The sequence below is a fragment of the Garra rufa genome, chromosome 4, assembly GCF_049309525.1.
Source record: "Garra rufa chromosome 4, GarRuf1.0, whole genome shotgun sequence".
Classification (NCBI taxonomy): Eukaryota; Metazoa; Chordata; class Actinopteri; order Cypriniformes; family Cyprinidae; genus Garra; species Garra rufa.
The window spans coordinates 33,248,770-33,300,283 of record NC_133364.1 but is presented as its reverse complement, the minus strand read 5'-3'; the positions used below and the strand labels follow the sequence as shown (position 1 = coordinate 33,300,283).

The 51,514-nt window shown below is 39.1% G+C and overlaps 3 protein-coding genes across 4 annotated transcripts in view; 2 read left to right on the top strand and 1 right to left on the bottom strand.

The window, feature by feature from the left end:
- LOC141333851 (uncharacterized) overlaps positions 1-9,746 on the top strand; it is an 11,589-nt gene extending 1,843 nt beyond the window's left edge. The window contains exon 2 of the mRNA XM_073839001.1: positions 8,248-9,746. Coding sequence (XP_073695102.1) covers positions 8,248-9,218 — 971 coding nt within the window. The 3' untranslated portion in view covers positions 9,219-9,746. The remainder of the gene's footprint in view (positions 1-8,247) is intronic.
- A 14,423-nt stretch (positions 9,747-24,169) lies between these two features.
- On the top strand, positions 24,170-27,347 carry LOC141333850 (uncharacterized). Its single transcript, XM_073838999.1, has 2 exons — positions 24,170-24,394; positions 25,510-27,347. Exons 1-2 carry the CDS (start codon positions 24,223-24,225, stop codon positions 26,661-26,663), a joined length of 1,326 nt encoding a protein of 441 aa, XP_073695100.1. The 5' UTR covers positions 24,170-24,222; the 3' UTR covers positions 26,664-27,347.
- An 18,046-nt stretch (positions 27,348-45,393) lies between these two features.
- On the bottom strand, positions 45,394-46,993 carry LOC141333861 (uncharacterized). Of its 2 annotated transcripts, XM_073839018.1 has the most exons (3): positions 46,909-46,993; positions 45,465-46,514; positions 45,394-45,395 (listed from the first exon to the last, which is right to left on the bottom strand). In XM_073839018.1, coding segments are annotated over exons 1-3 (1,137 nt in total). The 2 variants fall into 2 exon arrangements, with proteins under 2 accessions (XP_073695119.1, XP_073695118.1); XM_073839017.1 differs by lacking the exon at positions 45,394-45,395 and having other exon boundaries at positions 45,457-46,514.
- Between the last annotated feature and the right edge of the window lie 4,521 nt (positions 46,994-51,514).

The following is a 51,514-nucleotide window of genomic DNA, read 5'->3' as shown; positions in this document are numbered from 1 at the left end:
ATATATATATATATATATATATATATATATATATATATATATATATATATATATATATAATAAATTAGCTTATTCTTATACATTTCAACAGTGGGTTAGATACTGCTGATGTTCTCTAGTTGATCTTTACTTTCTAGCTGCATTAAGCCTTTACAAATGTAGTGATGTTTTGAATTCTAACAAAGACATGACGAGTTGCAATAAGTTCTGTCTTGATCTCCAACTGCACTGGAACAAGGATTGTAAATGTCCCTAGGCATACTGGAACTGGATCTTGATGGTGTTCGTAAGGATTCTGCCATAGTCATTGGTGGTGCTGCATCAATTTCTGAAAGATCCTCAATTCTGCCTCTTTTTTTCCAGTCTCTTTCTTCCAAAAAAAATTTCTTCATCACTGTCACTATAGTTGTGTCTTTAATGTCCCCTGATCAGATACATTTACAAAACAAAACATTTTTGTATAGTGCCAGGGCAAAACTCGCAGGTTGTAATAGATCAATGAAATAATGTTGACAGTATTTGTTTAAAATAATTGCAAACAAACCTGTTCTTTCTTTTGGTGTATGATGGGCGATCATCGTCCTCATCTGTCTGTAAGTCAGACATCGCAGTTGCCTGTCATGGACTGTCGAACAAACAAACATGTATTAAATTATTTATCTTCACTAGAATCAATATAAACATTAATAACAATGCAAAAAAAAAAGCCTGAACTAAACATTATACCCCTTGAGCATAAGACCAAAAAATTATATTTAAAACCTAGACATTATTGGATGATTAAAGATACTTTTGATTTAGCCTATAACAGTAAATATTCCAATCACTTTGTGACACAACGCACAAACAAGTTCATGAAACCAATTGGAAAGTGGAACAGGTCACAATCAGTCATATTTCTTTAAAATAAGAAACATTTTGTATCAGATAGTTGTAAGTCACTAAACACTGTTACAACCTAACATTGTGAAAAATGTTTGCTGATGATAGCCAATAACAATAAGACATTTCAGCAGTTTGTGAAGCAATTAGTAATGTAAAGTCTAAAAAGCTTAAGTATGTTGAAAATGTATCAGTTTACAGCTTGTAATGGACTATGAGCAACCCGATAATGTGCCTATTTACATGTTCATAAGTCATTGCCATCTTTTGTCTCTGAAATGTGCTGCAAAATGACCTCACTAACCTCTGCTAAACAATAATAAGACTTAACTGAAAAATAATGTTACATTCCTTAAATCAGAATTTATAACTGTCAATAACCAAGAAATAACATAAAAATCTGCTTTAAGACGTTCAGTTTTACATGAACATAAGATAAAATTGATTCACATAGGCTAACACATATGAATAAAAGCACATAACAAAATAGGCTTATACGTCTAATAGATAATTTAAAGAGTATGGTAAACAGTATCGAGTTTTGATCATTTTCGTGATGCACTGCACAAACAAGTTCATAAAACCAATAGGAGGCGGAATAATGTTTTTTAAATTATTATTATTACTAACATTGCGTAAAAGGAACATGAACTTTCAGGAAGTTTTTATAACGTAACGTTAGCATAGACATCAATTCGTTTAAGTCATGTTGCATTTTGGATCAAGTAGTTTTAAGTTGCTAAACACTGTTACAACCTAACATTGTGAAAAATGTTTTCGAACAGTAAAGTCGCATAGTATACAGTATACAAGCAGGAAAAACCTTACCTTTCTGATCTGAATCCAAAAGCGTTGCGAGCTCCGAAATGTTTTGAGAAACCAAACAACTTCTTCTTTTGAAAAACCAAACTTCCTGTCGCGTCACCTTTATCGGACGTTCGGTAAGACCGTCATCCAATCAGTAGCCACCTACCACGGAAATACGTCACGGTATTGTCATGAAAGTCGCTGCAGAACAAAAGTGGGCTGAATTTTCTTCTTTAATGTAGTTTTTAAAATGTTTTCAAAGTTTCAATAACCTAGTGGACAAATGCTAATAAATACATAAATGGCATCAAGCAACTAATTGTTCATTAGGTCATTTTTAAAACTACTTTAAACTATTATGTTTAGTTGATAAGCACCTACCGGGATTTCTTAGCAAGCAAGTTAACGTTAGCAGCTGTGCGTGCTATCCGAAAGGAGTGGCTACTCAAAAATAAGCGCATCTTACCCAGTTTTTCCGTAGATGACATGTACATCCATCATCCATAATCCATTTATAAATAATATTGTTTTGTTTGCGTCTAAACAGTACAATTGCGACCATCCACACAAAATTCGTATTATTTTGTTGCTGTCATACCATTTCTCAAATTATCATTAAACGTGCAGCTAATTACTTGATAAAATAAGAATTTATAAAATTGGTTTTCATCAGCTAAAAAAAAGCTGAGTCTTTTCCAGAAGCGGTCCGGACTCTACAGACAGACTCGGGCCAGATATGGTTAATGGGAATCGGGCCAGTGCTTTACAGCCTCATCACAAACACATGCGCGAGAGCGAGCTGTGGGCCATACTCGGCCCGGATAACACTCGCCGATGCCGAGTCTGAGCCGGAGGCGCCGAAGGGCAGCCGAGCTCGGGCCGATTACCACGTGCTATCTGGGATTATTTCAATGTTTTAATAATACTGCATTTCAAGCTGCTTTAGATGTAGTTAATCATAGTAGAAACAATCTTTAAAGCAGTCTGAGGTTACAGTCTGTTGAAAGTATAGATGGGGCAGCAAAAGCACTTCCAGACCTAGTAAGAAGCATTTAAATTCGGCACAGAATTCTTGGTAACACTTTCTGCGGAGCCCCTATTTATAATACATCATAATGGTATTTCTATAGCATTGTAATGAATGCATTAAGAATTCTTATATAAACTTATGTCATATCATCTCATGAATAATCATAACAATTAGGGGTGTAACGATATTACAAACCGAACCGAAATATCGCGATACACCAACCACGATACGTATCGCGAAACTCTCGTGGCGTACTCTCACGCCCCCTGCTGCCCATTGTTGGGGTTGACTTACATTAACTGACTTACATTTTAGTAGGCCTGCAGCGACGCGTCGATGACGTCGACGACTCGGTTCTAAAAAAACGTCGACATCAAATCCATTAGTCGACACATCACGCCCACTCACCAGACACATGTGGGCGTCCAAAACAAAGCAGCATGGATAACAAAACTCCGTCCACTTCTCAGGTTCAGCAGCCTGCACTCCCAAGCAATACATGTCATCAGAAACAGGGCTCGACATTAACGCTTGTCCGGGACAAGTGGATTTTGTGAATGGGCAAGTGAAGGAGAATTTTACTTGCCCGACCTGACAAGTAACCTGATACATCAATAACAAACAATAACTAGCGTAGCAAAGAAACTTTGGTGAGAATGATTCTGAGTGTATTACTTACAGTGTAAACGGTGACTGAAAACGGACAGTATCAAGGATCAAGCTCGTGCAGCCTATCTGACTCAGGGAAATTTTAAAACTAATAGGCGTAACAGCATACACAAAGAAACGAACATACTGTGGTAGAAAAAAAAGAGAAATATTGTATAACATATTATATAGGTAAGCAACATTACGACTGCAAACGTGACATTGAATTTATACAACAGTAGTTCAATAAACTAGTATTTAATATTAACTAATACTAACTGACTTGCATTTTTAGACAAATCACTGACTGTTTTTTGTAAACGAAATAAGCAGCAGAACAGTTGCAAATCTGACAAACACACAACGGTGTTTCAATACTGAATGATTTAGCATTGAATTTAATGAATGGGGTGAGTCAGTGAACGAACTGGTTGAATCCGTCTATGGTTGAATCCGTGACTCACTCATTAAGACAGTGACTTACTGCCACCTATTGGTGGTTCGTTTCATATTTGAAAGTAATGCATTTTTTCAACATTTTAGATTTATATGTTAAAAAATTACAACATTAATCTTATAACATTATGTATTTGCAGTTTTACTGTGTAAATGCATTTTTTGGAACCTCTTATATTATTAAACAGTCTAAGTAAATACATTTGCATTTTCGATGCAGACTGGGTTTTTCCTGTGCAGTTGAAAGATGGAGTTTGTTGATACTGATTTAATCTGAATGATAACCATACAAAGTCTAGTTATTCTAATTGAATGTACTGATAAAATTTCAGAATTTAATATAAATGATGACACATTTAGTAAGGTTAGATAAATAAAGTTAAAAAGTGTCCTAGAATCAATTTAAGGCGAATATCACAAATATTCTGATTAAACTGATTAAAGTAAGACCTTATAGAGCAGTGAAGAGACTATTGCTTCAGAAAAGATTAATTTACGGCAAAGAAAGGCTCTTTACTCGGACAAGTGAATGTCTGATTTACTTGTCCGAAGGACAAGCACATGTCAAAGCTTAATGTCAAGCCCTGTCATCAGAAAACAACTCGCCGTCCTACCTCAAAGGTGTGGGAATATTTTAAACACAGCAAGAAACGTAACGGTATAGTTATATGCAGTCTTTGTAAGATGGAGCTAGCATACCACACCAGCACAACTTCCATTTGGGAGCATCTTTTAGGAGGAAACTGCTAACTACGTAAAAAAAAAAAAAAAAAGATAAATCATCTAATTAGTCATTAGAATAGTCGACTATTCGTTAAAACAATCGTCAGGTTAATCGTTTTAAAAATAATCGGTTACCCCCAGCACTACATTTTAGACACATCATTAACCATTTTTGCAAACGAAAATAGTTCTAAGCAACAGCAGAACCTCCGTGAATCTCCGAGCAACACAGCGGTATTTCAGTACTGAATGATTTAGCTTTTTTTTTAATGAATCGAGTCAGTAAACGAACTGGTTGAATCCATCTATGGTTGAATCCGTGACTCGCTCATTAAGACAGTGACTCCTGCCACCTATTGGTGGTTCGATTTTATATTTAAAGGTATTGCATTTTTCCAATATTTTTGTATAACATTAATCTTATTACATTATTTATGTATTTGCAATTTTACGGAACCTCTTATCTTCATTAAACAGTCTAAGTAAATACAGTTAAATGTCAATTTCATTGCAGGCTAGGTTTTTCCTGTGCAATGGAAAGATGGAGTTTGTTGATTCTGATTTAATTTGCGCAACCATACAGAGTCTAATTATTCTAATTTGATGTATTGATAAAATGTAAGAATTTGATGTGAATGATGACACATACAGTTAGTAAGGTTAGGAAAATAAAGTTAAAAAGTGTCCTAGAAATCAATTTAAGGCAAATATCACAAATATTCAGATTAAAGTAAGACCTTAGAGTAGTGATGAGACTATTGCCTCAGAATGGATTAATTCACAGCAAAAAAGGCATTTTTTTTTTGCCCCGGAAAAGTAAAGTTTTAACTCGGACAAGTGAATGTCTAATTTTCACTAACTTACTCAGGTATCCTGACTGTACTAAAATGGGTTGGCAAAATTAATAAAGAAAAAGTTAAGTTGTTCTTGTTATTAAGTGAATCTATTGTTCCTTAGCATTGCTGTTAAGATGATCAACCCTTACCCCACAGCAAACAGAAACCGAACCGAACCGTGGCTCCAAAACCGTGAACCGAACCGAACCGTGCCTTTGGTGTATCGTTACACCCCTAAAAACAGTTATAATACATTATAATACTTGAGTATTTGAGGTTCTAACTTTTAAGATTATGATTATTTATAAGGACGGCATATTAAATCTATGTAACTTATTTAAGCAATAAGGTACGAGAGGCCGTGCTGTATAATGAATAAATCACGGCTAAAGGGCGGAGTGCCTGCAACCCCTTCAGCCGTGATTTATTCATGATACAGCACGGCCTCAAGTTCCTTATTGCTTTTATATAACGGTTACCACACCACAAAAATATTAAAATCAAAAATATATATTAATTGATATATTAAGTTGTACGTTTTCATAAAGTAAAATCATTAACTGCCTTCCGCTGTAAAAAGTAGTCCCTAACTGCTGCAGCTGTGTTTACGTTTCTAAGGGTGGTTGCTAAGGGGATTCAGTGAAGCGGTCATAGCAGTGCCGTATCATGAATACGACACAGCTGCTGACCAATCAGAATTGAGGAATGGAACTAACCGTTTTATAATAATACTGTAAAATATAATGTAAAAAAATAAATTTGATATGATATAATCCATTTTATAAAACTGCTATGACCACTTCACTCAACGGTTTTGTGTATCATTGAACCCCCTTAGCAACGTAAACATAGCTGCAGCAGTTAGGGACTACTTTTTACAGCGGAAGGCAGTTAATAATTTTACTTTATGAAAACATACAACTTAATATATATAAATTAATATATACAGTATTTTTGACTTTAATATTTTTATTGTGTGGTAACCGTTTTATAAAAGCAATAAGTTACTTGAGCCCGTGCTGTATCATGAATAAATCACGGCTGAAGGGCGTTGTTAGGCACGATGCAAAGCTCTCGTACCTTATTGCTTAATTATATCATATCACATTTATTTTTAACATTATATTTTACAGTATTATTTTGATGGTCCACTTGGCCTATTGACTAGAAGCAATTGTTCAACTACATGTCAAATAACACTCCTTTATTAGTAGTATTATTAGTCTATTATTAGTAGACTTAGGTTTAGGTTGGGCTAGGTAGAAGATTCACATACTTGCAAAGACACATATCATATTTTCTTTTGAGGAACCATCAAAATACAGTGTTAGAATATATTTGGACTAATTTATACTGCTAGCTGTCATGCAGTTGCAGAGTTACTTATCAAAAGCTGTCTAAATGGTACCATCAAAGTAATCAAACTAATAAAAGAAATGTGTCATATTACACATTAATCTGATACATGAACTTATGGCTCTTTGAGAAATATTATTGTTATTATTGTTATTACTTATAAGTGCTCTTTGTATGCTTTCAGTAAAGTGACATGCATAACAAGGCAAGATATTACGTTATAACTATGTGGACGTAATCATACTCCAATTTTGACTTGTTTTTTATTTTGAAATTATAAAACAACTTTTAAAACATTAACATTTTTGTGTGTAAATAGTAAGCAAAGTTTTAAAGAGCCCAACATTTCCTTTACTTACATCAATTATAATCATTTAAGTTGTTGGTCAGTTAATAATGGTACATTTAGTAAGATTAGCATTTATTAAGTTTCTATATGAAAATTAGATTTTTCACATCATTGATGTTAATAAAAGTAAATTTTGCATGCCTCCCAACTCAAGTTCAATGCTTTGCTGTCAACTGTGTCTTACCAAGAAATAAACCTGTTATATTTTTTTATTAACTGCGCTTATAAATTCAAAACAGTAGTAATTTTATGATTGACTCTTTATGCACTTTTTAGCATCATAAAATGATGCTAAAAAGTGCATTATTTTGTGTATTTGTTGTGATGCAATGTGTTCATGCAGTTTGTTTTTTAAAAAAAATTATTTTCCACATATTGTATGTTATTGTTGCTCCTCTCTGCCCTCCCTTTCTGAAATACTTAATTTTTTTTACAAAAGTCGTTGATGGAAACAGAGGTGTTCTCTGATTGGCCAGCTATCCGTGCATTATCCGTATTGGCCGAATAACTCAAGTGTGTGTTGGAAATGTTACACCCCTAACCATGTTGTGATGCCATTTCTTGGGGCATCAAGACAAACCATAAAACCCATTATAAACGAGGAATTTGTTGCATACGTTATTGTTTATACTGATTCTTGATTTTGATGATTGATTATTATTATGTTATTAAACATTACACCATGTCTGCATTTGCAAATGTAGAACAAGAAACAACAAGCACTACTCTACACTGCTCAAAAGTCGCATTTAAATAGTCAGTACTGAATTCTTTAAATATGAAAACGTACTTACAGTCCGTCAGTCAGAAGCATAGACTGTTCATGCAATATTGTGATTGGCCCACTTTATAGCATTAATGCTTTGTGAACATCTGGCATCTTAATCTGCTCTCCCAGGTTCAGGAAACAGTCCTCCGTGAAATGTGCATCACCCACTCGAATATTTGTTTTGTACTGTTCCGGAACAGTGTTGTAAATATAACTTGAACACCGATTTATAGTTGTGTCCTCATTTGAAAGGCCAAACAAAGTACAGCTCTACCAAATCTGGTTCTGGCACCACCATCTGTAGGACTTATTGGCACTGCTCTCAAATATTAGTTCGTTTAGGTTTCTCAGCTTATAACAAGTTACTAAAAATGAACCATTTTTGTTTCAGAGTTGATTGAAGAAAAAGAGGAGAATGAAGAATCAAGTCAAGTTGAGGAGAAAAATCATTTCAAAACTGGAGAAAGACCTTTGAGTTACTCTCAAGCCAAACAGAAAGATTTAAAGAAAAGAAAAGCAGAGAAATGTTCCACCTGCACTCAGTGTGGAAAGAGTTTCAAAAGAAAAAGATATCTTGAGCATCACATGAGAATACATACTGGAGAAAAACCATTCACTTGTGATCAATGTGGGAAGAGTTTTTCACGCTCATCAAGCCTTAAGGAGCACATGAACATCCACACTAGAGAGAAGCAGTACCCATGTGATCAGTGTGGTAAAGTGTATTTAACGGCTTCAGGTCTGAGGAATCACTTAAAAGTTCATACAAAGGTGAAACCACATTCATGCCATTTGTGTGGTAAGAGTTTTTGGCATCTACAAAGTTTGCAAGTATATGAGAATACACATACTGGTGTGAGAGAAAGCATGTGTTATAAGTGTGAAAAGATTTCTACTTCAGCAACTTATTTAAAACAGCATAAGAGGATCCACACTGGAGAGAAGTCTTATGAGTGTTCACATTGTGACAAGAGATTCATTAAATCATCAGACCTGAAAATACATGAGATGATCCACACTGGAGAGAAACCGTATAAGTGTTCACACTGCAACAAGAGATTTAGTCAGTCAGTACATTTGAAAACACATGAGATGAACCACACTGGAGAGAAACCTTATAAATGCTCACACTGCAATAAGAGTTTTAGTCAGTCAGTACATTTGAAAACACATGAGATGATCCACACTGGAGAGAAACCTTATGAGTGTTCACACTGCAACAAGAGATTTAATCAGTTAGTACATTTGAAAACACATGAGAGGATCCACACTGGACAGAAACCTTATGAGTGTTCACACTGCAGCAAGAGATTTAGTCAATCATCATCTCTGAAAACACATGAGAGGATCCACACTGGATAGAAACCTTTTAAATGTTCACACTGCAACAAGATATTTAATCAGTTAGTACATTTGAAAACACATGAGATGATCCACACTGGTGAGAAACCTTATGAGTGTTCACTCTGCAGCAAGAGATTTAATCAATCATCATCTCTGAAAACACATGAGAGGATCCACACTGGATAGAAACCTTATACGTGTTCACACTGCAACAAGAGATTTAGTCAATCATCATATCTGAAAATAGACACTGGACAATAACCGTATCATTTTACTGCATTTGGGAAGCATTTTGTTCAATCATTGCAATACACAGTCATGCAGAAACAATCTTGTAGTTTTTTTGTGTATATCTCTGGCAGATTTACACATACTGGTCTGGCATGTATATGTATACCCATCCCTACTTGTAAATTAGTAGGAGAGCGATCAATCTCATTAGTTTTCTCTTTTACTTTCAGTAATTATCATTTTGCTTTGAGTCATTATTAAATGTTACTTTTTTATTAATACATTATCTTTACTTTTTATATTGTATTAACAACATTTGTGGTCAAAATGATTGAATTTGAATAAGATTTCTTTTTTTTTTCTTTTAGCTTTAATAGTTAAAAGCCATGATGTTTTGGGCTTTGTTTTAAATATCTAAATAAAGCTTTCAAATGGAATTGAATTAAAAACCTTTATTGTCTTTGTATTTTTCTGCATACAGTGAAATTATGAGCATTGTTCCTGACTGGTGTTGGAAAAGAACATGTACCACAGACAATATATGAGACTAGAGACTACAGACTGTATAGTATCTTTATAGAAGTAAATACAACAACCGACAGAGTCGTAATATTGCACATTGAGATTTATACACATAGGCCTATATAAAGGGCTGGAAATGGGGGAGATGTGAGGAGATGGGGTCTGGGGAGTGAAGAGGGGACGGCGTTTCAGTTCCAGCTGGATATAGGCATGGCATTCTGGCTAATGCCACAGGGGCCAACCGTCCCCACTCTCCCCTACTTCAGACCCTGAGTAATATAGAACTGCTAAAATACATCATCAGTTTTAATAATTGTTTATCAAGTTCCGAAGGTCGCTGGTTTCCACTCAGAACAAGCCAAGGTCATCTGAAGCACTGTCTGCTTGTTAGTGTGTAGGCCTGTGTGGAGAGTGGCAAAATACAATTGTGCCACAGTGATTGCTTACGTTTGATGGCAATGTTTATTCCCAGTTTACATTGGTAAATGCACAAAAAAGCTGGAAAGTTATTTATCGTCTCAAAAGATTACATAACTTCAGCAGTTATGTTTTACCAAGTTTAATGGCTGGCATTTGGATGTAAGAAGATTAAGACATATAACAAATATACAGTATTTTCATTCATTGTTTAATGTGAATGCCATTAAGAAATACTTGAAAGGTAAATAACTGAAAATATAGGCCAACATTTGGACTTATAAGCATTAAGGATTTTGTAGCAACAAGAGCTCTCTGTAAAACAGATGTCCAAAAAAAATTAGCAAATAGTATATATTGTTATGAACAATCGTGAAAAATACATTTAAGATGAATTAATACATTAAAATTAATTGTACACGTAGTATTTACTTTTTGAATGTTATTAAATCTTGTGCAGATAAAATTATTTTATACATTATTAGATTAAATTATGAAATGTAAAAGATCATGTAAAACATAAATTAAGGCAAAATAAACATGCCAAATATCAAATGAGTACAAATGTGATTAATTAGATGACTTCTATTTTTCTTTTTTCTATTCTTCAAAGACTGCCTCTGCAAAGTGATACCTCTGTTATACCTCCCTCTGTTGTCTACTCTTGGGTTAAAATTCTCAATCACTTGGTCAGGTGTCACCCAAGCTTTATCTTCCATCTCAGGTAAGATGTAGACTAATCCCGCTCTGTCATTGTTTCACGAGTTAGCGGTAACATATAATTAGCCGGAGAATAGAAATGCATGTTTGGCGTGCTGTCCGGTGAAGGGCTCCGAGCTCGGGGATGGCTCGAACCCAGAGTACCCCCCAATAGGAGTAGTGAGAACTCGGAGTGAGGAGATGGGGTGGTGGAGGGTTACTGATAAACCATCAAGGCGAGTATGTAGGCCCGACCGGGAGGGCTCTCACCCGCGGGGAGGCAGAATGAAAATCCCGCCTGGGAGGGCTCTCTTGGCAACGATGGGAGATCAAGACTCCTAGCATTGCACCAGGCAGGGTGAAGGCATAGCGTTTGGCCCACCCGCTGGGTGGGAAGGGGGAAATGAACGAACCTGCCTGGGAGGGCTCTCATGGCAATGATAGGAGATCAAGACTCCTAGCATTGCACCAGGCAGTGTGAAGGCGTAGAGTCTGGCCCACAGGGCGGGAATGGAAAACTTGCCTGGGAGGGCTCTTGTGGCAATGATGGGAGATCACGGCTCTTAGTGTTGCATCGGACAGAGGAAGGCATAGCGTTTGGCCCACTGGGCGGGAGGGTGGATAGACAAGCCCGCCTGAGAGGGCGCTCATGGCAGCTATGGAGATTAAGACTCCTAGCGTTGCACCAGGCGGGGGGAGGAGGCATAGAGTCTGGCCGGCCGGGCGGGAAGGGAAAGTGAAAGAACCTGCCTGGGAGGGCTCTCATGGCAATAATGTGAGATCAAGACTCATAGTGTTGCACCAGGCAGGGGAAGGTGTAGGTTTAGGCCCCCCGGCCGGGAGGGAGAAAAGACCCGCCTGGGAGGGCTCACATGGCAACGATGGGAGATCAATACTCCTAGCATTGCACCAGGCAGGGGGATAGGGAGACCTGGAGTAGGAAGGTTACTTTGGATGGCTTATGGGCCGATGAGGGTTTTGTGGGCTTCTTTGATATGTGACTGGCTAGTTCTGATTTAGCTCTGAAAGGCTTCTGATGACCATCTTCCTAGGGTTTGGATCTGCTGTTTGGAGAGGCCTTTCTGGGCTGCTGATGTTGCTGCCCCGATGCGAAAAGAGTGGCTTGAGAAATTTCCTGCTGGGATGCCTGATGATTGCAGGACGGACTTGAGATGTTTTTGGAACCAGAAGCTATCAGAATCAGAATGAGCTTTATTGCCAGGTATGTTTGCACATACTAGGAATTTGTTTTTGTGACAGAGCTCCACAGTGCTACAGAATGACAGTGACAGGACGATACATATTATAAAAAGAACAATATACAAGTATACAAGACAGACAATGTGCAAAAATAGCAAAGACCTTTGAATGGAAGTAAGTATGTGCTTTAAATAAATAACGGAAAAATGAATAAAGAATGTATAGTGTTGTATGTTCCACGATCAAGTGTTCATGAGATGGATTGCCTGAGGAAAGAAACTGTTTCAGTGTCTGGTCGTTCTAGTGCTCAGCGCTCTGTAGCGCCGACCAGATGGTAACAGTTCAAAAAGTGAGTGTGCTGGATGTGAGGGGTCCAGAGTAATTTTGGCAGCCCTTTTTCGTACTCTGGAAAAATAGAGATCTTGAAGGGTAGGGAGGGTTGTACCAATGATTCGCTCAGCAGTCCGGACTATGCGACGTAGTCTTCTGAGATCAGAATTGGTAGCTGAGCTGAACCAGACGGTAATTGAAGTGCAGAGGACGGATTCAATGATGGCAGAGTAAAACTGTTTCAGCAGTTCCTGTGGCAGGTTGAGCTTCCTCAGCTGGCGGAGGAAGTACAGCCTCTGCTGGGCCTTTTTCACAATGGAGTCTATGTGAATGTCCCACTTCAGGTCCTGAGAGATGGTATTTCCAAGGAACCTGAATGACTCCACTGTGTTTACGGTGCTGTTCATGATGGTGAGTGGGGGGAGAGCAGGGGGGGTTTTCCTGAAGTCTATGATCATCTCCACAGTTTTGAGCGTGTTGAGCTCCAGGTTGTTATGACTGCACCAGACAGCCAGCTCTTTTACCTCCTGTCTGTAAGCAGACTCGTCACCGTCCTGAATGAGGCCGATCTGCAAACTTCTGCAAACTTCAGGAGCTTGACAGAGGGGTCTTTGGAGGTACAGTCATTAATATACAGGGAGAAGAGCAGTGGGGAGAGGACACAACCCTGAGGGGCGCAAGTGCTGATAGTACGGGTGCTGGATGAGAATTTTCCCAGTCTCACTAGCTGCTGCCTATCTGTCAGGAAGCTGTTGATCCACTGACAGACTGACGTGGGCACAGAGAGCTGAGTTAGTTTGGGCAGGAGGAGGTTTGGGATGATAGTGTTGAAGGCTGAACTGAAGTCCACAAACAGGATCCTCACATAAGTCCCTGGTTTGTCCAGATGCTGCAGTATGAAATGTAGACTCATGTTCACTGCATCATCTACGGACCTGTTTGCTCGATAAGCAAACTGCAGGGGGTCCAGTAGGGGTCCGATGATGTCCTTCAGATAAGCCAGAACCAGTTTTTCAAACGACTTCATGACGACAGATGTTAGCGCCACAGGTCTGTAGTCGTTAAGTCCTGTTATTTTGGGTTTATTTGGAATGGGGGTGATTTCCGAGCGTTTCAGAGAGGCGGGGACTTCACACAACTCCAGAGACCTATTGAAGATCTGTGAGAAAATGGGGGCCAGCTGGTCAGCACAGGTTTTCAGACAGGCTGGTGTCACACCGTCAGGGCCTGGTGCCTTTCTTCATTTGTTCCTTTTGAAGACCTTGCGCACCTCATCTTCACTGATTTGAATGGGAGGTGCAGGAGTGGGGGAGAGGGGTGATGTTGGAGGTGTAAATGGTGTCTTTTCAAACCGACAATAGAACTCGTTCAGATCGTCTGCCAGTTGCTGATTTTGCAAAGTGCTGGGGGATGATGTCTTGTAATTGGTTATGTATTTTAGACCTTTCCACACTGATGAAGAGTCACTGGAATGAAATTGGTTCCTTATCTTTTCGGAATAATTTCTCTTTGCCACTTTGATCTCCTTTTCCAGTGTGTATTTGGCCTCTTTATACAAGACTTTGTCCCCTTTCCTATAAGCATCATCTTTGGCATGACGAAGCTGTCTGAGTTTTGCAGTGAACCATGGTTTGTCGTTGTTGTAAGTTAAGCGAGTCCTGGTAGGAATGCATAAATCCTCACAGAAACTGATATATGAAGTAAGCGTCTCTGTAAGCTCGTCCAGATCAGTAGCAGCAGCTTCAAAAACACTCCAATCAGTACAATCAAAACATGCTTGTAAAACCTGCTCTGTTTCGCTGGTCCATCTCTTTACAGACATAGCTACAGGTTTAGAAGATTTAAGTTGTTGCCTGTAGGTTGGTATAAGATGAACCAGGCAGTGATCAGAGAGTCCCAAAGCTGCTCGTGAGACAGAGTGATATGCATTCCTTATTGTGGTGTAACAGTGGTCCAATATATTACTGTCTCTGGTCGGACATGTGACGTGCTGTCTGTATTTTAAAATCCCCAAGAATGATTAAAACAGAATCCGGGTGTTGTTGTTCCGTCTCTGTGATGTGATCGGCGAGTTTCTGTAATGCCAGGCTCACGTGCGCTTGCGGTGGAATGTAAACACTCACGAGAATGAACGGGCAAAACTCTCGCGGCGAATAGAACGGCTTACAGTTTATGAAAAGCGCTTCCACATCAGAACAGCATATTTTCTTTAACACAGATACATCTGTACACCACCTCTCATTGATGTAAAACGATTTCCCCGTCGATTCTGCGTCGCGGTCTCCTCTGAACTGTTGACATCCCGGGAGATGAATCGCGCTGTCCGGTATAGCCGCGTTCAGCCAGGTTTCCGTGAAACACAGAGCAGCAGAGTGTGAGAAGTCCTTATTTGTCCGGGAGAGCAGAAGGAGTTTGTCCGTTTTGTTTGGTAGAGACCGGAGATTCGCCAAATGTATGCCTGGCAGTGACATCCTGAATCCACGCTGACGAAGCTTCACGAGCGCGCCGGCGCGCTTCCCCCGCTTGCGCGTCCTGAAGCCTTTGGTAAGCGCCGCCGCTCCGCCAACTATGATGTTGAGCAAAATGTCCGAGTAGTCAAAAACCGGTAGGAGATTTTGTGGTATGTTCTGCCTAATGTTTAGCAGTTCATCCCTTGTAAAACTGATCGGGTTTGCAAAACAAAAAACAGGAAAAACGAACAAAAACACTAAAACAGCTGGAGAGCTGAGCACAGAGGCTGCCATCCGCGGCACCATCTTGTTCTGTATTAGCAGGTCTTGGCTTCGTCTAAGAACAAGGGCTCGCGGGGGGATTTAGCCTGGGTATTTCTGAGGCAGAGAAACTGAAGGATGGACTGGTAGGGTTGGATTGGAGAAGGGAGGTTGAAGATGTAGATGAGGTGGCCTTTTTTGGCTTGGTCTGTCTTGCTTTGTTTAATTAGGAAGTAAATTGTACCGTTATCGAGTACTGTTAAATCTGAAATGGTGGAGTTGGTATTTGGATCAAATTTAGAAGAGATATTGAAGTGATGGATTGATTGAGTGCCTGGAACAGCTGTTGTAATGGCCCATCTCTCATCCAGCTTATGATGCTGTATAAAATCTGTGATTTTGTTGGATGTAATGAGTTTGATGTTAATGTTTGGGCAGCTCTTCCTGGCAGAAGCTACAAATGAAGCCGCATCTGTCACAAGAACTGCCTGTCTGCAGAAGACATCGGTGTTAACTGCACGCTTCGCTGTTGCTCCCACAACATCCACTGCACCTTTGCCGTGGCTCATGGCAAAGAAGTCCCACTGTACTCTTAAAGTTGGAAACAGCTCCTTAAATGTAGCTGACATGAAACACCAGATGAACTTGTTCTTAAAGTGAGAAGCAGCTCAATCACTAAATATGTGAATCATTTTTATTGCAGGATGTTTCATTTTAATGTCCACCACAATCTTGGAGAGGAATGTTGCCACGGACCTCACTCACAATGGCATATGACTCTGGCTCTCCATCAGACCACAGGGCTGAGGGAAACTAGGTGACCTGCCTCTGATGCCAGTGTGCTGACTGGATCTGGTCTTGGTCTGGAAAATCTACTTGCAGCAAATCTACACAGTTTCCTGGTCTGCTTTTGCCTGCAGTTTTTTTGGCCTGGAAAAATCCACTTTGTTTTTTTTTTTTTTTTTTTAACAAAACAGTGTTGCACAATTTTTGTAGCCAATGTCTTGAGAAAATTAAGTACATAACCTAGTGTGCCACTGTTTGGACCTTATTTGGAAGCCCATCTGTTGTTTCCCATGCATACCAGGACACCCTTATTTGTTTGTCCTCTTCTGGGATGTTACAGAGGGTATGCATTTCCAAGAGCTTGCCATCCCTGCATTCAGCACACTGTCCTAATATGCATTTGGGACTAGCTGGATTGCAGGCCACAGCTTCAACAAAATCCTGTGTGCTCTGGAATGCCTGCCTTGGGATGACATTTTGCAGACAGTTCAGGGCTAGCTTAATATTTTCGTGATAACGGCAAAGACACACATTTCTTGGAGTGTCTGAAGACCGGAGCACATGAGATGGTCGAAGCTCAGCAAATTTAGATTGTCCAATTATAGACTCCGGATGTTCATTTTTGAAGTAGCGGTAAGCCTCTAGAATAGACATTGTTAAATGCCATTTCTGGATTTTCTTTTTCACTCCTCCCTCTCTTACTGTGACCACATCCCTCATTCCTGGTGCTTGCCTAGAGATGCATCTCTCTCAAAGAAGTCCCTGACATAATCATATGTAGCAGTGGGGGCGGTCACATGATTCTTTTTCTTTTTCTCTGGTAGAAGGCACGGTGATGTTGCAATCTTTTTTAGAACTGTACGTTTTTTCATCTTGTTTTAAATGGTGAATTCTGTGGTGACTCCTGGAGTAAAGCAGAAACCTGTGAGCTCTTCAGCAAACGCCTTTTCCTCTGTCTTTCTCTAGCAAGCTCCCTGAACAAAAATATATTTTTTAGCAACTTCTGTGATTTCTCTAGGGTTTCTACTAATAAAGACATAGATGATAGATACAGTTCTTCATCAAAGCATGTATAGTAATAAGCGCATGGACCTTAAAAAATTGTATTATTTGCCCCAATTCTTACCACACTTTTTACGCAGTCAAACAGGCTCAAAGAGTTTCCATCTATCTTGTACAGGTTCTTCTTTCTTCACTGCTGTCTTTAATTTCACTGGGTTGTAGTTTGGCCAATAACACTTTTTATTCAAAAACCCAATTGTCTGGGATTACATCAATGCTTTTATCAGGGAATTCTTTCATCAATACATAACACTGGTTCACTTTATCCATTATTTTCTAGGAAAGATAAAAGCGTGTCAGCAGAAGCCATCTTAATTTCACCTTTACAAAAAGACCTCTTATGTGTGTATATATGAATCTGAGAAATACATTATATTTATTATATGAATTCTGACAGATTTTGGTTACACTAGTGACAGCAAAACTTCATTGATCCAAAAATATTATTATAACATTGGAGATATATACACACACACACACGTAGGGGCGGTAAAAGTACTACAATTTATTATACCAGTAATTTTATAATAAATCTAAAAGCAAGACATCTTGAAAAATAGAGGGAGGTTAAAAGGCAGCTGCATAATAATTAATCCTCTGCTGCCATCTATTGGTTATATGGGTAATTCCATATTATTTTAGCCAAAAAATAGACGTTGTTTTCCGTGAAAAGTCATTTTTCCATGCCGTTTTTATGAATGAAAAGTGAGTCCTTGAAGTACATTTTATTTCACAGCTGTAGAGTTAGAAAATAATAATGGCTTTAAAATATTGCAAGATTTTTTAAATGTGTTCATGACAATGAAGGCAGTTACTGATTATCAAGAATACGATTAGTATAAACACGTTTTGATAATGTTTAGCTGTCAGCATTTAAATGTACAACTATGCAGATACGGACAGTACAGGATTACCAGGCTCTGCCTTTAAATTATTTGTTGTTAAATAATATGAAATTGAATGTTCATGCCGCTAACATTGTTTATAATTTTGCAATTATATTTTTTCTCAGTTTCTGATAAGAACGAGGCAGTAGATGAGTCTCAAGAATGTCCACCTAATATAAAGCACATATAAAATGAGCTTCAGCGGAAGTTTACGAGCTGCTTATCTTTATGCGGAAGTTCTAAAGAACGCTCCATGCATTTGGTCAATTAGCCTTCCAACAATTGCCCGGCTTTTGAAGAAGCACCAGGTTTCCATGAAACAAATTTACTTGGTTCCTTTTGAGAGAAACAATGTCCGGAACAACTGCGTTCAGAATATATTCAGGTACAACACTAAACTGGCATGCAATTACTGTAACAGTACTGACAACTATTAGTAGTAAAAAAAACTAACCAAATTATCATTTTAGTGGGTGATGGAGCTGGACGCTGCTGTGAATCATCACAAATATATTTTTGTTGATGAGGCCGGTTTCAATCTGTTAAAAACTAGACGCAGAGGACGTAACCTTATTGGACAAAAGGCAACCATCCAAGTCCCTGGACAACGTGGGGGAAACGTGATATAACTGCTGAGCAATGTCAAGCCTGGATTCGTCATGCCAGGAGATTTTTCCCATGGTGCCTGAACAACTGAACTGTGATGTTGATGAAAATGTATGGCCCAATGTTAATCACCAGCTTGATTAATTGTGTGAAAGTGATTTTCATTAAAAAAATAAAAAAAAAATTTTTTTTTTTGTCTGAACATAAGTGTTATATTTGTTGTGTAAATTTTTGCAGTTCAGTTACACTCATATGTTCCTGAATGAAAATGCACACATATGAAAATAGTACCAAAACCAATAATAATAATAAAAAAAAAAAAAACTGTAAATGTTAAATGCAGGGACTCAGATGCCCCAAAATTTTGAAAGGTGGTTGTTTTGGAAGTGGTAGAACAAAAATGCTGGAATACTCTTCAGAAGTGAGTTAATCATTATCATTCACATGCTTTACATTTTCACTCCTTCAATTAGTCTCAGGTTACCTTTTTCGGCAACACGTGGAGGCTCGGTTTCAGTCCACACTCAGCTTCCTATAAGACACATTTTGTTCTAACAAGCTAAAATAAAGTTTAGCATGAAGGTTTGTGAGAGACAGAAAAGTGACAACTACACAACCTTTAGCTTCTCCCTTGCTGACAAAGAAAGGTCTAAATAAATGTCTTAGTAAATAAGTCAGGAAATAAATAAATGTACACAATGCAGAAATAAATATGAAATTAAGTAAATATTAAATGAACATGGAAAGAAACAATTGTGGACATAAACACTGTCATAAATATATAAATGAATAAATGCAAACAAATGCATAAATAAGGAATTAAATTATAAATTTCAACATTGTAAATATTTGTAAAACAATATTTTTATCATTTCACTCTTTATATATATACTTTAATATGTATTTCCCCAAGAAAAAAATATGACATAACCATTGACATAACGTTCATATGTGTTCCCTGTAAATATCTATGCACTCTTTGGATTTTAGACACAGAAGCGCGTGAACGGGACTTTTATTTTTGATCTGGTGGTGTGACGTCATAAGGCTGCGGCGCGCTCCTGCATCAGTGAATGGTTTCAGTTGAAGAAAGGTTTGTAGTCTTCATCATTTAAAGTGTTTAAATTCATGCGCGTTCAGTCTATTTTATATGGTTTACAGGCGATTTAAACTTAATAATTATTGCGTGTAATATTGTAATATTGTATCTAATAATGAACGTTATTTTGTGAGTAAAGGCGCGCATCCACAGATCAGTCTGATTTCTCTCTCTGTTAGTGATTCAGATCAGAAACACGAATTACAAACTCCGAGTCAATTGAGTCAGCTGATTCACAAAATGATTCACGGTTTCTAATCGCCGCTCGCTGAGAGACCTAGCTGGGCCGTTTCTCAATACCAAGTTCGCAAAGTTCGGACTTACGTCCTTCGTAGTTTGGACTTGGAAGTTTGACTTGAGAGTACGAACTCCTGAGGACATAAGGATGCAATTCCTGCATTTCTGCAAATGGAACAGCAGTGTACTTGACAACGTCAGTCAGCTCGCCTTTTCTACTCCGGTTATCTTCACTGTATGTATTTACAATAAGACGAAATATGATATCAACCACCTCTGCGGCTCTTTTCGTTGTCATTTAAACATATTAATAGCTGTAAAAATGTAGTTCAAGGAATGTACAACATTACAGTGAAACTAAATATTTTATATAAAACAGCATTGCCTCTTTTCTGTTTCATTTAACGTTAAACATATTAATAGCGACAAAAATGTGGTTCATGCAATGCGTTACAAAACAATAATTACAATAAAAGGAAGTGATATCAAACACCACTGCCTCTTTGTTTCTTCAAAATATAAACCACAACTCTCTTTTCGTACTCATTTTAAAAATAATAAAACATATTAATATGTGTTTTTTGTGCATTGTGTATAATACATCTTTACTCTATGTATAATAAAATGAAACATGACAAGCACAACTCTGCCTTTTTTTGACAAATATCAGTTTTAATGAACAATATCAGCCATTATAATAGTATAAAGTATAAGAGACGTATGTTATCGGAAATAAAGACAAAAGCAGACAATTCGGTCAAATGCATGCTAAAAAGTCAGCGTTGAATAACTTTGTCCTCAGTCAAAACAATATGACCTGGAATAAATAATAGATTCATGAGACCAAAAATTAGCTGTTAGATTTACCCAAAACGAATTATACCTCTGGTTTAACCACTACAGAGACATCAGGACCAGCGGCAAACATCAGAAAGACTAGCCGTGGTGAGGCTCTCTCTGCGGGATACATGACCACTAAGCACCTGGTGTTCGCCTGGAACTCTCCGAAACCGGCTAAACAAATTTTCAAATAGGGGCTTTCTTTGTAAATAAACCGCAGATTTTAGTTTTAAACAACTACGTTATCGCCTGAAATACTCTTAAACCTACATTTCATGACACAGCAACAGTAATATTTTGAAAAATATGCGGGGTTTCTCCTCCGCCATTAATGCTCACTGATTGGTGCGAAATGCATTCTGGAATACATGGCTGCCTCAAGTTCGCACAAGTCTCCTCTTGACGCATCCTTGATAAAAGGGGTGGAGCAAGAACACATCCGGGGATTTGAACTGTACTTGCTAGATGTGAACTTTGAATTGGAACAGTACTTGGGCGACAACTGATGATGTTTCACAAGAACACAAGTACAGACAAGAACGCATATCGAGAAACGGCTCTGGGTACGTTGCTTGATACATCCGAGATGAAATGACACATCTTAGATGAGATCATCGTGCTAATAAAAGGCGATATGTATCTTTAGTAGAAACACTGATCACACCCCCTGCGATTGGTTGACGAAATGGCAAAAGAGCGAGCTCAATTTTTTTCTCAAGTGGAGCAAGAGCTTTTATTAGAGGGTTATGGAGAATTTCAAACTTTAATAAAGACACAGGGAAACACAGCAAATGCTGCAAAAGCCAGGAGAGAGGGCTGGCAAAAGTAGTGAACAAATTAAATGCGTTAGTGCTGCCCATCTTACATGTTTTTTCCTTAATATGTTATTTTATTTATATTTTTATATACACTACCGTTCAAAAGTTTGGGGTCAGTAAGACTTGTAATAGTCTTTAAAGAAGTCTCTTATGCTCATCAAGGCTGCATTATCGAATTAAAATACAGGAAAAAAACAGTAATATTGCAAAATGTTTTTACAATATAAAATAATGTTTTTTAATTTTCAATAGTTTAAAAAATAATTTATTCCTGTGAGGAAAAGCTGAATTTTTATCAGATGTTACTCCAGTCTTAATTGTCACATGATCCTTCAGAAATCATTCTAATATGCTGATTTATTATTAGACTGATCAATGTTGGATAATATCAACAGTTGTGCTGCAAATATTTTTTGGAACCTGTGATTTTTTTTCTTTAGGATTCTTTCATGAATAACAAGTTTAAAAAGTACAGTCTTTATTCAAAATATATTTTTTCTAACAATGTAAATTATTTATTATTAACTTTTAATAAACATTTAATTATTAACTTAATACCTCCTTGGCGAATAAAAGTATTCATTTCTTAAAAAACAAACAAAAAAAAAAACAAAAAAAATGTACTGAACCCAAACTTTTGAACGGTAGTGATTATATATATATAAATATTGTGTGTGTGTGTAGCTGTGGTCATCATTCGTGTGTGAATCGTCGTAATTATTTTCTACACTTTCTTGCAAGATACTTTTCTTTTCCTACGCGAGTCAGTCCCCATCAGTCTTGCTTTTTAACCAATCAGATGTGACCTCGCCATTTCAACCAATCACAACCCGCCAGGAGCGCAGCCAAAATCGTGTTTACATTAAATAAACCTGCTCCCGAGCAGGTTTAAGTTTACGGACCTGTTGCTATGACACCAAGTTCGAGATGCGCATCGAACAACGAAACAATCCAAGATCAGGACAAATCCACAACAATCAAATCCAGCTAACTGAGTTAGCGACGTACGGAGAATGGACCCCTGCTGCTCAAAACTGTGTAAATTAGAGATGCGCGAATGGGCTCAATCGTCACCCGAATCCGCAGCTTCAAATAAATTATCCGCCCGCCACCCACCCGCACCTATATTTTTCTCTGATTTAGATAACCGCACCCGATCGTCATATTACACTTATTGTAATTCTTAGTTTTGCATGATGATATGATAAATTGATGGTTCATGTAAACAGCAGATTGATTCAGCTGATCTGCAAATCGCTGCACACTTATATACGTTTATCACTCATGATTTTAAGATTTATGCAGAAAAGAATAACGTTAACTGACATCTGGATGCGACTCTCCGCAATCTCTGACGAAATCGGTCGGGTTTTCTCTGTATTAGAGCCGCTCTGAACTTACTAATTGAACGCATGCTTGGACTGAAGTTTACAGGGGTTCACCAGTTTAAGAAAGGTCTGATCGTAAAAATCTGCTTTTCATTTTTAAGGTATTGTTTTCATTATAATCTACTGATTCAAATAAGTAATCAATAGTAATTATTATTATACCACTGTGCGCCTAGCCTGACATGCTTTCGCGTATGAATGAACAGGCAGCATCTGTGGACAGAGCAGGCGCATTAGGCACAATCGTCAAATATATTTCAAAAGAAGCCGGCGCCGCACGGTCCTGACCACATCACTGTCTTTACTGGGTGTTTTTAGGGAATATTTCAATTTATTAACATGCGACTGAATTAGCTATTCATGTGTTGGGCTGTCATGATTTTGGCTAATGCAGGACACTACTGAATGATGCGCATCAGAGACGTGGGTAAACGCAAAGCGACCAATGCACTACACCGCTGCATTACCATACTCAATAGCATTAGCACAGGCATAACTCCCTTCAAACTTTATATGGAATGTCACCGTTTCTGTCACCAAAAATTTCTAGAACAGGCAAACACACACACGCACACAAATGAAATCGTCTGCCTGATGAAAAACGTATTTAAAACACGTTCAAGTTTTAGAAAATGTAGTTAATATTTGCATCATTATTGATTTATCTCATCCAACCGCGACCCACCCGCAAATAATCAGAATGCATTTTTTTATTACCCGACCCACCCGACCCGCGGATTATCCGCAGCGCCCGTGGATATAACGCCATCCGCGCATCACTAGTGTAAATACAACGAGAACAAACACAAACATGTGTAATAACAACTTTAACAAACAATTGCAAATGTTTTGTTGTTGTGATGACAACCTTTAAAAACAATAGCAATTGTGTAATCGATTAAATGTAATATACTAATCATTAAATGTTAATCAAATCGGAATAGTAAGTTAAAAGGTTTGAGTGTTTGTTAAATCAGATCATTTAAGTCCATTAACTATTACTCTGATTCCCTTACTAGTGCACTGACTACTGAACTAGAGCTGAATGAGATGAACACAGAGATTTAATTTTTTTTTTTTCTTTTTTTTATATTTCTGTTAATGACTCTCATCTTAAACAGGGCAACGTTTCCAAACAGAAAAAAACTCTTGGATGAGTAACTGAGATCCACGTGACACTATTATCAAGATGGCGTTTATTAAAGAGGAGAGTGAAGACATAAAGATTGAAGAAACATTCAGAGTCAAACATGAAGATACTGATGAACAAACAAAGATGGTATTTATTGAAGAGGAGAATGAAGACATGAGGATTAAAGATACATTCAGAGTCAAACATGAAGATACTGATGAACAAACAGGTTGGTTTTCATTCTCAAAGCTGGACTACTCTATGAACTGTCCTGTACATTTTCTCAATTCATTTGTCTTTGGCAGGTGTTTTTCTACTCTGTTTGTCCTCCTGCAGCTTCTTTTTCAAAAGAATTTCAGCTTCATTTTTTTTCTTAAAGTTCTTTTAGTGCTCTGATTTAAAAACAGCATTTGTAAACCTGTGTCTCTTTTAATATTGAAATGTTGATGTTGACCGCTAGGATTGAGTAACATTTTTATATGTAATGGGTAAATAAAAATTTTGCATGTGGTCCAACTTAGTCTGATGTAATTATGACATATGCAAAATAAGGTCTGGTGACTGCCATCACTTTCACTCGACTAGTGCTGCCCCCTTAATAGTTCACTGAATGTTTGTCATCGAGAAGAGGATTAGTCATCTAAAATTTTGTTATTTAGTCAGTCACAGTAAAAATGGTCCATGTCATTATTGAACAGATTGTTAACAGCTGCTCCTTGAGGTCGGCCTAATAACGGTATATCGGGCAGGAAATAAACACATTTGCCTATCATTCGTCAACCTCACATATGACTTATCTTTTAAATATCTTGGGCCAATTGGGGCTAAAGGAACAAAAGTGGAGTTAATCCGAGAAGTCAGCACCGCTGTTTATTTCCCACATTTTCATATGAAGCTATCAACTACCATCAACATTTAAAACAATTTTAATGGCAAAACTAATTTTCAAACACCAGCAAATTAATGTACGATTGCGACCCGATGGGAATTATGGTCTAGGCAGATATGTTTTACACACAATGCTAAAGACTGCTTGATGAAGATTAAATAATATATGATTAAAGTATTTATTTGTCCTCCATGTGCTTTTGTTTATATTCTGCATTCGCATATGTCATACATTTCATATAACTCATATAACTGTGATTTCTTGTTTGTGAGCTCCCTCTGTTGCTTTGGCTAAAAGGGTAACAGTACAGTGAGACTCAACACCTCTTACAGTTGCTTAGTGGATATAGGATGTAGTTGTATATTAATTGAAACACTTTACATGTTTGAATGGTTTGTTGTCTGTTGTTTTTTGTCATTAAACTGTTAACTTTTATTTGTCTTTTTTCACCTTAGACCTGAGGGCACTGAAAGAGGAGAGTGACGTACTGAATGAAATGGAAGAGAAAGATCATGATTTCACAAATGAAGAAAAATCTTTTAGTTGTTCACTGACTGAAAAGATTTCCTCAAGAGAAAGGACTCAAAAGACCGGAAGAAGTTTTTTCATCTGTCAACAGTGTGGAAAGCATTTCATTCATAGAAAAAATCTTAAAACACATGTTAGGTGTCACTTTGGAGAGAATCCCTACACATGCCCTGAGTGTGGACAGAGTTTCCATCAAAAACAACACTTTGAAGACCATATGAGAATTCACACTGAGCAACCCTACACATGCCCTCAGTGCGGAAAGAAGTTTATTTATAAAGGACGCTTTGAAGAACACTTAAGAGTTCACACTGGAGATAAGCCTTTTACCTGCCAGCAATGTGGAAAAAGTTTCAACCAAAAAGGAACCCTTGACAGACACATGAGAGTTCACTCTGGAGAGAAGCCTTACACCTGCCAACAGTGTGGAAAGTGTTTTGGTTATAAAAAAAATCTTAAAACACATGTTAAGAGTCACGTTGGAGAGAATCCCCACACATGCCCTGAGTGTGGACAGAGTTTCCATCGAAAACAACTCTTTGAAGACCATATGAGAATTCACACTGAGCAACCCTACACATGCCCTCAGTGCGGAAAGAAGTTTAATTATAAAGTACGCTTTGAAGACCACTTAAGAGTTCACACTGGAGATAAGCCTTTCGCCTGCAAACAATGTGGAAGAAGTTTCAACCAAAAAGGAAACCTTGACAGACACTTGAGAGTTCACACTGGAGATAAGCATTTTACATGCCAGCAATGTGGAAGAAGTTTCAACCAAAAAGCAAACCTTGACAGACACATGAGTGTTCACACTGGAAATCAGTCTTACACGTGTGATCAGTGTGGAATGAGTTTTGATCAACATGAAAACCTTGAAGTCCATATGAGAATTCACTCTGGAGAGCAACCCTACACATGCCCTCAGTGCGGAAAGGGGTTTAATTATAAAGGACGCTTTGAAGACCACTTAAGAGTTCACACTGGAGAGAAGCCTTTTACCTGCCAACAATGTGGAAGAAGTTTCAACCAAAAAGGAACCCTTAACAGACACATGAGAGTTCACTCTGGAACAAAACTCTAAATAAAGCAGCACTTCAATACAACATGAGGTTTCACAGATGAGAGAACTGTATTTTTGTCATCAGTGTGACAGTCATTTAATAACACCAGAGTGAAGCCTTTGCTGTGCCATCACCGTGGTAAGACTTGCAGAAACGAGACAAAAGTTAAAAGTGTATTTGCATTAATAAATGAGTTGAAACAAGCAGATGAGATCAAGTGTACAAAAGTACTTGAAGATGGAGGATTGATGGTAATTTGTAATAGCAAACAGCATAAGAATAAAGTGATATATAAGCAATGATTCAAATAGGAAATAAAATATGGAGGTGTGGAGTAATAACTGGGGTCCCATTAAGTGTGAACATGGGAATATAGGAGGAAATGTAACAGAAGCCAAACACTTATAGATGACTAGAGAGTGTTTTGTGTTCTCACCTGAGCTCTTTTACTCATTTGATTTGATAATGGTATCTTCAATGGTAAGCAATGGTACATTTTTCATCAGTAATGTCCAGTAAAATATCACCACACCAGAGCAACTCATTCTCAGTGTCAGGATCATTGTGATGCTGCACCAGAGCTACATGACTGAAGGACTGAATAATCTATGTTCCTGCGGTTTATATCAGGACTGTTGTGATATATTCATATTTTCAAGAAATTTTGTAGCCTTATGAGGAGAATAAACTGTCACTGAAGCTGATTATTGAAGCTGGTAATGCTGTTTTTGAATCTGTTTATTTATTATCTGCTGAGATCTTGAGAGATTTAATAGTCTTTTATACTAAGTAGTGCAGAACAGAAATGTACATATTTCTGCAAATATATCTGATTGTTCAAACCAGGTTTGTGACAAATTTTTTCTCAAATACACTGACCAAAATTATGACACAACACTTTTGTATTTGCCCCCATTTTTCATGAGCTGAACTTAAAGATATAAGACTTTTTCTATGTACACAAAAGGCCTTTTTCTCTCAAATATTGTTCACATATCTGTCTAATCTGTATTAGTGAGCACTTCTTCTTTGCATAGAGTTGATTAGGTAGTAGCCTGAATGCTGGCCCACTCTTCAATGGCTGTGCAAAGTTGCTGGATATTGGCAGAAACAAGCTGATGTATACACAGATCCAGAGCTCAATGGGTGTCATGTCTGGTGAGTATGCTGACCATGCAACTGGGATGAACTGGGATGTTTTTAGCTTCCAGGAATTGTGTACAGATCCTTGCAACATGAGGTTATGATCGTGGATGAATGGCACAACAATGAGCCTCAGGATTTTGTCACAGTATTCAAAGTGCCATCAACAAATTACACCTGTGTTCGTTGTCAATAAGATACGCCAACCCATACCATAACCCAGCGGTTCCCAATTCCAGTCCTCGCGACCCACCGCTCTGCACATTTTGTGTGTTTCACGCATCGCTTCCGACGTTTGTTCTATTCCAACGTTACTGCCCTTCGAAGTGGACATCACAGGATATTCCGCCATTATTCATTAGTTCGAAGCGAGCGTATGTGTTCCATTTGAAGGTCATTAAAGCGTGCAAGACGTAAATTTAAAATGCATTTATTTACAGATGCACTTATGTCACACTTCTCTAGTAAGTTTCATCTGTGTGAGAAGGCGCTACATGCGGTGACGTAGCGCAAATATGTGAATGAATGTTTCGAAGTATAGTAAACAGATTTCCCCCGCTTAGGGAGCAGGGATCAATGAACACTTTGCAGGGACCATGTCAATCGGATCACAGTTCCTGCACGGACCTCACTTCTAATGAGCTGGTTATCTGAATCAGGTGTGTTAAATGTTCGCTCACTAAAAAATAAATCACTTCTGATCAATGATTTTATAACCACAAACAACCTGGATTTTATGTTTTTAAATGAAACATGGTTAGAAGACAACTCTAGTGCAACAGTCTTAAATGAAGCAGCTCCTTCTAACTTTACTTTCATGAATGTCTGCAGAGCTGTCAAAAGGGGAGGTGGTTTAGCTGCCCTATTTAAAGATGTCTATGAATGCAAACAAGTGTCATTTGGTCAGTACATGTCTTTTGAATATCTAGGGATTTCACTGAAAGGTGCTCCACGCATTCTGTTTATCATTATCTACAGGCCCCCAAAATACTCTCCAGCCTTTGTTGAAGAGTTCACAGAACTGCTATCAATGATTTGTTCAGAGTTTGACTGTTTTGCTATTGCAGGGGATTTTAATGTTCACATAGACAATGCAGAAAGCAAAACTACAAAAGAAATTATAACGGTTTTGAACACGTTTGACCTGATTCAGCATGTGCATGGGCCCACACACAATCGTGGACACACTCTTGATTTACTCATAAGTAAGGGTCTAAACATTTCATCCACTGTTATCAAGGATGTAGCACTATCTGATCACTTCTGTATTTTCTTTGATATACTGATCTCTGCTACCACTGAATCTAGATCAGTCTCTGTCAGAAAGAGATGCATTAACGATAACACTAGTGTGCTATTTATGAAGGCTATATCTTCAATGCCTAGCATTTCTGCAGACTCTGTTGATTTTCTCCTGGAGTCCTTTAACTAAAAAGTTAAGAATGTCTGTTGGAGCCATTAATGGTAAAACTTTACTTGGCCACTGGGTGGCAGTGTGAAACAATATAATTGTAGCACCATTGTAAGACTCAGGTGTGTGTGTGTTGGTAATTAGGAAGCACACAGTTTTTGACCGCACAGCAGAGTAGCGTGTAGTGCTGGATTATGATCTTTTCAATGTCTTCAAGGTATGGACTTTAATGGTAAATATTTGTCAACAAGGAATACTCACAGCAAGTTGTTTGAGACAATCGCTATTGGAGCACAAAAATAAAGAGACATTAGTTTGCATCTATTTCCGCTTGCATGGACTCTGTTTGTACGCGTTCTAAACTTGCTCACTTAATTATCAACGGCAGCGGCTTAATGGAAAGCCGTTACACAAAGTCAAAAACTGTGCTTCACTAGTGAGTATGGAAACTTGCTTCCAGTGGCCCGTGCGTGGGTACGGCTTGTGAACGCCACTTTGTTATGGTGGAGCATCGTTTGATTCGTCGCTGGATTAAAGTCAACACGTTTGCTTCGGACAGAAGGACGTCATTTGCTTGGATAAAGGCTTCTTGTTTCTGCAATTGAGGACATCACTTCGTCAAGACGCCTTGGATTTAAATTTTGGATTTGACTCGTTTGGAACGTATTTCTTCGGATTTGCTGCATGGTCGTGGACGCTGCACGGTCGTTTCTTCAGGTCCGATAAACTGGATTATAGGTACGTTTGTTGCAACAGTATTACAATGGCCATAGGAAATTATGTGTGCACACAATAAGGTTAAGCGTAATTCCAATGCATTGGTTGCCAGTGACTTTCTGACTGAAATTGCTCATCTGGGGTTAATTCTGTTTGTTCACAACTGTTTGCAAAATGGAAAATGAAAAAGGTATGAATTCTGATGGGGTTATTGTGACAGATCAAGGTTTGCCTGGTGTTGATGAGTCTGAAAGAGAAAAAAGACCAGTTAAATTAACAGCTAAAGCTTTGGTAGAAAAACTTGACACCTTGCAAAAATTAAGAAAGTCAAAGTTAAATAAGGCTCAGAAACTAAAAGAATCAATTAATAGGTTAATATGTGAGGACAAAGAATATGAACCTGAGGTACGTTTGGCTTTTGAAGATTTTAAGAGGCTGTGTTCAGAGGCTAAAGACACTCATGAGTCACTGTTGGTTATTTTACCGGTTGATGAGGCTGAAAAACATGAAATATGGTTCAAAGCAAAGATGATATCAAACAATGATTTCTTGGACCGGGTAAATAAATGGTTAACAGACAAGCCAGAATGTCAGAAAATATCTGAAGAGTGTAACTTGGAGATTGAGGTTGGTCCTGGAGACAGTGTCTCAAATGTGTCTTGTACTACCTCCAGACGTAGTAAACGCAGTTCACGCAGCAGTAGCACTAGTTCTTCTGTATCATCTGCATGTATTCAAGCAGAGGCGGAAAAGGCCGCACTTCTTACACGGGCTGCTGCACTGAAGGCTAAACATGCCATTGAAGTTCAGGAGGAGGAATTGAGACGGAAAAAGGAGCAATTAGAATTGGATGCTCAAATAGCAGCTTCAGTAGCGAAGATCACGGTGTTGCAAAGGTCTGATAATCAAAGCAAATGTTCACACAGTTCCAGTTCAAAATCAAAGAAGAGCGAAAAAAGTGTGGTCAATGCAACTGATAACCTCAATTTTGATTCTTCTCAGTCAAAATGTTTAAATCCCAATGCAAATGAATATGTGCCTGTGAATTCAATGCCGGTGGATGCAACTGGAGCAGCTGGTGTCTCTGTTTCTCAAGTCGTAATGGAGGATCATAGGAAAGGATGGAACGATCAACAAATATTCCATGCATCTGAACAATCTACTCTTCATTATCCTGCTCAAATGCCACATAATAACTTAGGAATTCATCATGGTACTCACGTTCTTCCTCCTCCGAGTGATCCCTTGCTTGATGTTCTGACAAGACAAGAGGAATTAACATCTTACCTTGTTCAACAGCAAGCAAATCCTCGTGTTCTACCAAAAAGGGAGATTCCAGTCTATGATGGTGACCCATTACAATATATTTCATTTATTAGAGCATTTGAACATGGCATTGAGCAGAAAACAACCAATGAAAAAGATAAATTGTATTTCCTTGAGCAGTTTACAAGGGGGCAGCCTAAAGACCTGGTCCGCAGTTGCCAATATATGGCCCCAGATAAAGGCTTTGCTTTGGCCAAAAAGTTACTAAAGGAACATTTTGGTGATGAGTTCAAGGTATCTACTGCTTATATGGAGAAAGCTTTGGGTTGGCCCACTTTGAAGGCTGAGGATGTGCAGGGATTACAGGCTTATGCCTTGTTTTTGCGTACATGTTGCAACACAATGGATGAACTGTCATATATGCAAGAACTTAACATGCCTAGCAACATGAAAATGGTTGTATTGAAGTTACCTTACAAGCTGAGAGAGCAATGGAGAGCTAAGGCTTGTGAGATTATGGAGTCTGGTCATGGCAGGGCAAGGTTCTATGATGTTGTTGAGTTCATTGAAAAACAGGTTAAGATGGCATCTGATCCTGTGTTTGGAGACATCCAAGACAAGCGTGGCACAGGTATATCCAGAGGTCAAACCCGCAAACCCTTTATGAGAAATAGTTTTGCCACTGATATTGCTGCTTCTGTTCCAGCTAAGAAGTCTAGCAATGCTTCATCACAGCAAAGATTTTGTTCTGTGTCGACGTCTAATGAAAACTGTTTGTTTTGTACAAACCAACATCCACTGGAAAGGTGTTTTGCATTGAAGAAAAGGACCCAACGAGACAAGATCGAATTCCTGAAATCCAAGGGAATTTGTTTCGGTTGTTTAAAGACTGGACATTTGAGTAAGGAATGTGAGCATCGTCTGAATTGTGACATATGTGGAAAAACACACCCCACAATCCTGCACATATATCACAAAGAGGTAACTGTAAAGGAGCCGGAGGAGAAACGCAAGGTAGTTTCTGTTCAAACTTGTGGTCACACAGGGGCCGGGACTGAAAGGAGTCTGATGTCCATTATACCAGTCCAAGTCAAAACAGTTAAAGGTAACAAAGTAATGCAGACATATGCTTTTCTGGACCCGGGAAGTTCTGCCACCTTTTGTTCAGAGCACTTAAAGAATGAGCTAAATCTGAGTGGAAAGAAAGTCAACATTCTCCTTCGCACCATGGGTCAGGAACAGTCTGTGTCTTGCAGTGTTATTAACGGACTGGAAATCAGTGGTATATGCACCAATCATTTCTTCCCACTTCCTGCCGTCTATACACAGCAAAAGATGCCTGTTAACTCTCAGAACATCATTACTCAAGAGGAGTTATCCAAGTGGTCATACTTGGACAAGGTAAAGATACCGTACATTCAAGCAGGTGTTGATTTACTGATTGGAACTAATGCTGCTAATGTAATGGAACCATATGAAATAATAAACAGTCATGGTAATGGGCCATTTGCCATTAAGACCCTATTGGGATGGGTTGTCAATGGGACTGTGGAGGAAAATGGTGACCATAAGAATGAAGAAGGGCATTCTGTTGTTAACGTTAACAGAATTTCAGTTGTTAAATTGGAAGAGCTGCTTAACAATCAGTTTAATCATGATTTCAGTGAAAGGACTGCTGAAGAAAGCGAAATGTCAAGGGAAGATCTTCGGTTCATGAGCCTAATGGACAACACAGTCACGTTCCAGGATGGACATTACAGCCTAAGATTACCATTCAAGACTGATGTCATACTACCTGATAACCTCTGTGTTGCTAAGCAACGACTGCATGGTCTAAAAAGGAAATTGGAAAGAAACCAAGAGTTTTGTGCAAAGTATACAAATTTTCTTGCTGATGTTATAAACAAAGGCTATGCTGAGAAGGTACCAGATCACCAACTTGATCGTGTGGATGGCAAAGTTTGGTACATTCCTCATCACGGGGTGTTTCATCCCAAGAAGGGATCATTAAGAGTTGTGTTTGACTGTGCGGCAACATACAGAGGGACATCACTTAATAGTCAACTGTTGCAAGGTCCTAATCTTACCAATTCTTTGGTGGGTGTATTGCTGAGATTCAGGCAAGAACCAATAGCTTTCATGGCGGACATAGAAGCGATGTTCCATCAAGTTAAAGTGGCTGTGGAGGATGTAGATTTTCTTCGTTTCTTGTGGTGGCCTGGTGGAGAATTGACTAAAGAGCCCATTACATACAGGATGACGGTTCATCTTTTTGGAGCGGTGTCTTCTCCAAGCTGCGCATGCTATGCCTTGAAACAAACAGCAAAGGACAATGAAGCTAACTTCCCATTAGAAGTGATTGAAACGATCAACAATAACTTCTATGTTGATGATTGTTTGAAGAGTGTCTCCTCTGAGGAAGTGGCTATTTCTATGGTTAAAAATCTCACCTCTCTATGTCAGAAAGGAGGTTTTCGTTTGACAAAGTGGATCAGCAATAGTCGCAAGGTGTTGCAGTCAGTCTCTGAGGAAGACCGAGCCAAGGATATACAGCAACTGGATCTAGATCGAGATAAGTTGCCCGTTGAAAGAGCTTTAGGTCTGCAATGGAGTGTGGAAGCTGACTCTTTTCAATTCAAGATTTCCTTGAAAAATCAACCTTGTACAAGGCGAGGCATTCTGTCTGTGGTAAGCTCTGTCTATGATCCTTTGGGTTTTCTTGCTCCACTTATTCTGCCTGCTAAAATGCTTTTACAGGAGTTGTGCAGACAGACTTTAGGCTGGGATGACGATATACCATCACTTTTCCAAAGACAATGGAACCTTTGGATTTTTGAGTTGGCCAAAGTTGCAGAGTTCCAGGTGAACAGATGTTTTAAACCCATGGATTTTGGACTGCCCACTCATGCTTGTTTACATCACTTTGCTGATGCTTGTGAAGCTGGTTATGGCACAGTTTCTTATTTGAAGATGCTGAACAGTGCAAACATGGTACATGTAGCTTTCTTGCTGGGTAAGTCCAGAGTAACACCGTTGAAACCTGTGACCATACCTCGTTTGGAACTTACAGCGGCTGTCCTGGCAGTCAAGGTTGACATCATGTTGAAGAAGTTGTTGCAATTTCCTTTGGAAGATTCAGTCTTTTGGACTGATAGTACAACTGTCCTCAATTACATTAAGAACGAGGACAAACGGTTTCATACTTTTGTCGCTAATAGAGTGTCTTCTATAAGAGACACAACGCAACCTCAACAGTGGAGATATGTACCCTCTAAAGAAAATCCTGCAGATGATGCATCCCGGGGGTTGAAAGTGGAATCTTTTCTGGGCAATAAGCGATGGATTGATGGTCCCAGTTTTCTCTGGAAGCCGAATGACAGACAGTTCCTCCCAAGTGATTCGACTTTGACTGATGATGACCCTGAAGTAAAAAAGGAGTTAAAGGTAAATGTTGTGATCTTGCAGAATGAACACAATGCTACAAGTAAACTTCTTCATTACTTCTCAGATTGGAAACGTCTTAAAGTTGCAGTGGCCTGGATTTTGAAACTGCGGAAACTTCTGCTAGAATTAAGTCGTAAACGACAGCAGTTGCAGTTGTCTTTGGAGCAAATTGACAGTGTTGTTGTAGATGCAAAATTACAGGAATTTAAAGCATCTCTGGGCAGACAAAATGTAACTGTTGAGGATCTGTACAAGGCAGAAGTTAGCATCATTTGTTTCAGCCAACAGGAACAATTTCAAGAGGAAATTGCTGTGATCATGGATGGAGGCGTTGTTAAAAGAAACAGTTCTGTTTATAGTTTGGATCCGCTGTTGCGTGATGGTCTGCTGCTAGTGGGAGGAAGACTTTGTAAGTCAGCCATGCCAAGCGAAAGGAAAAATCCCATCTTGTTATCAAAAGATCAGCATGTGTCACATCTCATACTTCGAGACATTCACGAACAACTGTGTCATGGTGGCAGAAATCTGATGCTTTCCAAGCTTCGGTGTAAGTACTGGATTACAAATGCCAACTCTGTTGCCAGAAAGATCATTTCCAAGTGCGTGATTTGTAGACGCTATAAGGGAAGGCTGGGTGAACAGAAGATGGCAGACCTTCCAGTAGAAAGGATCACCCCTGATTTACCACCTTTTACTAATGTGGGTGTGGATTTTTTTGGCCCCATAGAAGTAAAAAGGGGACGAAGTAAAGTTAAACGCTATGGAGTAATCTTTACTTGCATGGCAAGTAGAGCTGTCCATTTGGAAGTGGCATACTCACTCGATACGGACTCATGCATCAATGCCTTGCGTAGGTTTGTTTGTCGTCGTGGACAGGTCTCTCACATGAGGTCGGATAATGGGACAAATTTCATTGGCGCTGAGCGGGAGCTAAGAGAGGCACTCGTTGCATTAAACAACGAAAAGATTCAAAGGGCCTTATTGCAAAAGGGAATTCATTGGGATTTTAATCCACCTTCAAGCTCTCATTATGGAGGAGTATGGGAGCGTATAATTCGAATGGTGAAACAAATTCTATGTACAGTTATTCGACAACAAACCTTGGATGATGAAGCACTGCAAACTGTCTTGTGTGAAGCAGAAGCAATTTTGAACGATCGACCCATCTCTAAACTGTCCGATGATCCTAATGATTTGGAAGCTCTTACACCGAATCACCTTCTGCTTATGAAGGGAAATCCTGCATTGCCACCTGGTTTGTTTGAACAGTCTGATGTGTATGCCAAAAGGAGATGGAGACAAGTGCAATATATTTCGGACCTCTTCTGGAAAAGGTGGGTACGCGAATACCTACCCTTGTTGCAAGAGCGACGAAAATGGAACAAGAAACATAAAAACCTTGCTGTTGGAGACATCGTGATCATTGCTGATCCTACTGCACCACGTGGCTCATGGCTTCTTGGAAAAATTGTGGAGACTTACCCAGACAATAGAGGTTTAGTTCGTTCAGTAAAAGTTCAAACTAAATATAACACCTTGGAACGTCCAGTTAATAAACTCTGTCTTCTATTAGAAGCAACATACTAAATAGGGCATGCTGTAATCTAAAAGGTGTTTAAATTTACTGTCTTATACCTTTGGTACAAAATTTGAGTTGGTATGCAAGGCTCCATTTTTTTGTATGAATTTGTAATTGTTATGTCTTTATGACATAATCAATTAAGGGGCCGGTGTGTTGGAGCCATTAATGGTAAAACTTTACTTGGCCACTGGGTGGCAGTGTGAAACAATATAATTGTAGCACCATTGTAAGACTCAGGTGTGTGTGTGTTGGTAATTAGGAAGCACACAGTTTTTGACCGCACAGCAGAGTAGCGTGTAGTGCTGGATTATGATCTTTTCAATGTCTTCAAGGTATGGACTTTAATGGTAAATATTTGTCAACAAGGAATACTCACAGCAAGTTGTTTGAGACAATCGCTATTGGAGCACAAAAATAAAGAGACATTAGTTTGCATCTATTTCCGCTTGCATGGACTCTGTTTGTACGCGTTCTAAACTTGCTCACTTAATTATCAACGGCAGCGGCTTAATGGAAAGCCGTTACAATGTCATTGATGACATTGCACCTGTGAAGATCAGACAGATGACTGGCAATAAATCACCATGGAGAAAATCAACAGCAGTACAGAGTATGAATAGACAATGCAGAAAAGCTGAGCGGATGTGGCGGAAGACAAAACTTGAAATTCACTATAGCATCTATAAAGACAGCCTTCATGCTTTCAATGTTGAACTAGGTAAAGCTAGACAAACATTCTTCTCGAACCTTATAAACAGCAACTTAAACAACACTCGCACTCTGTTTGCTACAGTTGAGAGACTAACAAACCCCCCTAGTAAGATCCCTAGTGAACTGCTCTCTGACAGCAAGTGCGATGAGTTTGCTTCCTTCTTTTCTGAGAAGATCAATAATATCAGAAAGACAATTAGCACACCCTCAAGTTATGCAGAGATCAGACAGTTTCGACCGCAATTTCAAAAAGAAGTCATTATGTCTACTTTTGAAGAAATCGATAGCAACATTTTGGAAGAAACAGTACAGCACCTCAAATTGTCAACCTGCCACCTTGACACACTTCCCACATCTTTTTTCAAAAGTGTGCTTAACTGTTTAGAAGCAGATATTTTAGAAGTGGTGAACACCTCACTTCTTTCTGGGACTTTTCCAAACTCCCTGAAAACTGCAGCTGTTAAGCCCCTTCTGAAAAAGAAAAACCTTGATAACACCATACTGAGCAACTATAGACCAATATCAAATCTTCCTTTCATAAGCAAGATTATAGAAAAGGTTGTTTTCAATCAGCTGAATCACTGCATAAACTCAAATGGATACCTGGACCATTTCCAATCTGGCCTCAGACAACATCATAGCACAGAGACAGCGCTCATAAAGATAATAAATGATATTCGCCTAAATTCAGATTCTGGCAAAATATCAGTGCTGGTACTACTAGATCTCAGTGCTGCGTTCGACACTGTCGATCATAACATTCTTTTAGATAGACTGGAACATTGGTTCGGGCTTTCTGGGATGGTTCTAAATTGGTTCAGGTCATACTTAGAAGGGAGAGGCTATTATGTGAGTATAGGAGAACATAAGTCTAAGTGGACGTCCATGACATGCGGAGTCCCACAAGGCTCAATTCTAGCGCCGCTGTTGTTCAGCCTGTATATGCTCTCACTAAGTCAAATAATGAGAAAGAAAATTGCATATCACAGCTATGCAGATGATACCCAGATTTACCTAGCCTTATCGCCAAATGACTACTGCCCCATTGACTCTCTCTGCCAATGCATTGATGAAATTAACAGTTGGATGTGCCAAAACTTTTTATAGTTAAACAAGGAGAAAACGGAAGTCATTGCATTTGGAAACAAAGATGAAGTTCATAAGGTAAATGCGTACCTTGACACTAGGGGTCAAAAAACAAAAAATCAAGTCAAGAATCTGGGTGTGATTCTGGAGTCAGACCTCAGTTTCAGTAGCCATGTCAAAGCAGTAACTAAATCAGCATTCTACCATCTCAAAAACATTGCAAGAATTAGATGTTTTGTTTCCCGTCAAGATTTGGAGAAACTTGTTCATGCCTTTATCACCAGCAGGGTGGACTATTGTAATGGTCTCCTCACTGGCCTTCCCAAGAAGACCATTAGACAGCTGCAGCTCATACAGAACACTGCGGCCAGGATTCTGACTAGAACCAAAAAATCAGAGCATATTACACCAGTCCTCAGGTCCTAACACTGGCTACCAGTTATGTTGAGGATAGATTTTAAAGTACTTTTACTTGTTTATAAAGCACTCAATGGCCTAGGACCTACATACATTGCAAATATGCTCACTGTATACAAACCTAACAGACAACTCCGATCACTAGGATCGAGTCAGTTAGTAATATCAAGAGTTCACACAAAACAAGGGGAATCTGCTTTTAGCTACTATGCCGCCTGCAGTTGGAATCAGCTTCCAGAAGAGATCAGATGTGCTAATACATTAGCCACATTTAAATGCAGACTGAAAACTCACCTGTTTAGTTGTGCATTTATTGAATGAGCACTGTGCTACGTCCGAACAGACTGCATTATTTTATGTATAATCATTTTACTGTGCAAATTAATTTTAAAATCTATTTTTCTGTTTTTATTGTTGTTAGTGTGCTACTGTTTTAATTAATTTAAATCAATTTTTAAATCATTTAAAATTTTCTTCTGTTTGTGTGATTATTATTTTAAATTTTTATGACTATGATTTTTATGCTATTCCTCTTATGTACAGCACTTTGAATTACCATTGTGTATGAAATGTGCTATATAAATAAACTTGCCTTGCCTTGCCTTGCCTTGACGGTTGTGGGCCGTTGAGCGCAGCCCCTCCAGGGGAAGAGCGGGGTGCACCACATTACACAGTGTCGGTCTCTCCCCAGGGCCCTCAGGATTCTTGCCAGCTAACCCTGCCAGCGCTACAGGCCGTGGTGGTCTTCAGGCCCTGAAACCTGAGAAACCACCATGTGATGGTCTACTACATCAACCACCAGGGGGGTCTGAGTTCACGCCTCTTGTACAAGCTGGCATACCAGATGGTCCCAGGGAAAACTCCTCTCACTCAGAGCAGTACACATCCATGGACATCTGAATTTGGGAGCAGACGTCCTGTCGAGGCAGGGCCGAGGCCTGGGAAATGGATGGTTCACCCCGAAGTAGTGAATCAGACATGGAGAGTATCTGGCCAGGCTCAGGTGGACCTCTTTACGACTCAGGAGACATCGTAATGTCCCCTCTGGTTCTCTCTGACTCATCCAACTCCTCTTGGACTGGATGCCATGGTACAGACATGGTCGAGGCTTTGTGTGTACTCCTTTCCCCTGATCGCTCTGCTCCCAGCAGTTCTGGAGACAGTTCGCCTGGACGGAGTCAGCCTACTACTAGTAGCCCCATTCTGGCCAACCCGAGTATGGCTTTCTGACCCATATATCCCTTCTCGATGGCGCTCCATGGGAGATTCCTGTCAGGAGGGACCTCCTCTCACAAGCAGGGGACACTATTCTTAACCCATGTCCAGAGTTGTGGAAGCTATGGGTGTGGCCCCTGAGGAGGCACAACTCATAGCTTCTGGTCTCTCGACCGAGGTTGCTAAGACCACCCTCCAATCCAGAGCTCCTTCTACGAGGAAACTTTATGCCCTGAAGTGAAAGCTTTTCACTTCTTGGTGTAGAGAACACCAGCTTGGCCCAGTTTACTGCCCGTTTGGTACAGTACTGGAGTTCCTGCAGGCTAGGTTCTCTACGGGGTTAACCCACTTCACCTTAGCAAGGCAAGGCAAGTTTATATATATAGCACATTTCATACACAACAGTAATTCAAAGTGTTTTACATAAGAGGAATTAAAATCATAATATAAAAATCATAAAAAATTTATCATAATAATCACAACAATAAAAACGGAAGATTTAAGAACATTTAAAATTATTTAAAAATTGCATAACCTTGAAGGTCTACGTGGCAGCTCTTTCAGCCTACCACGCCCCTCTCAGTAGGGAAAAAATCCTCCGCAGTGTTCTCAGGCTGAGGCCTCGAGTTCAACCATTTGTGAAACCAGACCAGGAAAAGCACAACTGTTTATGCAAGCACTCGACACTTTTGTCCACAGAGCTTCCCAGTGGCGTAACCAGATCAACTGTTTGTCTGTTATGGTCCCTCTAAGAGGGGGTTCCCAGCCTCTAAACTCACTATCAGCAGATGATTGTTGATGCCATTTCTGCATCCTATGAGTCCTCCAACCTCCCCTCTCCTTTGGGGATTAAGGCCCACTCTATCCTGAGGCATGGCCACCTCTAAAGCTCTTATGGCAGGCGTCCCGTAACGAGACACTGCGTCCATGGGCCATAATTCCAGACAGTAGCTGACGCTGGCTTCACTGCACGTCCTTTTATACTTCCTGGTCGCTTACGTCACCCGGCCGTGACGTCACTCCCCTCATTTGATTTGTTACAGACGACATTTAGAGCATGGTTCGCCAATGGCGTTCCCTTGTACCAGCAGTTCACCTTGTCCTATTTCACTAATGCATTCTTCGTATTTTATCCATTTCCAACCTGTCCATATACACCTGTTCTCCGAGTCATTATTATCTCCACCTTGGGATACTTTATTCTGCAGTCTTAGCAGACAACAAACAGGACTCCTTTTATAGCTCCTGGATGCTCACTGTACTGATTTATCATAATCTTTGGTGATTCTAGAAGCTTTACTTTCAGATCTTTCTTGCACTTTGGTTTATCCTTAGCAGGGCCATCCCACCACATATGCTCTCCAAAACATCCACAAATTAAACAGTTTCCTCCAATAAATAGTCTGTTACATTTTAGGCTAACAGGATTTCCCATTGTCCTATTTTGCCTGTCTCTTTCATGCTGTATATTCGTTTTCACTAACTGTGTTCCTACTCTAAAATTTGTGTGTCCCAGTCTCTGTTGTTGCAGTTGGCTCTCAGCCATTCTATTTTTCCTAGGGATCTCTCAGCTAATCCATTGCTTTGAGGAGAATAACTTAATGCTTTCTGCATTCCAATGTGTTTCTTGGTTAACCAATTTCCTAATTCATCTCCAACAAAATAAGTTGCATTGTCATTTCATATGCAGTGCTACATTAGCCTCGCTTCCCCAATTTAGACTTCCTCTTTTTACTGTTGCGTATATTTGTTTTTTCCTGCCAATTCTCTTCTAGAGGTACAGACCAAAAACCATTAGCTAAATATGTTTTAGAAATATACTTCCCATGTCTAATTCTTTCAACCATGTCTCTTGCATTTATAAAATATAGTCTGTCTGGTTTTGTCGTTCACTTTAGGGCTTTAAAATTGGACACTAATCTAAATGTGTTACCTGGTTTTCATACCAACTGAATTGGACTATTAGTTATAGCTCCCTTTACCTCTCTTATAATTCCCTGTTCTACATGTTCTCTAATTGTTAAATTCATCCCATCCTTCTTTATTAATGGGATATTGTCTTTGTTGTTTATGTACGTCTCCTTCAATGTTGTGTGCATATTTCTCACTGACTTTACCACAATCATTTTTGCTCCTCCCATATGGGGTTTTCCATAATGCATTCATTAGTTCTCTTTTTGCTAATTCCGACCCTTTAATATTTGCTTCTATTCTCTGCAATTCTTTCTGCCAATCAGACCTTTTTAAGGTCTTTAGCTGCTAGCAAGTTTTCAGCACCTTGTATCATTTTCCATGCTTACCATTATGCCATGGCTGTAGGGCTTGTAACCCACAAAGGATGCTGTTTCAATTCCCACACCGGCAGGATTTGAAGGTGGGGATTGTGAATGAACAGCGCTATTTCCACCTTCAATACCATGACAATAAGGTATTCAGTACCTGCTAAATCAACAAATAATTGAATGTTTCTTTCTATCACTCTGGGGTCACAGAGTTACTGCTTCAATAGGCCTGCCTCACCCTATTCTGTATCTGAAGTTTGTTTCTCTGTTTTTACTTCCTGTTTTTGCTGTGTTTGCTCTATCACTTTATTTCTTCTCACTTTCCTTATGCTAACTGTGTTTTTTTTTCTTTTATCTACGATCTTTTTCTTTTCTTCTGCAGTCATTTGTCCCCATTTTTCATCTGGGATGTAATCATTCCTAGCAGGTGTCACTGTCTTATTTGGTACTCTGGGCTTTACTTTATCCCAATTTTTAGAGTTCTGATTAGTCCATTTCAAAGGACTAGGGCCACTTTGGTTATTCTGCCTACTCTGAAACCTAGAATTTTATATTTTCCGCTCCCCTGTTTTAGGTTTAAATTGTTTAACATGGCCTGTAAACTTGTTCTGAGTGGTTCCTATTCTCAGGGGGGTTTCCTTTTTCTTTTTTACATGCAGTGTAGTAAAATCATACTCTGCTAATCTGTTTTCAATTTCTGTTTTGCTGGCATTGTTAAACCCCCTGGGGTCGAAAAATGCCCTGGGGCAGTTTCCCAAAAGGAACTTCAATTACTCTGTCATGGGGTCTACTTTTATTTGTATATACTGACAAAAACAAAAAACATTGTGATTTTGCAAAATAAAGAAAACAAAAAGGGAGTTCTGTCACTTCTTTCAAGTAAGTCCTTTCAGGAATAAAACTTACTTCAGAAGATGAACACCGCGGCGATCCAGCAGAGGAGATATTTACATGATTACGTTTTTTTTCTTTTATTAGCCTACTTGTTAGTTATTACTGTGACAGAACGTGCACACATTTTACCAATTAAGACTTTTTGCCAACTATTGTTCCTGACTACAGCAAGTGAAACATTATAAAGTACGTTTCATTTCACTGCGTCTAAATGCCTCACGATGCCAGGATATTTTTAATAGTCTATACAATAAAGAATGATGCAATATAAAGGTTATAGTGTTCACATTTAAGCTTAACAGTTATAATATGGCCTAGTTTCTTTGTATTGTATAATATACACAAAGCATGCTTATAGTTATGACTATAAGATCATATTATTTATTTAGTTATTAATGTATCTTACAACAATAGGATGTAATATGATGGTTTACACTGAGTGTATGTTTAGACAATATGTATTAGTAATACTGTGTTCTCGAATGGATGTTTAACGCGATAAACAAATATTATTAGTTTCTCAGATATAAAATGTCCTTTTTACGTTAGTACAAATGTGTGAGTCTATGACTACAAAATCATAATATATATATATATATATATATATATATATATAGTATGATGCTCCTGATATTAACATGCTCACAGATGTTTTGTTTTTGTTGTTTTTAGTGATCGGAAACCTGCTCAACACATGAATCCTGCTGACATTTACTTGAGTCTCCTCAAACTGTTTTCCTGAGAGCACTGTACACACTACAGATGTTAAAGAAGTTAACAAGTGAATCTCAAGTTATTTTGCGTGATAAATCAATATATTCAAAATAAGCTACAAACATATTTTGTCCTTACATCCTCCTTCATTCTTTCCTTAATTCCCTCAAACTTCTGACTGAATAACTCATTATGCGGCTCATTATGCAGGTCTTTGTCTTCTCAGGTGTGAATCACAGCATTATTCATGATGATTCACGTCTTCTCGCATACAGCCATTCTAAACAAAAAGTGTCTTCAAAAATTTAAATCAATATACTGTTTTGTGTGAACAAGTGAACGAGATGATTTTCATCATTTGATAGAAAAAACTCTAGCCTAACACGTCCAGTTCTCAAAAGTCTTGTGAACAAATATTCTGTATGTGTTTCATGACTTTATTTCAGTGACTTCAAAAATTTTGTTTTTCACCAAGCACGCATAAACGTTGTTTTCTCAAAAACACAAACATGTACATTCATGTTGCTTACATATTATTGTAGCCCAATTTGTGCTGATTACAATATAATCAGATTTGGTCCATCCATATATTTTTAAGATACTGAAAAAAGCATAAATGTCAGGGCATGTCAAAACTTCTTCAGGGCCCCAAAACACCATCAGACCCCAGAGGGTTAAGGTGAAGGCCAGGGAGCCAAAACACCTTGCTGATTTTTCTGAGAGCTGCATATCCCAATCCTAACTTGTGTGCCAAGAGGACCATTCGCACATTCACATCAAATGCGACGTCGTTTCTGGACTCATCGCGAAGTCGCGTAGACGTGTACACGCTCCTGCGGTACTTGTCATCTTTACACAGACAGCACTCGAGCAATAAACTGCTGCAGAACCCTTGATTCTGTGGATCTATATTAATTTTTAGCCCTGACATACCACAATTCGGACAAGTTAAATCACCAATGAGCTTATTCAGTCGCGCAACATGAACAAGCAGCCACTGTTGTGTAGAGTGCACTTTGTTTATAGATTGGCTTATATCTAAACCACCCTGGTTTCCCACCGACAGCTTACGTTCAGATGCGCTTCCCGAAGGCATTTCACTGGGTAATCCAACACTAATTTTCCTTTTCCCCCTTGCAAGTGACAACTGTTGTACTCTTTTCGATGACTGACGCGAAGTCATTTTCATTCATTCACTCAAAAGATCCCGCGGAAAGCTAAACCAAACAAGGAAGCGTCAAAGCATACCATGTGACGATTCTGAGCGAATCACATTGTCAGAAATTATCTTCAGCCAATGAGATTGCGCATTTAGAGTTAAATCCCCTCTTTTACTTTCACGATTGGTTGCTGATAAAAAGGAAATTACCATATTTGGATCTGACAGCATTGTACAGAAGAGGGAGAGCTTTAATTAAATTGTGAAGTAAATTAGCTGGAGCCCATTTCCATCTGTAGTATGTTTTATTGCTGTATTTATTTAAAAAAACGTGAAGAATAAAAGTTGGATAACAGTTTTTTTTGCAAAGTAGGTGGTTGACATTTCACAACAATTAACATTATTCATGCCATTTACTGGCCTTGCTATGACTTTCTTATTATATTTTTTACTTATCTATAAGTGTAAAATTGAACTTGAATTGTCTTCCAGAATGAATGGACAAGATCAAGGTGGAAATTAACCCTTTTTCTAAACCTCATCACCCAGAATGAGTTTTCAAATGATGTTTCATGCTGCTGTGATATGGGAAACTCTTCTCACACTGCAAACACTTGTAATGTTTCTCTCCAGTGTGAATTCTCATGTGAATCTTGAGGTTGTCTTTGCTTGAGAAGCTTTTTCCACAGTGTTTGCACATGAAAGACATTCCTCTGATGTGATTTACTACATGATTCTCAAGGTCATTCATGTCTGTGAGACTCCTTTCACACTAATGACATTTCATTCTTTCTTTTGAGTGAATCTTCATGTGTCTAGTTAGGGTTACACTCTGTGTGAAACTCTTCCCACACTGAGGGCAGGTGAAAAGCTTCTCTCCAGTGTGAATTCTCAGGTGAGAGGTTAGGTTTGCTTTGTGTGTGAAACTCTTCCCACACTGAGGGCAGGTGAAAGGCTTCTCTCCAGTGTGAACTCTCATGTGAGTCTTTAGGTTTGCTCTAAGTGTAAAACACTTTCCACACTGTTTGCAGGTGAAAGGCTTCTCTCCAGTGTGAATTATCATGTGAATTTTTAGGTTTGCTTTATTCGTAAAACACTTTCCACACTGTTTGCAGGTGAAAGGCTTCTCTCCAGTGTGAACTCTCATGTGAGTTTTTAGGTTTATTTTAATCGTGAAACTCTTCCCACACTGAGGGCAGGTGAAAGGCTTCTCTCCAGTGTGAACTCTCATGTGAGTGTATAGGTTTCTTTTAATCGTGAAACTCTTTCCACACAGTTCGCAGGTGAAAGGCTTCTCTCCAGTGTGAATTCTCATGTGGCCGTTAAAGCTTTCTTGTCGACTGAACATTTGTCCACACTGTTTGCAGGTGAAAGGCTTCTCTCCAGTGTGAACTCTCATGTGAGTTTTTAGGTGTGCTTTATTCGTAAAACTCTTTCCACACTGTTCGCAGGTGAAAGGCTTCTCTCCAGTGTGAACTCTCATGTGAGTTTTTAGGTGTGCTTTATTCGTAAAACTCTTTCCACACTGTTTGCAGGTGAAAGGCTTCTCTCCAGTGTGAATTCTCATGTGAGTTTTTAGGTTTCTTTTAAGCGTGAAACTCTTTACACACTGTTCGCAGGTGAAAGGCTTCTCTCCAGTGTGAATTCTCCTGTGGGCATTGGTGTGTGGGAAAAGCTGTGTGCTTTGATCTTTCTTTGGTGAGGACAGATTTTCAGTCTGTGGGCAACTAATTGATTTTTCTTCCATTTTGATATCAAAATGTTTTCCATTTTGATCTTCCTCTTTCATTTCATTCAGTTCTTGATGCTCCTCTTTCAGTGTCATCAGATCTGAGGTGAAAGAGACAAAGAAAAGTTAACGCCAGTTTAATGCAGAAGCTAGAGCACTTACTAGTCAGACTGACCACTGTCTGCATGATCTTAGTCTGGAGGACTGACTGCAGAGAATAAACAGTTACTGGCCACAGCATTTGCCAAATTCAGCCGTTTCAGTCTTTCTATGCGCAAAGTGCACAAGTTACAAGTTGCCAGGCTACACTGAAATATTCAGGAAATACAACCAACTTGATTTAATCACTGAACGAGTCAACAAGCACCTGTTGATTCAGAGCAAACTAAGAAAGTTTTACAGTTTATGATATTCTTTATAAAAATCATTTATTTCTGTAGAGTTGGAAATTTTAAGGATTCAATTAATTAGATCAGCTTTGAGAATGAAACTAACCTGTTTGTTCCTCAGTATCTTCATGTTTGACTCTCAATGTTTCTTCAATCTTCATGTCTTCACTCTCCTCTTTAATAAATGGCATCTTTACAATAGTGTGTCACATGGATCTCAGCTGCTTCACCAGGATTTTGTCCTTTTTAAGATGAGAATAATTAACAAAAAGTATTTTTTTTTTAAATGACTGAAATCTAAATATCTGAGTTGTGTCTCAATTAGCTCACTAGTTCAGTAATCAGTGCACTGGTAATGTGGAGTCAGTCAGAGTGATAGTTGATGAATTTAAATGATCTGATTAAAATATACATACAAATTATACAAATAATATTAACTTACGTATTTAATTAAGTTAACATTAGGTATTTATGATTTATATTTGGCATTAAATTATTTTTACATAGATCACTTTAATGAAAAAGTGTAATGACAACTTTTACAAACAAACTGCAACGTCTGTCGTCGGTGTGCACCGATTCGAGTGCTATTATTTATAATATTCGGTTCAGATGATTTGGGTTACTTTTACAAGGTACTGATTCTCAAATGGGGAACAAAACGAGACGCACCTTTCCCACCCAGCACCAGACGTCATTTAGACGTCGTTTTTTGGGCTAAATCAAGTCGGCCCGTCATTGACTTCTTTTAGGCCAAAAATCGACATTGAAAATTGGTCTTTGTTTGGTCTGTCTAACTCAGCTATTAGGGTTGCACAAGCCAGTGCATTCTTAGTGCCGGTCCCAAGCCCAGAAAAATGGGGAGGGTTGCGTTAGGAAGGGCATCCAGCGTAAAACATGCCAAATCAAATATGCGGATCACTAATCGGAATTTCATACCGGATCGGTCGAGGCCCGGGTTAACAATATCCGCCACAGGTACGGTTAGCCGACAGGGTACTGGTGGAAATTGGGCTACTGTTGGCCAAAGGAGGAAAAGGAGAGGGTGGAGACGTCTACAGAGACGGCAGGGGAAGGAGAAGTGTGGGAGAGAGAATATCAGAGGGGGTACTATAAATGTTGGGACTATGACTGGTAAAGGAAGAGAGTTAGCTGACATGATGGAGCGGAGAAAGGTAGATATGTTGTGTGTTCAGGAGACCAGGTGGAAAGGGAATAAGGACAGGAACATTGGAGGTGGGTTTAAACTGTTCTATCATGGTGTAGATGGTAAGAGAAACGGTGTAGGTGTTATACTGAAGGAAGAGCACAGTAAGAGTATGGTGGAGGTGAAGAGAGTTTCTGATAGGGTGATGAAGCTGAAGCTGGATGTTGAAGGCATGATGATCAATATCATCAGTGCTTATGCTCCGCAAGTAGGTTGTGAGTTGGATGAGAAAGAAAGATTCTGGAGTGAGTAAGATGGAGTGGTGGAGAGTGTAGCTAGGAATGAAAGATTGGTGATAGGAGCAGACTTCAATGGCCATGTTGGTGAGGGGAACGGAGGTGATGAGGAGGTGATGGGTAGGTATGGTCTTAAGGACAGGAATGTGGCACTACTTGGTGTGACATCTGGAAAGGGAAAGGAAGATAAAGAGACGTGGTGGTGGAATGAGGAAGTGCAGGACAGCATTAGGAGGAAGAGGTTGGCTAAACAGAATTGGGATCGGCAGGGGGATGAAAAAAGTAGACAGGAGTATAAGAAGATGAGGCAGCAGGTGAAGAGGGATGTGGCAAAAGTGAAGGAAAAGGCCTATAAGGAGCTGTATGAGAAGTTGGACACTAAGGAAGGAGAAAAGGATTTGTACCGGTTGGCCAGGCAGAGAGATAGAGCTGGGAAGGATGTGCTGCAAGTTAGAGCGATAAAGGATGCAGAGGGAAATGTGTTGTCTAGTGAGGAGAGTGTGTTGAGAAGGTGGAGAGAGTATTTTGAGCAGCTGATGAATGAGGAAAATGAGAGAGAGAGAAGGTTGGATGATGCGGACATGGTGGAGCAGAAAGTGGATAGAATTAGCAAGGAGGAAGTGAGAGCAGCTATTAAAAGGATGAAAATTGGAAAGGCGGTTGGACCAGATGAGATTCCGCTAGAAGTGTGGAGATGTTTAGGAGAGATGGCAGTGGAGTTTTTGACTAAATTGTTTAACAGGATTTTGGATGGTGAGAGAATGCCGGAGGAATGGAGAAGGAGTGTTCTGGTACCAATTTTTAAGAATAAGGGAGATGTGCAGGCCTGTAGTAACTACAGGGGAATAAAGTTGATCAGTCACACCATGAAGTTATAGGAAAGAGTAGTGGAAGCTAGGCTGAGAGAGGAGGTGACCATCTGTGAGCAACCGTATGGTTTCATGCAGAGGAAGAGTGCTACAGACGCAATCTTTGCTTTGAAGATGTTGATAGAGAAGTATAGGGAAGGTCAGAAGGAGTTGCATTGCGTGTTTGTAGATCTGGAGAAAGTGTACGACAGGGTTCCAAGGGAGGAGTTGTGGTTTTGTATGAGGAAGTCAGGTGTAGCTGAGAAGTATGTGAGGGTGGTGCAGGACATGTATGAGGAAAGTGTGACAGCAGTGAAGTGTGCGGTAGGAATGTCAAACTGGTTCAAGGTGAAGGTGGGATTGCATCAAGGATCGGCTCTGAGCCCTTTCTTGTTTGCAGTGGTGATGGACAGGTTGACAGATGAGGTCAGACAGGAGGCACCATGGACGATGATGTTTGCAGATGATATTGTGATTTGTGATAAAAGTAGGGATCAGGTCGATAAAAGCCTGGAGAGGTGTAGGTACGCGCTGGAGAGAACGGGAATGAAAGTCAGTAGGAGTAAGACAGAGTCCATGTGTGTGAATGAGAGGGAAGGCAGTGGAGTGGTGAGGTTGCAGGGAGAAGAGGTGGTGAAGGTGGAGGAGTTTAAGTACCTGGGGTCAACAGTGCAAATTAATGGAGAGTGTGTTAGAGAAGTGAAGAAAAGAGTGCAGGCAGGGTGGAATGGGTGGAGGAGTGTGGCAGGAGTGATTTGATATCCAAGGGTCTCTGCAAGAGTGAAAGGGAAAGTTTATAGGACTGTGGTGAGACCTGCGGTGTTGTACGGTTTAAAGACAGTGGCGTTGTCAAAAAGACAAGGGGCGGGGCTGGAGGTGGCAGAGTTGAAGATGTTGAGATTTTCATTGGGAGTGACAAGGATGGACAGGATTAGAAATGAGCTTATTAGAGGGACGGCACATGTAGGATGTTTTGGAGACAAGGTGAGGGAGGCCAGATTGAGATGGTTTGGACATGTGCAGAGGAGGAACATGCAGTATATTGGTAGAAGAATGCTGAGGATGGACGTGCCGGGCAGGAGGAAAAGAGGAAGGCCGAGGAAGAGGTTTATGGATGTGGTGAGGGAAGACATGCAGGTAGTCGGGGTGAAAGAGGCAGATGTAGAGGACAAGGTAGGGTGGAGAATGATGATCCTCTGTGGCGACCCCTAACGGGAGCAGCCAAAAGAAGAAGAAGAAGAAGAAGAAGAAGTTTGGTCTGACTAAATTTAGTCCAAATTTGTCCCAAAAATCAACGTTTAAAAATGGGTTTTGTTTGGGCCATCTGATTTGATCCAAATTTACTCCAAAAATAGATGTTTAAAACTGGGCTTTGTTTGTTCCATCTAATTCACTCCAAATTTAGCATGAACACACTTATTTCGGAACACATATACCCCTAATATAGCCACATAAATGAAGCAAGTATAGAAATTGTAGAAATCATTTTAAGTTCTGTCACCGCACAACCTGCACTTAAATTATTTGTTATTAAGTATCTACATTCGCAAACAATATGTAAACATACTGTTAGGGCTGGACAATAATTCGATATCAATATATATCGCGATATAATTTTTTTCAATAACGGTGACACGATTTTTAAACCCATTTCCGATATTTCGATATACATTTGCATATATATATATATATATATATATATGTAAGGGATAATTACATATCGCTTCGCGTCGGGTCCTGATCACACTGTCGGGGCTTATTTCTGCGATAACTACAGGCTGCCTGTACATTATCCCGCTTATTACACGGCTACTTGCCACATAAGGAAAAAAACTCGACATGAATATGAATTTGAAATCTTTTATTGGCATATTTGTTTTAAATTAACATTTTTATCCTTCCGCGAAACGATATAGTACCACGTGACTAACATTCAAACTATGTACGTTAGTAAGACAATTTAAATAGATTAATGTCAAAATTTTCCATTGTTAATTGTGGTTGTCCAGTGTTTGTCACAAGATGGCGCCAAACGGTAATCTTTGTTGGCACGGAGGGATTTTAAACATACAAGTAGTACCGGCTATGCGTTATTACTTTGGAGCGGTGATTATTTGAAAAGAACAAACCTGCAAATGTCTCAACTGACCAATCAGAATCAAGCATTCCAAAGAGCCGTGTAATAAATAAATAAATAAATAAATAAATAAATATAATATAATATAATTTTATGCATTAGCATTTGTCACTGAATGACGTTCAATGCTCAGCCGTCAGAAGAGCAGAACAGAATTGGTTACAGACGAAATGGTTGATAAGACAGGAAAGACTAATTCAGTGGTGTGGAAGTGGTTCGGCTTTTTAAGTTCGAAAAAACTCTGCCATTGGTAAGTTCATGCAAATACTCGCCATAATATCAGC

Bases quoted from the DNA above. Each gene is read 5' to 3' on its own strand.
- LOC141333850 (XM_073838999.1), top strand. From the start codon at position 24,223: ATGGCGTTTATTAAAGAGGAGAGTGAAGACATAAAGATTGAAGAAACA. The intron at 24,395-25,509 runs GTTGGTTTTCAT...TTTTCACCTTAG, and splicing joins AGATACTGATGAACAAACAG to ACCTGAGGGCACTGAAAGAG.
- LOC141333861 (XM_073839017.1), bottom strand. From the start codon at position 46,993: ATGCCATTTATTAAAGAGGAGAGTGAAGACATGAAGATTGAAGAAACA. The intron at 46,515-46,908 runs GTTAGTTTCATT...CTTTCACCTCAG, and splicing joins AGATACTGAGGAACAAACAG to ATCTGATGACACTGAAAGAG.